Source organism: Notolepis coatsorum (assembly GCF_963971535.1).
Source record: "Notolepis coatsorum genome assembly, chromosome: 20".
Taxonomy (NCBI): domain Eukaryota; kingdom Metazoa; phylum Chordata; class Actinopteri; order Aulopiformes; family Paralepididae; genus Notolepis; species Notolepis coatsorum.
The window spans coordinates 9,941,763-10,002,710 of NC_140184.1; the positions used below are offsets into that span (position 1 = coordinate 9,941,763).

At 43.1% G+C, this 60,948-nt stretch overlaps 2 protein-coding genes across 3 annotated transcripts in view; both read right to left on the minus strand.

The window, feature by feature from the left end:
- LOC311247085 (CD82 antigen-like) overlaps window positions 1–6,955 on the minus strand; it is an 86,261-nt gene extending 79,306 nt beyond the window's left edge. Inside the window, exon 1 of the mRNA XM_084337396.1 lies at window positions 6,869–6,955. The gene's annotated coding sequence lies outside the window, so the exon portion shown is untranslated. The remainder of the gene's footprint in view (window positions 1–6,868) is intronic.
- Window positions 6,956–31,114: 24,159 nt separating this feature from the next.
- LOC311246994 (tumor protein p53-inducible protein 11-like) lies at window positions 31,115–55,396 on the minus strand. 2 transcript variants are annotated; one of them, XM_084337270.1, is made up of 7 exons: window positions 55,117–55,396; window positions 50,693–50,849; window positions 47,458–47,516; window positions 45,815–45,863; window positions 45,404–45,494; window positions 38,575–38,676; window positions 31,115–33,276 (listed from the first exon to the last, which is right to left on the minus strand). In XM_084337270.1, the coding sequence occupies exons 2-7, from the start codon at window positions 50,819–50,821 to the stop codon at window positions 33,128–33,130; spliced, it is 579 nt and encodes a 192-aa protein (XP_084193396.1). In that variant the 5' UTR covers window positions 50,822–50,849; window positions 55,117–55,396; the 3' UTR covers window positions 31,115–33,127. The 2 variants fall into 2 exon arrangements, with proteins under 2 accessions (XP_084193396.1, XP_084193395.1); XM_084337269.1 differs by lacking the exon at window positions 55,117–55,396 and adding an exon at window positions 51,695–51,863.
- Between the last annotated feature and the right edge of the window lie 5,552 nt (window positions 55,397–60,948).

The window sequence follows — 60,948 nt, forward strand, 5'->3', positions numbered from 1 at the left end:
GGAATGCAGACTGTTGTAGCTTGGACTGGGGTCCTTATAACAATAACTTGACAACACATGGTAGCTGAAGCTATTTGGGACACGGAGCTCTGTCCCAAACACACACACTGTTGTCACCGGAAGGGCACGCAGATGGTATCTACTGCGCATGGGCGTTTTCGCAACAACTGCTCCGTGCTGACTACACGCTGTTGTCAAAGCGTTTTTTTTGCGTATCTCCAAACGCAAACACAATTTTGCGTTTCAGCCGTATCCACAAAAAAACGCCAAAAAACGCATTTCTGTGTAGATAGGACATCAAACGTCGTCAAAAACGTATAAAAAAACGCCAGGAATACACTAGTCTAACCATAGCCTGAGAATAGGCGACTTCTCTTTGATGACCCTCCCGGAGCTTGGATAGGAGTAGGTCTGAGTAGGTCATGAAAAATAATACCATGGTATAATCCAACTTAAGAAGACCCTCACCCCAGCCACCCAAACCTCAAACTGTTTGAGCTCATGCCGCTCATGACGGTACCGCAGTCTCAGGTCCATATCCAAGAGAACACTGAACAGCTACTACAGTCTCAGGTCCACATCCAAGAGAACACTGAACAGCTACTACAGTCTCAGGTCCACATCCAAGAGAACACTGAGCAGCTACTACAGTCTCAGGTCCACATCCAAGAGAACACTGAACAGCTACAGTCTCAGGTCCACATCCAAGAGAACACTGAACAGCTACTAAAGTCTCAGGTCCACATCCAAGAGAACACTGAACAGCTACTACAGTCTCAGGTCCCCATCCAAGAGAACACTGAACAGCTACAGTCTCAGGTCCACATCCAAGAGAACACTGAACAGCTACAGTCTCAGGTCCACATCCAAGAGAACACTGAACAGCTACAGTCTCAGGTCCACATCCAAGAGAACACTGAACAGCTACAGTCTCAGGTCCACATCCAAGAGAACACTGAACAGCTACAGTCTCAGGTCCACATCCAAGAGAACACTGAACAGCTACAGTCTCAGCTCCACATCCAAGAGAACACTGAACAGCTACAGTCTCAGCTCCACATCCAAGAGAACACTGAACAGCTACTACAGTCTCAGGTCCACATCCAAGAGAACACTGAACAGCTACAGTCACAGCTCCACATCCAAGAGAACACTGAACAGCTACTACAGTCTCAGGTCCACATCCAAGAGAACACTGAACCGCTACTACAGTCTCAGGTCCACATCCAAGAGAACACTGAACAGCTACTACAGTCTCAGGTCCACATCCAAGAGAACACTGAACAGCTACAGTCTCAGGTCCACATCCATGAGAACACTGAACAGCTACTACAGTCTCAGGTCCACATCCAAAAGAACACTGAACAGCTACTACAGTCTCAGGTCCAAGAGAACACTGAACAGCTACTACAGTCTCAGGTCCACATCCATGAGAACACTGAACAGCTACTACAGTCTCAGGTCCACATCCAAGAGAACACTGAACAGCTACTAGTCTACACTCAGAAGACGCGCACCGTTTGCCAGTGCAGTGATTGCAGAATGTTTAATTTTTTTGTATACTCGCCAGCAGGGGAGGAAACTAACTTTTTGGCTTACCAGCCAATTGGCGGGTATCTGATTTTTTTTACCAGCCAAACGTAAAAAATACTAGCATTTGGCCAGTAAAGTGGCCTAATTTCCTCCCCTGGTGTAGTGGGTAGGGAGGGAGTGTGTAGTGGGGGGGGGGGGGGGGTGTAGTGGGTGGGGGTGTGTAGTGGGTGGGGGGCTTAAGCTTAACCAAAAGAAAAAGGGGTGCAGCCTGAGCGTGTCTCAGGGAGTGAACCCCTGCAGTTCCTCTCACCCGTAATTCATTCATCATGAAACCATTCTGTGGCAAAACCGGTTCTGGCCTCCCAGACAACTCCATTTCCACTCAGTTAAAAAGAGCATGCTGCGTGGGTTTCCATGACAACTGTCCAGCGGCGGTGAAGCCAGTTGGCAAGTGTGGGAGAGAGGGAGTCGGTCAGGAGGACCCTCAGGACTCTCTGGCAAGAGGAAATAAAATCTCATGCTCGTTTGGACTGTCACTTGCCCCTGACAGCTATTCACTCCATCGACTAGGGGCCATGTAAACACAGACACAGCTATTCACTCCATCGACTAGGGGCCACGTAAACACAGACACAGCTATTCACTCCATCGACTAGGGGCCACGTAAACACAGACACAGCTATGTGTTCACCCCATCGACTAGGGGCCACGTAAACACAGACACAGCTATTCACCCCATCGACTAGGGGCCACGTAAACACAGCTATTCACCCCATCGACTAGGGGCCACGTAAACACAGACACAGCTATTCACTCCATCGACTAGGGGCCACGTAAACACAGACACAGCTATTCACTCCATCGACTAGGGGCCACATTAACACAGACACAGCTATTCACTCCATCGACTAGGGGCCACATAATCACAGACACAGCTATTCACTCCATCGACTAGGGGCCACATAATCACAGACACAGCTATTCACTCCATCGACTAGGGGCCACGTAAACACAGACACAGCTATTCACTCCATCGACTAGGGGCCACGTAAACACAGACACAGCTATTCACTCCATCGACTAGGGGCCACATTAACACAGACACAGCTATTCACTCCATCGACTAGGGGCCACGTAAACACAGACACAGCTATTCACTCCATCGACTAGGGGCCACATTAACACAGACACAGCTATTCACTCCATCGACTAGGGGCCACGCAGGGAACAAACTTAACTTTTTGACTTACCAGCCATTTGGCTGGTAGATTTTAAAAACTACCAGCCAGGCAGAATTTTTACCAGCCAAAAAATATAAATAGCTTTTTAGTATATCGCTATGTGTTATTATTACTATAATACTCTCATATGCTATTTTCAATTAATATCATAAACAACATACGGAATATTAGCATAATTTTGAGTGGACTGAAGGAATGAGTCAGTGTTAATAGTTTTAAATGCAAATAATTTATTGAAACATAGAAGTGGGGTCGGGACACATAATATTATGTTATGATGAATTGAAAATGGGGGACCCTGATGTAAACAAGACTAGTCTTTCTCTGGTCTGCATCCCCTTAACAATTGTATGTATTGAGCTGTACTACTGTACCCATTCTGCAATCTGTTAATAAACTTTTCAATCAATCACACACACTGTTTCAACTCACCACCCCCGCATCATATTGTAGTCTAGTCTGTCTTCAAACATCCACTCCTCTCGAAACTTTTTTATATTTGAATATCAATATTATCTGTCCATCCTCAGTAATCCTCAGTTTACTATAATATACTCCTGACTGACTTCATCGTCTTTCCAAACGCATGCACCCCCCCCCCCCATTTCCCTTTCCTCAGTCCACACTGTTCTCTATGGCTCTGCTCTGCCTCTGATAACGTAACGTTCATTTCGGGCGTTGTGGGCATAAAGGAATGGCGACGGTGCAAAGCATGTTAGATGCACTTGACCCGTTGTGAGAAAAAAGTTGTTGAAGTCCGAACATTTAAATCTCTCCGGTCATAATGTCCGGTGAAAATAATTCCCTCTAAGCACAATTTGATTATTTGAATTGTATTAAAATAGGCTAAAATTAAATAGCCTATGCGATGAATGAAACAATCATTACATTTGTTTCATCGTTGCTTCACCAAGCAGGAATGACAACGATGTTGTCAGTGGGAGCTTGGTGCTGGATTTTGCGAGAAGCATCCAGCTGCAGAGCCACAGAACCCACCAGCGGTGCCCGCACGGTGCAGTACTCTAATTCAGCCATTGGCAATTCAGCTGTTGGGTGGGGGGCGCTGCTGAGCGGTCCCCAGACCGGAGCTGAAAACACTGCTGCTCTGTGGCTCTGCAGCTGCATGCTTCTCGCAAAATCCAGCACCAAGCTCCCGCTGATGCAGTGGATTTTGTTAGCCGCCAGGTGGCGGGCAGATCTTAATTTCTAGTCGCCAAACATTAAATCTACAAGCCATTGGCGAATGGCGTGTGCTTATTTTGATCCCTGGGGCCACGTAAACACAGACACAGCTATTCACTCCATCGACTAGGGGCCACGTAAACACAGACACAACTATTCACTCCATCGACTAGGGGCCACATTAACACAGACACAGCTATTCACTCCATCGACTAGGGGCCACGTAAACCCAGACACAACTATGTGTTCACTCCATCGACTAGGGGCCACATAAACACAGACACAACTATGTGTTCACTCCATCGACTAGGGGCCACATAAACACAGACACAACTATGTGTTCACTCCATCGACTAGGGGCCACATAAACACAGACACAGCTATGTGTTAATTTCATCGACTAGGGGCCACATAAACACAGACATGTGTTAATTTCATCGACTAGGGGCCACATAAACACAACTATGTGTTCACTCCATCGACTAGGAGCCATGTAAACACAGACACAGCTATTCACCCCATTGACTAGGGGCCACATAAACACAGCTATTCACCCCATCGACTAGGGGCCACGTAAACACAGCTATGTGTTCATTTCATTGACTAGGGGCCACATTAACACAGACACAGCTATTCACCCCATTGACTAGGAGCCACGTAAACACAAGAGAAAGCTGACACGATTTCAGTAGGGGTGGGGGAAATATAAAGAGAAAACCAATTCTACCTTCTCAGATTAAATACATTTCAATACAAAATCAATGTATTCACTTTCAGTCTTGTGATATGGTTTCAACTTTATTATGACCGTACAAGTTACAACTATAAAACGTTAGCTTGTTCTCCAAGATTAGGCAAGCAGAAAGACTCACACAATACACAAGCTTTGCAACGCGATGGTTATTAGCAATTTAGAATCGAATCTATCGAACTGCCTAGACCCTAGACAATCGTGATGAATTGAGAACTGGTCGAAACTTGACCCCACACACTTCGAAATGTGGGATTCCCACCCCTATCTTTCAGCCCACGGTATCATGCGGCTTTGCCTTCTCTCTTTATTTACAGTTTGTTTCAGACAGTCAAGTAAAAAAGAAAAAGAGGTAGCCTACACAAGACGAAAAAACAAAACCAAAAAGGACAAACACAACAAGTCCACTATAGCTCGGGTTGTGAGGTTTGGTGTGAATTAACTGTGAACAATTCAAGTTGTAACATTAGCCCATGACCAATACCTGCAGGGTACCTCTACTGAACTGGTTGAACAGGTTATGGACACCGTGACTAACACACCTTTTGAATTCACCAACACAGCTTGTACTCAGTTCATGGGAGACGAGAATCAATCTCAGAACTTCCAATCATTTTACAGTCCTCTAAAGGGTCCAAGATAATAGTTTTCCTTGGTGTATTAACCAGGGGATATATTGTGTATCAACTTCAAGTCAAACCTCATAAAAAGGGGAAAAAAGTCTTCGCCCTATTACACAAGTCTCATGAATAGCATCGAGAAGAATGCAGGCAAGCTGGTGTGTTGTTTACATTATACATAGTTGTTAAGATGACTAACTTGTTAAAAACATGTAACAGTCTGCGTCCTGTCCTGCAATCCAAAAAGGAAAAAAACAAACAACCGTCCACCAGCTGCTAATTCGAGTACAGCATAGTACATCCAGTAAGATGACCCACTGTTTTTCAGTGCATGGTAAGGTAATTAGGGTCATGCAAAGTCCTTCAGTTGGAAGGGGGAAGGGGACAACTGCACTATGGCGAATAGATTTACAATCTCAACAACTAAAGAGAGATCCACCACCTCAGCGTGTGTGTGTGCTGGAGGGGTCGGGTGGGAGGTTTTACGCAAATGGTCATTCAATGCCCAGCATGTACTACTACTACTCACCCCCTCCAACTCCAATAATAGCACCATGCCACTGGAGAGGGCAAAGTCCACGCAGAGGGCAGAGGGCAGAAGGGCAGCCAGTGGCGCAGAACCAGACTCAGCCACCGTGCCCACAGCGGTCCCGGGAGAACACTGACCCACATACACATCTGTAACACAAGCCCAGTGCTCCCTCACTCTGACACACACAACGATGGCTTGAATAATAGGGTATGGACCTTTTTCTGAAAGCCATCGGGTTCAATCATACCCAGCTAGAATAGTAGATGTATGGCAGTGAATTGTTATGTGATACTGATATATCATGTAGGTTGAAGCTTCAAGTGGGTTATTTTGTGTGTGTGTGTGTGTGTGTGTGTGTGTGTGTGTGTGTGTGTGTGTGTGTGTGTGTGTGTGTGTGTGTGTTTGTGTGCGTGTGTGTGTGTTGGGTTTCTTCAAAAAAGGGGGGTTTAGAAGTCACAAAAGGTTAATGTACACTGGCTTCTGTGATGTCCAACAGTTACACTGTTGACTGGCCAGACGATGACCTCTTAAAATATGATCACAAAATGTCATAAAGTCAATGTAATTCGTGTTGGTGGTTCATTGCCAATAAATAAGCAATGAAACTAATCAAATATGAAATAGTTTTCCATCTAAAGTAACGCTTTGATCATGAACTAACTTGGTGTTGCTTTGTTGTAGCAGCAGCCACAGACACACACGAGATGCACATAAGCTGCTACTAGTAAACTTCCAACTGATCCCAGCGCGGCATATGTTCATAAGTTCAACACATTGGCTAATAACGCAGCACGCCACATCATCACCAGTCCTTCTTACAACAACAACAACAACAGTCTCGGAACCGTAACATATCCAATGCATTCATGATCCCCTATCAATGGAGTTGTGCTTCCCAATTGCAAAACAAAAGAAGTAAACCATCGTGTACGCAAAACAAACCCAGGGAACTCGTTGTATTATAATAAACAAACCAGACGCGAGTTCGCAAGTGAGACGCGCTACTTACGTTTTTTGCGCGGAGTTTTAGGGAGAAAGGTTTGTTGTGCAGTGAACGGAACGGAACGGAGAGCTCTCCTGGTCCTCCTGTGCGCACTGGACTGGTCTCCTTTCCAACTGTGTGGCTGGCAGAGAGAGAGAGAGAGAGAGAGACAACAAAGACAGACAGACACGACTCAGCAGCACGCACACGGGAGTCTCCTGTGGTCCCACTGGTCCCACCATGTGGCAGATCTGGGAATTAGTATGGGCATGGTAATAGTAGAAGTAAAGATACAAATAAGCAGTGTAAACAATATAATTAACTCCGAATATGAGCAAACAAACAAGTGTATTTATTTATTATAGGCCTACCTACCGTTAGTATTCCAATACAGTTAGAATACAATTTTCACAAGTTAGCATAGGCTACTATTTGTTTCTTTTCTTTTTGATAATCAGTGTTTCCTCCTGGGTTTTCATTTTAATGTATGCTCTTAGAGAGAAAGTGCCTGGTGATTTCATTTACAAATGGACCTCAAGGAGCATAACCACTAGGACCGATAACTGTTTTGAGAAAAGTATACGGTATGACGTCCGCAAGAGCCTTGGACTAGAGTCTGTTACCCAAAACACCTTTGAGACAGAAGGAACTCATATTATACCCATGACTGTGGATAACAAGATTCTGAAAATGTGGCATCAGAAAGGGATTCAGTATCTGGAGGACTGTTGTGAAAAGGGATCCCTGGTGTCTTTTGGACAACTAAAGGGGTATAAACCTTCTTTTGGTATCTACAACTAATATCCTACAATTAAAAAAACACACTGGGACCTAAAATGACGTTACCTGTGTGCTCACTGATGTAGAAAAGCTGCTTCATGAGGGAAATGGGCTTGGGTTGATTAAAAAAATATATTTTCTTTTGATGGACGGAGCTTCAAAGCCAGGGAGGCACGTACGTCTAGAGAGATGTGGGAATCTGGCTCAGATTTGGTTTGGGTCAAAATTGTGGCCAAAAAGTTTGTCAGCCACTATCAATAGCTAGATACAAATCCAAATTTATATATGTATCAAATATGTTTTAAATGTAGAGGTGGGCTTGTTTTTGCATTGCACCTGGTTGTGCACAAAACATATTTGACATTATCTATGACAAAATGACCCATTGGATCTGCAAAGGCCTACCACTGGTTTAATGTAGTGAATAGAACACAGGCCTACCACTGGTTTAAAACCCTTGTGGCTCCCTGGTACCGATTCTGTCTTTCTTGACTTTGTGTGTGTGTGTGTGTGTGTGTGTGTGTGTGTGTGTGTGTGTGTGTGTGTGTGTGTGTGTGTGTGTGTGTGTGTGTGTGTGTGTGTGTGTGTGTGTGTGTGTGTGTGTGTGTGTGTGTGTGTGTGTGTGTGTGTGTGTGTGTGTGTGTGTGTGAGCACAGCGGTGTGTGTGTTTATTATTATTTCATGAAATTGGGACCATATCTTAATTTTACATATATTTTCATTATGTCAAAAGATTATGATTTGAAACGTTCTAAAAAAAAGGTTACAAAAAAAGTTACACGAGATACCCTGGCGCCCATTTTCATCCCATCCACTTCCATATTAATAAAACCGCAATAAAAACGCAATAGTCTAAAAAAAAATATATATATATCTCCTCCCTAATTTTCACATCATATATCGATAAATAAACAGAATAATTACACCAGGCATGCACTATAAAACAATACATACCTTATAGTAATAGATTAGTAATAACCGGTGCTTACTAACGTTAGCCTCTCGGCTATTTCTGACCGCTATTTCTGACCGAAATAGTCAACCTTTCTTTTTTATAATGGCAGATTCTTATTCACAGGGATTTTGTCCAGTTTTCACACGCTGTAATATGGTGTCTAAAATGTATAGATATATGATGAATATGGCCGTTTCTCCGTTTTTTTTTCAATAAAAATGGACTTAGTATCAAACAAACACGAATATAAGTGGTTAAAATTGGGAAATATTTGTAATTTGTTACAGATATCTTGAGATTAGGCTTTTAATGTTAATTGTGGGATTTAAAAAAAAAATAGTAAACAGTTAAAATTATAGGATTTTCAACTTGATCCATACTTTCATCTCTTAAGCCTCATGAGTGGAATCGGTACCAGGGAGGCACAAGGGTTGTAGCTATAACACAGACCTACCACTGGTTTAATGCAGCTATAACACAGACCTACCACTGGTTTAATGTAGCTAATAGAACAATTCAACACACCCCACTTTGGGTCGCGACCAGTAGTTTGAGAACCGCTGGCCTAGACTAACCGGTACTGTCTGCTCCATTCCATGTGCTAATGTAATTCTATTAGTTATTATATTATTCTATTTCTACATTTAGTGAAATTGTGAAAGTGATAATTGTCATTGATGTCAGATCATTTTCATAAAAGAAAGGAGATTTGTAAAAGAAAAGAAAAAGATTCATGAGTTATATTTATTTTGTGAGAATAAATATATATATATATATTTTTTTTTAATTGAATTAACATCTCATGTGTTTTGTGATTCAGGTTTACCTTGGAGTAGGGGCGTCTCACCTATCCTGCTAGCCCCTTTCGTGACTGCTGATGATACAGCAGTCACTTGCTCGACCTAACTAGCCATGGGAACATTCACTCTGAAGCACTGGTTATTTACGAACTGTTTGTTCTAAATTTATCACAGAGAAATGTCAACGGTACTCACAGTTGCACGAGGGTTTCACACACAAAACCGGGGTGGTTTGAAAGCTCGGCGTTGCTAATAAACATTTTAAATATTTTTTATAAACTGATCAACACTGCATTATTTCCGGCGTTGGGTGCATCATGATGCGCATGCGCTGTGATCACAGTGCAGGCGCGCCAGTCAGCAAACGCCGGAAATAATGCAGTTTTGAGCAGTGTTGACCAGTTTATAAAAAATATAAAAAATGTTTATTAGCAACGCCGAGCTTTCAATAAATAATAAATAAGGTTATACGCCGACCATTAAGAAAATACATGTTAGTTTAGGAATAAGGGGCAGGTAATTATAAGATTTATTCTTCTTCCTGCTCCTTTTGTCCATGGAATGGCTATTTATGATTTTTTAATGAAGAAACTATGATTGTATTATTCCATGTGGCAAATAAAAACTCTGAACTCTGAACTCTGAACTCTGAATATCATTTGTGTTCTACATAGATTGTCCAACATGGAACTGTACCGCTCTCTCTCTCTCCACCCTGCATCCAATCTGGTGTGTCCAGTGGTCCAGCAGCTACTGTAGCCCCATTCAGCATTGATTGACCCGTATAGCTGGCAGTGAGGTCAGACTCGCTCCATGGCTTGGCCGTGATACAATGGTTGCTCTACAGAGTGCAGAGCACACAGTAGGTCAGTTCAGCATGGTGTAGGGTTACATCGGCCTTATTCACAGCATAAATGGTCTTATTCAACGGGGGCTCCGATGAGCTATGATGGTAGAAGCCAGTAAAGGTCCTAACAATGGAACTGTGTAAGGGGTTACCTATGTAATGGTCAAGAGTTTATGACATGGAACAATGTGAGTGACAACACAGCTTTAGAGAGCACTGCTTACTGGGCCTTCTGAGCAGACGTTTGAGCCTAGAAGTAGCGACACTATTGGAGTCGGAGAGCCTGATGCACCACACACTCCGTATGACCTCACTGACCACCAGCCCTTGTTTCTCTTAAGAGTCTTAGGGTGGGTTGCACCAACAGGGATTATCTCTTAAACTGGATTAAATTGTGGTTTATCGTTTCATTCCGTTGCACTAAAGTTAGTTTAAAGCTAAGCAGTATTTCAATTTAAACCTCTCTTTAAATCTCAGTTTCGTTTTTTACTCCAAACCTAGATTAATCTTAATTATGTTGTGTAAATATGTTATGTTGAACTCCAATTTAACCTTTGATCAGGGATTAACTTTAAACTGACAGTTGAGGTGGTTTAGATTGTGTAATGCCTGCATTTTCTTTTAGGTGGATAGAGAAAAACTAGAGGGTTCCCCTGAGAGAGATGAGGGACAGACACGATGAAATATTTTACGATGGAATATGTTACTCAAGAGAGGGGAAATTTGAGCTTCTCTACCAAGCCATGGGTTGACAAAGTAGCATTAGCTGGCTATAACACCAGGTAGCAGAGAAGAACAGTGTTGCAGTGTAACTGTTGGCTAAATAAGTAGCCAGCTCATACCAACTGTAAGTAGCATCTTTTCTGCTTTACTCTCTTCAATTCGTTAAGTCTTAACAACACAGTTGGCCTTTTTTCTTCTTCTGATGGCTTTTTGTTTGTTTGGCCTAAACACCCAATATTGCATGCTTTTTGTCAAGAAAGATGAATGACTGATTTGGTTAAAATAGGTTTAATATTGGTTTAAATCATCAAACTAAGATGTACTAAACAAGGATTACATTTTAAATTGTGCAACATAGCTCTGGTTAATTCTAAATCTGGATTTACTCATTTTAAAACTAGTTTAACTAATCTCTAATTCCAACTAATCTTAGATAAAATTAGACCTAGTTGGTGCAAACCCACCCTTAGTGCTATAGGATTCGCTTTCTCACTATGGCAGAATTCATTCAATGTACACTGTGTTATCAGATTCCTTTGATTGAACAAAGAAGCTTTTCGTCGCTCCTATTGACATACCGCCAAAAAGCCTGACTGGGGAAGATCACACCTATCCGGTGTCATTGACATCTTCATTAGTTCTGTATCTCTATGTTGTTTCTGTATTTTCTATTTAGTTTCGTAGCCCTCTTTAAAAAAAAAGGTGACTGTTAAAAGTATATATAGGGTAGTTGCTGTTCTGTGAAGAGAGGTACATTTGCCTGTTTACGATCTGATGGCACGACTAATAAAAAAAAAAACTCTCATGTAAAAGCCTATAAGTGCTCAGACAATCGTCAGTCTCCCAGTTACTACAGCTTCAGGCTGCTGCATCTTTAGATGGCATTTCAGATGCACCATGATGAATGAATGAATGAATGAAAACTTTATTTAACAGATTGTAGAATGGGTACAATACAGTACGGCTCAATACATACAATTGTTAAGGGGATGCAGACCTGAGAAAGACGTTTGTCTTGTTTCCATCAGGGTCCCCCATTTTCAATTCATATAGACATATATGACATACATGACATACAGATAGTCAGTACTGCTACATCTATACATTTATGACATACCAGATTTGCAAATACAGTACTGTTTGTGATACAGAAGGAGTCAAGAAAAGGGAGTATATACATTTGACGTAGAAACTGTACATTGGAGGTTGGGTGGGGGGGGTTGGGTACATTGGGATATTGACAACCATACTGGGTAATTTACATTGGAGGTGGTTGGGGGGGGGGGGGGGGGGCGGGGGGCATACTGTATAAACAAGTAACACTGTACATTGAGGGGGGGGGGGAGGAGACACTGTACAAACAAACACAATTGTACATTGAACTATTGACAAAACCATACTAGGTAAATGACTGTACATTGGAGGGGGTTGGAATGATTGGGTTAGGATATTTACAGGGGCCAGTGTTGAATTGCAGTCTCCCGTAGGTGTCCCTTGAGAGAGGTTTTGAAAGTGGGTAGTGATCCACATTCCTTTACAGCTTTGGGTAGGGCGTTCCACATTGATGTGGCATAATTGCGAAACGTGTTTAGTCCCTTATTTGAGCCGAATCTGGGTTTGACATGATTTGTGGAGCTCCCTCTGGTGTTGTGATCGTGGTATTCACTGACCTTTGGGAAGTATTTTGACATGTACATGGGTACCTTGGTCGTGTAGTGTATCTTGTAGACCAGGCCCATTGCAAGTTGTTGTACTCTGTCGTCTACTCTAAGCCATCCTAGGTTGTCGAAGTGGGCAGGGGTGAGGTGGGTTCTAGGAGTAAGGTCAAGCAGTAGTCTGACCAGTTTGTTTTGAGATGTTTGTAATTTTGTTTTTAGCGCCTTTGAGGTGCTTTGGTACCATGAGGTGCAAGCATAGTCGTAGTACCCCTGAATGAGTGCTCCTGCCAGAGTCTTCAGGGTGTTCTTGTTTACCAGAGAGGAGATCCGGTACAAGAATCGAGTTCGTTGGTTGACTTTTTTTATTACATTGGATGCCATTTTGTCACAGGAGAGATTAGCCTCTAGGATGGACCCCAGGTAGGTAATTTCATCTTTCCTTGTGACAATATTGTCACCCACTGTAACTGAGAAGCCGTCGGTCTTGCTGAGTTTGTTATTTGAACCGAAGAGAATGGACTCTGTTTTGCCCATGTGTAATGATAGTTTGTTATCAGCGAGCCATATGCAGATTCTGCCTAGTTCCGAGCTGAGGGTTTTTTCAACCTGTAACTTGTTCTTGTCAGAGACCAGCAGGGCTGAGTCGTCCGCAAACAGGAACAAGTTGCAGTCACAAGCTGACGACATGTCATTTGCATAAATTAGGAACAGTAGCGGTCCTAGTATGCTTCCTTGTGGAACACCACAGCTCACTGTGAGGGGGGGGGATAGGGTACCGTTTACCTCCACCATCTGTTCCCTCCCCTCAAGGTAGGATTGCATCCAGCTCACTGATAGACTATCAAAACCAATTGCTTTTAGCTTGTCAATCAGAATGGAGTGATTGACCGTGTCAAAGGCCTTTTGTAGGTCCAGCATGACCATGCCGCAGTATTTGCCTGCGTCCACCTCTTGTTTGATGTGGTCATTCAAATAGAGAAGGCATGTGTCAGTGGAGTGGGATGTTCTGAAGCCAGATTGGAATTCGTAGATTAGATTTTTTTCCGCTAGGTACTTTTCGACCTGTTCGTAGACTATTTTTTCCATGACTTTCGAGATGGAGGTGAGAATAGAAACAGGGCGGTAGTTGCCTGGGTCTAATTTGCTGCCCTTTTTGTGCAGAGGGGTCACCCTCGCAATTTTGAAGTCCTTGGGGACGTGTCCCTGTTTTATGGAGAGGTTTATTATGTGTGTGATGATTGGTGTGATGGCGGCTGCTGAGTCTCTGAGGAATTTGGAGGGGTGTGCCTTTGTTCACTTGCCTTCTAGAGTTTCTACTAGCTGGGGAATTCTGGTTCCATCAGGCCTTTGAGGAGGGGGGGGGGGTTACCTTTCCTGAACTAGCTGAAAAACACACACTCTCTCTCCCTATTCTCTCTCTCTCTCCCTATTCTCTCTCTCTCTCTCTCTCTCTCTCTCTCTCTCTCTCTCTCTCTCTCTCTCTCTCTCTCTCTCTCTCTGGTAATGACGGGTAATGAAAGTAATGAGGGTCTGGATGGCTGCTTTTGGCCAGGGATGAGGGTCTGGACAGCTGCTATTGGTCAGGGATGAGGGTCACTCTGGACGGCTGCTATTGGCCAGGAATGAGGGTCTGGACAGCTGCTATTGGCCATTACTTCTATCCTGTAGGACTGGTTGCCATTATGACCAGCGAGGGAGGGAGGGAGAGTCCATCTGAGGCCATACTCTAGGGGTCCACACTATCTGACCACAGTGCTAATTGGTACAGCCATGTGTGAGACTTTAAAGCCCCAATAAGCAATCCAAATGTAAACAAACGGATAGACCCACCACCAAACATAAGAAACAGGAATAGAGACATGTTTTTATTAGTTGATTGACTGAGCTCTTGATAGAAGGACTGCGAGGCTAGACAACAGATGACAACAGACCCTATTTCCCGTCGACAAAATCAAATTCTTCAAAATTAGATTCAATAATATATTAAATGGGCTTCCAAAGCCACTCCTCCAAAAGACACACACAGCATCCTCTAGTCTAGAGCATGCAGGGGCTCAATTACCGAAGGGTCTGAAATGAAAAATACAGATGCTTTTCTGGGCTGGAGGTACCTAATAATACCCGCCAAAAAGAGAATTTTCCTGGGGTCCCAAGCTTATAATTGGTCATTTTGTGTATCTATTCCATTTGTGCACCAGCTCAATATGTTGTTGTAAATGCACTTCTGTTCATTCTCTGTCTCGGAGGGCCGTTTGAAAGGTGGGTAAGGATAGTCGGGACTATTGGAGAAGGAAGTAAAATACACACACACAAAACATCTCAAGTTCAAGTTTCTTTAATAGTTGTCATACAGAAGTACAGAATACTTTTATACAAAATGCTTCACCTCGCTCTCACTGGTCTAGCACAAAACAACAAATTAAAGTGAAATTTATTTCAATAATGATGAATTTGCACGCTAATAATACCTATTAGGTTTAAATGAGTTATTCATCCACAATAGTTTGTTAATGAGATAAAATGAGAATGGTAAATGAGAATGTCAGAAGAAGCATTGAAAGGCAGTCAGCGGATTTGGTTGAGGAGAAATAATGTCAGCTGGGGGCCAAAGTAAACATATTATACATATATATACAACATATAGATAACATAGTGAGGTTCGGCCTCATGTGGATATCATGGAAAATGAGAGCTAGCATGGAGGGGGGTGGTTCTGGGACGCTGGAACTAACCGTTGAGCCTTCCCGAGGTGTCGTGGGCCTAACTTGATGAAACACTAGTAAAGGGAGGTGCCCACTTAATAACCCTGGTGATATGCTGCTCTCGCTGCCTATCTATCAACACTTAATAACCCTGGTGATATGCTGGCTCTCGCTGCCTAGCTATCTACACGCTGGGGTGTGATGGCCTGTGGGTTTTTTCACTGAGCGTTTATCATTAGGGAACAAGTATCCTGTGTTTCATTATAAATAAATTAGATAAGCAATTCTAGATTAAACTGGTCTTGGACTTGGAGAACTAAGTGAAACACACACACACACTGTAATGGGAAATATTAACGATGAGCCGTTTATATGAATCATTCATGTATGGGGGTGAACAGGAAGGGAGACGAGACAGATCCCTGGGGGGATCCCCCATGTCGCTCACCACTATACATCCAACATGCAGCTCTGGAGTCGCTTCTGATAGCAGGTCCTCTGGAGCTTGTCTCCCAGTAGGAGGGGCTGGATGGTTAGAGGCACTGGAAAAGTCCATGATTCTCACCATGGTTCCTGGCTTGTCCAGGTGGGAATAAGCCCTGTGAAGCAGGTAAATGATCTGTGATGATGATGATCTATCCATCCAAAACCTAACTAAAAAGTACCCAGAAATTATACTTAAGTGAAAGTATTGGTACCGTCTCAAAATCGTACTCAAGTAAAAGTCAGAGTATCTGGCTAAAAACACTCTTGAGTAAAAGTAAAAAAACGTCTACTTTTAAATGTACTTAAGTAGGGCGGCCGGGTAGCGCAGCGGACTAAGCGTCTGTCTACCACCGCAGAGACACTGGTATCGAATCCGGCTGTCAGCGGTGCCTCCGGCTTGGTCGGTCGTCATACTGACACAATTGGCAGTGTCAGAGGGTGGGAAGCCGGTGGGTGGTAATCTGGTCGTTGTAAACAGCGACTCCTACAGGTCGGTCAGGGCGCCTGCACAGCGAGGAAGGGATCTGGGTGAGGTAGTGTGATCCTCCCACGCCTTACACTCACCTAATGAGAGTCCTCGCTGCCAGGTGAAAAGAGGCTGCTGGCGGCCTATGTATCGGAGGAAACATGTGATAGACTTCAGGGCTCCCTAGACCGGCAAGTAGTACTTGAGTAAAGTACAAATCCCCAAAAACAGTACTTAAGTATTGTAACAAAGTACAATTACTCAAGTACTTTACACCTAAACCAGAAAGGATAAACAACGGTCAGGGAGGAGAGAGAGAGAGAAGAAAGAGAGAGACACAGATCTGCAACTTTTCAGACAACACACCTAAACCCTTTGGCCCCCCTTACTTAGGTACACCCCACGTCAAATCAGGGCGCTCCCTTCCCTCTTACAGTACACCCCCCATCTTGGGCCGGTCCCGTCTTCTAGGGCAAGGGCCCCTTCAGAGACGGCTCCTTTCCTGAGCTGGTCCCCGTTCCAGGGCGCAGTCCCCTAGGCAAAACATTTCTCCTCTGGTCTGCTACGGCCTCAGTGCTCTGGCTGTCCTCTCCACATCTGCTCTCCCACCGCCGCCGTCTCCTCCCTCTTGTTGTAGATGATCTGTGTACCAGGCTGCGGTGCCTGGCCCCTGCTGCTCCCTCCTCCTCCCGTCTGTCTCCTGGTCGTCTCCACCGCTGTCGGGTCATCTCCAGACCCTGAAAGCAGAAACACAACACCAACAGTTTCCTGTACACTCGACCCTTGTGTTTTCTATTAGTCTATGACCTTCTCCACACCTATTATCTGTCTTACAGGGCGGTTCCCCGTTTGTCGTCTTCCGTCGTGACACCAGCAGCTAACCGATACCCACTCCGTGCAACGCTATCTTCGTCCCAGGTTGGCCCCTGGCGCGCACCAGATCTTCTGATGACTGTGTCTTCCGAAGACTCTGCCTATTTATCAGGTGTGAGAAGGTGCAACTGGGAATTAAACATATTTAATTAAACTGCACCTCATCTCTTGTACCGGATCTCCTCTCTGGTAAACAAGAATACCCTGAAGACAAGAGCACTCATTCAAGGGTACTACGACTATGCTTGCACCTCATGGTACCAAAGCACCTCAAAGGCACTAAAAAACAAATTACAAACATCTCAAAACAAGCTAGTCAGACTACTGCTTGACCTGATTCCTAGAACCCAGCTTGTTGTGTCCTAGATCGGAATGTAAACATTCTGCCCTGCTCAGTGTGGTACTCACACTAACACCCTATTCTTCCACCGCTCAAACCGCCACCACCGTCACCATGCACATTTCGACCTCTCTGACCTGGCACCTTTAGATGCTCTCATCTCCCCCCAATCTATACATCACATACATTGAAAAACACCCAAAAACACCAGTTTTCTCTCACCTGTCTGTGATGATGATGATGATGATCTATCCATCCAAACCCTAACTAACGAATCAATGAGGGGCAGACCTGTAACATGTTGCCCCAAAGCTCTATAATCCTCACAAATATCCAGTCCCTCAGAAACAAGACTGATGTGTTGCAGGCAAACACAAACAAGTACATCCTGTACATTTAACATTTTACTGTACATTTTACTGTCTATTTTTGGACTATATTTTAGAATGTATATCTTTGACCTAAATTTTTATTGTGAGCGATCTGTGGGGCTGAATTTACCCTCTGGATTAATAAAGCACTTCTATTCTATTCTATTCTATTCTATTCTATTCTATTCTATTCTATTCTATTCTATTCTATTCTATTCTATTCTATTCATAAATCATATCAGGTAGAACCCCTAGACACTCCTAGGCTACAGTAAGTGTTGAATTCCCTTTATCTGGTAATTGATGAGCAGAGTCTTACATTGCTAACACATTTAGTCATTTAGCTGATGCTTTTATCCAAAGAGACAACGTTTTGTCAGCAACAGGTCAGCAGGAACAACTCCGGCAGCAAGTGTAAGTGGTATTGTTCGTCGAACAGTGTCGAACTTGAGTGCTACATTCTGAGTGCATAGTAGTATAGACATATTAGCATAGTAGGTAGTAGGTAGTAGGTACAGTACTAGTATAGGCATAGTAGTATAGTACATAGTAGATAGTAGTATAGACATAGTAGTAAAATACACGATAGTAAATGTCAGTAGTAACATCAGTAAACATCCTATCAATAATGCCATAGACACACACAAGAGGCATACTGACTTGCCATGGGCTGTTACAGAATGACAGTCTCCAAAGAATACTCAATAAATCATCCCTTAGAGACTGGGATTCATTTATTTTTGTTTTCCTAACTAGGTCACAAAAAAGATATCAATGGATGACTATGAAGGGACATCGATACAATGTCACCCAAACCATTGATCCAACAACATCCAAGTCAGTCAAACTGCCACAGTAATGAATCAATGAGCCTTCCAATCGTTTCCATCCCTTAACCCTTTCACTACCACACTACTGAAGGTTAACCCTTTAATATCACACTACAGAAGGTTAACCCTTTAATATTTAATATGAAAGGGCTAAGCTAGGTTTCATTCAAATAAATGTATTTCCAATTCGAATTGATGATACAGTCATCCCCCCCAAGTCCCTTAGTTATGTATTGTGGACCTTGTATCACCTCATACTATCCTTTTGGAGTTTAATCAAATATACAAAAAGAAAAAGAAAGCGGGTATATGCAAGAGCGAGATGATAAACCACCTGAAGTCTTGCCGACATATAGCCCATTCTCTGCCTAGCATCATGTGATTGGCTAAATATATGCACACACATGAAACACTTTTCCAAACTAAGCAGAAATTAGAGACAGGTTTCTTTTTTTATAAACATACCGTGTTCGAGCTAATCAGCAATACCTGCTGAATTACGTGACTGAGTTTCCCCCTGCCTGCGTGAGCTACGGCACTCAAAAATAACAGGGATCTATGGAGAAACAACGGCCAAATCAGCATGGCTGTGAGTCTTTCATATCTAGCTTTGGCATGGATTGATTGTTTAGATCGCTAGCATGGCTAACAAATAATAATAATAATAATAATAATAATAATAATAATAATAATAATAATAATAATAATAATAATAATAATAATAATAATAATAATAATAATAATAATAATAATAATAATAATAATAATAATAATTTCTTAAATTTAAATAGCGCCTTTCAAGGAACCCAATGCGCTTAACAGAAGAGGGGGAGAAACTATGGGGAAGGAAATCGGAGGGACACGTTGGGTAAAGGTGGGAAGTCAGGCGGAGTCGTTAATACATTTGGTGAAGAAGTGAGATTTGAGTAGTGATTTGAAGGAGTCCAGGGATGTAGCATTGAGGATGTCTGGAGGGAGGGAGTTCCAGAGGGTGCAGATATATTGTAGTCTGCCCAGTTGTTCTGACCAGGATTACGTTCCTTTTTGCCTCCTTCATGCGCGCACACACAGAGTCTGACGTGGACCAGAAACCCGTCTATAAAGTCATGATTGCCATCTTGCTTCCTCAACACCGAAAGCCACTGTCACGAGAGGTCACGCCACTGTCACGAGAGGTCACGCCACTGTCACGAGAGGTCACGCCACTGTCACGAGAGGTCACGCCACTGTCACGAGAGGTCACGCCACTGTCACGAGAGGTCACGCCTCGTCGTCAGTGGGGCTTGTCACGGTGCCGCCCCATACCCTGTAGTTAGATCCACTCACCTGCAGTAACACAATTCTATTTATAATACCATCTTGCCTGTATAGAATTGTTGAATCTTGTGTAATTGGTTAATTGAACATCTTTATTGCACCTAGCCCTAAATGTGTCTGCTTGATGTAGCCCTGGTCCCCAGCTGAAGCTACCCAAACTTTAGCTTAGGCCTTTTCATTGTTATCATTCATAGTATGCATATTAAGGCCATGTACAGATACAGATACATAAATAACAGAAATGCACAAGACATCTCAGAAATAAATGCACTTGAGCTGTGAGAAAAGCCAAAACAAACTATTATCTAGACTTAATATACTACCCCATATTCAAATCTGGCAAGATCTGGCAAAAAAAAGTAGTTAACTCAAACAAAAACAAAACCACTAATTCCTTACCTACACATGTTAAAGTAGATAACTGTGTGATCTCTGATCAGAATTAAATTGGTCTTGCCTTTAATACAGAGGCCGGTCTTTTATTTGATAGAAACTGATACTGATTGTACACAACCCATGGTCTCTCATTTCTCCTTTCAGCTCTTTGCACGTATTGATGTACTTGGTGCCTTGCAGTGTTATTGATCCTAAGAGACAATTTTGATTTTTTTTCTTTTATCAAACTGGCTGGACCAATTACTACTAAACAGTTAACAAACATACATATTCTTTCTATGGGGAGTTTTCCTCTAGTTTCGAAATCTGGCAGATTCCCCTGCACAAAGGAGGTGCAATTTGGACAACTATTGTCCTATTTCCAGGCTACCTTGCTTGGTAAAGACCTTTCTTGAGACCTTGGTAAATAATCAACTCAAGTCTTTTCTCTCAAATCACTCAATACTAAGTCCACATCAATCTGGATTCAGAGCCAATCGCAGCACAATTTCAGCTACCACATTGATTACTAATGATGCAATGTCAGCTTTAGAGAAGAGGAAACACGGTGTTGCTCTCTTTATAGATCTGTCAAAAGCCATTGATACAGTTGATCACCTACTGTACTTTAAAAAAGGTGATCTATAGTATTGGCTTGAATAGTGGTGCTTGTGATCGGTTTCAGGATTATCTATCTAGACCAGTGGTTCTCAAACTACGGGTCGCGACCCAAAGTGGGGTCGCAGGTAGGTGACAGTGGGGTCGTGCATTGGCAAAAAAAAATTAATTCTGGAAACATATTTTGGCTAAATATGCCTCGTTTTATAAATGTGTATTGATAACATAGTGCTGTATCGCTAACACTGTTCAGTTGGCCATTAAGAACATGCAGCTTTATTTTAATGTTCTTGAGGACGTTTTTATCAATCTTAAATTAGTCCTCAATGCTAGTAAAACTACATTTACAGTATGCTGAAATGTTAATTATGATGAAGTACATATATCTACTGTAAATGGTTCTAACACTGAGAGAGTCACTGATATAAATATCCTGGCTTGTGGTCAAATGTCCATGTGTGAATATGTGGATATTCTTGCTTCCAAGCTGTGACAGAAAATTGGCTTCCTGTACAGAAATAGATCCAGCTTTCCTGTGATTAGTAGAAAGAGGATTGTTGAAGCTGTTTTCTTATTTTGGACTATATGGTGATGTGATTTATAGGCATGCTGAGGCTTGGACTCTTAAACCGCTGGACTCTGTCTATCATTCTGATACCCACCACGGTGTCCTTTATGAAAAAGTTGGATGGCCTTCTCTGGTTGAAAGGCGCGTAACTATCATTGGTATGTGTTTATTTTTAAAGCCCTTATTGGTAAACTTCCCCCTTACATCACATCACTGTTGGAATGGAATCTTGGAACCTATTCTACACGTTCAAATGGTTTTTAGGGTTCCTCGAGTTTGCTTTGAACTAGGAAAAGCTGCTTTTCCTTTGACGCTTCCAACACCTGGAGAATGCCCTACAACTAACTCAAAAGTTGGAGGTTCTTCCTCCTGCATTTAAAAGTATGATCTCCGACCACTCTGTATCGACTGACTCATAACTTATTTGTATTGTATTGTTTATTCTTATTTGTTGTGCCTATATGTATGAATCTACTGTTAACTGGGTCTTGTTTTGTATCCACATTGTCACTGTTGAAATAAAGGCTTGAAATTTAAATAAAATTAACTGACAAAAGGGAGCTGGGAGAATCCATGGGTCAACCCTTTCACAACCACACTACATATGGTTAACCCTTTCACTACCACACTACATAAGGTTAACACTTTCACTACCACACTACAGAAGGTTAACCCTGTCACTACCACACTACAGATGATTAACCCTTTCACTACCACACTACACTACACCCTGGATCCCCTCCCTACAGCCCTGGTGAAAGCCAACATCTGCACTATTGGTCCCCTAATGACCAGCACCATCAACCTCTGCCTGCAGGCTGGCCACGTTCCGCCTGCTCTCGAAACTGCCATCATCACCCCCCTCCTGAAGAAACCCACCCTGGACCCAGAGGCCCTCGTCAGCTACCGGCCCATCTCCAATATCCCGTTCTTCTACAAGGTGCTGGAGAAGGTAGTTGCGGTGCAGCTCCAAGCACATCTCAGAGACAACAACATCTTCGAGAAGTTCCAGTCTGGGTTCCGCTCTGCGCACAGCACAGAGACAGCCCTGGTCAGGGTCACCAATGACATTCTGATGGCGGCGGATGCTGGAACCCCATCCATTCTGGTCCTTCTCGACCTATTGGCTGCCTTTGACACTGTGGATCATGTTATTCTCCTGAACTGTCTCCATTCCGACGTTGGACTCCGTGACCTAGCCCTGGGCTTGTTCCAGTCCCTCTTGGCTGGTCGGACTGAGTGTGTCTCCCTGGGAGGCGCAACATCCTCTACCCACCCCGTCACCTGCGGTGTCCCCCAGGGATCCGTCCTCGGCCCCCTGCTGTTCACCCTGTACATGCTCCCCCTTGGCCGCATCATCAGCCGGCACGGTGTGTCGTTCCACTGCTATGCTGACGACGCCCAGCTGTACATCCGAATTTCACCATCTTCACCACCCCCCACACTGACTGCTTGCCTGGAGGAGACTAAGGCGTGGATGAACCACAGGTTTCTACAGGTCAACAGCTCCAAAACGGAAGCCATGCTGGTTGGTACCCCACTCCAGGTACGGTCATCTACCATCACCTTCTCCGGCCAGACCATTCCTCTCTCCACCCTTGTCACTAACTTTGGCATGAAAATGGACACCCACCTCTCATTCGAGACTCACATCAAATACATCTGCAAGAGCTGGCTTTAGATAGGACTTTTATTTGCTAACGTGGGCCCACTGTCAATGTCTTTTGAGTGTAATAATAACGTGTGGTTCTTTACAAAAATTCCCATTGAACTCCTTTACTCCTTACCCTGTTCTCCACCTACAGCGAAGCGGAGCAGTAGATAACCCTTAAAGGGAAGAGGTCATTACTGTGTCTGTAATATAGAGCGAGAGCACTAGGTGCCCAGTGTGGAAGTAGCCTTGATAGGTATGCGATAACGTGTATAAGCTGAAGTAAAGGAGACGTAAATGGGAGCACTGTCTTTAATGTGCATTTTGTCTAACCCTTTTCTCTCCGGGTAATGCTCATTATTGTTTAACCCTTTCCCCACCCCCTGCCTATAGTTCATTGTGAAAGGTCTCCACTCATCATTAAGGAAGAATACTGCTTTGGGGAGCGAATTTATCATCCATCTTACTGCCATCGGGTGTGGGAGGGCTCAGGAAGTATTGGGGGAAGTGTGGGTGTGTGGGGAGCTACTGCTGATCGCCCTGGAGGGCAAGAAGGACCAGAGTACCATCCCTAGGTCAGTGAATCCTAGGCCCCATCCACTCCTGCTGCTTGACCTCCACTTCAACATTCCTGGCCTACAGTCGGGGACCCAGCTGGACTCAGCTCTGCTGCGTTCTCGCTACCAGGTGGCCGTGTACAACCACTCCCATAAAGCAGGGGGGATAATCCACCCTGCTACATAAACATTCAGTGGAACATTTTAGCTGGGTGTCATCCTTTTCCTGAATATGTAGTTTATACACTACTGCTCAACTATCCATGCCAGTGCATCAGTCAAGACAGCCTGATTATTCCCGGGTCAGTGGATATTATGGGGATTTTTGCACTATGATGGAGCTATCTCTTTTCTGTGCCAGGTGGTTACATCCCAATCCTCCATTCATTGAGACAATATTGATTAAATGTTGACATTTCAATTCTGAAAACACAATGTCACGAAGGATAGTAGGTTTCCAACAGAGTACACAGACACAACGGATGAAAAAGCAAGAACATGTTTTTATTACAACACATGAATACACATTTTGGGGGAAATGTCCCTTTTGGCTGTGGAGAGACAGCCAATGGCTCTTCCACCAGAATAGGCGATGTCCGGGAGCCCTCTGGCGGATAGGCAGCAGTAGTACAAGAGAGGAACAACGCTGGCTGCATGATTTTTTTCAGTAGCCTATGTTTGCGAAGACGCTCTCTGATTGGCTAGCCGCGTACAGCGAAGACCCTCTCTGATTGGTTTAGCGCCGAAGGGTCTCTTCCGCCTGCGTGAACACTTTAGGCAACCAACATGCCCTTCCGCGTTTCTCTGATTGGCCGAGCGCCTTCCACGTTTCTGATTGGCCGAGCGCGGCTCCCCCTTAAGCTCCAGGAAAGAGGAAAGAGGCTGAAAACCCGCAGTTCTTGCCCGACTGATGGGAGCCGAATCCCGGATCCGATTTTTCTGATGAATACCCCCAAAACATGGAGGTCCCGAACGCATGGAAGTATTGATTGCGCTGCAACGAATCATTAAAAAAATATACCGTTAACTGGAATATGTTGTGCCTTTACACATATGTTGGATTATGTAATTGGTTTGTCATGACAAACTAATAAAAAAATCGCGATTTACCCGGTGGCTACAACAACACACAGTGACTACATGCATGATTGATTGATTGATTGAAAAGTTTATTAACAGATTGCAGAATGGGTACAGTACAGTACAGCTCAATACATACAATTGTTAAGGGGATGCAGACCAGAGAAAGACTTTCGACTTGTTTACATCAGGGTCCCCCATTTTCAATTCATCATAACATATATGACATACATGACATACAGATAGACAGTACTGCTACATCTATACATTTATGACATATCAGATTTGCAAATGCAGTACTGTTTGTGATACAAAAGTGTCCAGAAAAGGAGTGTATATACATTTGGCATAGAAACTGTACATTGGAGGAGGTTGGTTGGGTGGGGTGGGGTTGGGTGGGTTGGGTGAGGGCTGTACATTGGAGGTGGGGGGGGGGGGGGGGGGTTGGGAAGGGGACACACACACATTTTACACTGTACATTGGAATATTGACAAAGCCTTACTTGGTCATTTACTGTACAACTAGGTTAGGACATTTGTAGGGGCCAGTTTCGAATTGCAGTCTCACGTAGGTGTTTTTTGAGAGTGTTTTTGAAGGTGGGTAGTGATTCACATTCCTTTACAGCTTTAGGCAGGGCGTTCCACATTGATGTGGCATAATTGCGAAACGTGTTTAGTCCCTTGTTTGATCCGAATCTGGGTTTTACATGATTTGTGGAGCTCCCTCTGGTGTTGTGATCGTGGTATTCACTGACCTTTGGGAAGTATTTTGACATGTACATGGGTACCTTGGTCGCGTAGTGTATCTTGTAGACCAGGCCCATTGCAAGTTGCTGTACTCTGTCGTCTACTCTAAGCCATCCTAGGTTGTCAAAGTGGGCAGGGGTGAGGTGGGTTCTAGGAGTCAGGTCAAGTAGTAGTCTGACTAGCTTGTTTTGAGATGTTTGTAATTTGTTTTTTAGTGCCTTTGAGGTGCTTTGGTACCATGAGGTGCAAGCATAGTCGTAGTACCCTTGAATGAGTGCTCCTGCTAGAGTCTTCAGGGTATTCTTGTTTACCAGAGAGGAGATCCGGTACAAGAATCGCGTTCGTTGGTTGACTTTTTTTTATTACATTGGATGCCATTTTGTCACAGGAAAGATTAGCCTCTAGGATGGAACCCAGGTAGGTAATTTCATCTTTCCTTGTGATAATATTGTCACCCACTGTAACCGAGAAGCCGTCGGTCTTGCTGAGTTTGTTATTTGAACCGAAGAGAATGGACTCTGTTTTGCCCATGTGTAATGATAGTTTGTTGTCGGCGAGCCATATGCAGATTTTGCCTAGTTCCGAGCTGAGGGCTTTTTCAACCTGTAACTTGTTCTTGTCAGAGACCAGCAGGGCTGAGTCGTCCGCAAACAGGAACAAGTTGCAGTCACAAGCTGACGACATGTCATTTGCATAAATTAGGAATAGTAGCGGTCCTAGTATGCTTCCTTGTGGAACACCACAGCTCACTGTGAGGGGGGGGGATAGTGTACCGTTTACTTCCACCATCTGTTCCCTCCCCTCCAGGTAGGATTGTATCCAGCTCACTGATAAACTATCAAAACCAATTGCTTTTAGCTTGTCAATCAGAATGGTGTGATTGACAGTGTCGAAGGCCCTTTGTAGGTCCAGCATGACCATGCCGCAGTATTTGCCCGCGTCCACCTCTTGTTTGATGTGGTCGTTCAAGTAGAGAAGGCATGTGTCAGTGGAGTGGGATGTTCTGAAGCCAGATTGGAATTCGTAGATTAGATTTTTTTCCGCGAGGTACTTTTCGATCTGTTCGTATACTATTTTTTCCATGACTTTCGAGATGGATGTAAGGATAGAAACAGGGCGGTAGTTACCCGGGTCTAATTTGCTGCCCTTTTTGTGCAGGGGTGTTACTCTCGCAATTTTGAAGTCCTTGGGGACGTGTCCCTGTTTTATGGAGAGGTTTATTATGTGTGTGATGACTGGGGTGATGGCTGCTGCTGAGTCTCTGAGGAATTTGGAGGGGATGTTGTCATGGCCAGTGGCCTTGTTTGGTTGGAGGGCGCTCAGTTTTTTGAGTACCTCATCTGTAGTTACTATTTCCAGTTTGAAGTCGTCTTTGTGGACGCCTAGGTTCTTGTAGTATGCTACTATGTGTTCTACCCCATACTGCCCTGAGTGGGAGGGTAGTTTGTTTACCAGTGTTGTGGCTATGTTTGTGAAGAAAGTGTTTAAGTAATTGGCTACATCCAGCTTGTCTGTGATGAGCGTGTTGTCCGTCTTTATGTTTGTTTGAGAACCTGGTTTTGAGTTTTTTACTGCAGCCTAGTTGATTGTTGAGTAATTTCCAAAGTTCACGTGGTTTATTTTTGTTTTCCTCGGTTTTGTCATTGATGACATTTTTTTTAGCAGTTTTGATCATGGAGTTTACGTCATTTCTTAGTCTGTTTCTTTCTAGTTTGAGTTCAGTCACGTGGTCTTGGAGTTCACTGCTCGTGCTTTTGGTAAGCTTTGACTGACTTTTACGAAACTCAGAGCATTTTTTGTCTCTGGCTTTCATAGCGGTCAGTATTTCAGTGTGCATCCATGGCTCAGCGCGATTTTTTACCCTGGTGGTTCTTAGGGGGGCCATGTTGTTTAGTATTGATGAAAATTTGGTTTTGAAGCCAAGCCAAGTTTCTTCAACCAGTGTACCATTGAGTTCATCTGACCAGTCCAGACTCTCCAGTTCAAGGTTAAAGGCCTCGCTAGAGTAGGTTTTGAGGTCTCTAGATGTGACTGTTTTGTGACAGCCAGCCTTTAGTTTTAGCTTTTTGCGGGTACAGAATATCATATAATGATCACTTAACCCGCATGCTATAACCCCTTTATTGGATATCTTGGACTTGTCAGAGGTCAGTATGAGGTCAATGGTAGTCTGAGTTGATTCACATATCCTTGTGGGTTGGGTGATTAGTTGGCTGAGGCCGTGCAGATCACAAAACCTATTGAAGGATTTGAAGACGGGTGCATCTTTTTGTTGCATATCCGTGTTCCAATCCCCAATAAGAATTTTTTCCGCATCCTCAGCTCCAGCTAAGCACACATCCATAGTATCATAAAAGCCAGTTTGATCTGGCGGTCTGTATATTGTGCCGACTAGAACAGATTCTGCCCTTTCAAATAAAATTTCCACCCATACGGTTTCAATTGTCTCATGATGAAGGTCAGTACGGGTAATGAATTTGGTGTCCTTATGTATGTACATACAAACACCACCTCCATACTGGTTTCTGTCATTACGGACTATAGTATAGTTCTCTATTTCTATTTCAGGGTCTGTTACAGATGGATCAAGTTTAGTTTCAGTAAAGCATAATAAGTCTACCTTACCGCTCATAAACAGGTAAACATGCATCATTGTTTACAATGAACGGTGGGGCTAATCTAAAGGACTGGACACGGACGCGTTAAACTAACCTAAAGTTAGTTGTTCACCAACAATCTACAGACACAAACAAACACAGAACCGGACTGTTATATTAAATTAATTTATTGCTGTTTAATGCGTCCGTGTCCAGTCCTTTAGATTAGCCCCACCCAGCCCTAGCCATATCACTGAAGAAGGACATTGTCCGAAACATGTCTGCTATTTATTCAGGCTGCCATTAAAAAACATTGAACCTGTGAGTGCTGGTCCGGCTACCCTGCTTTTTGATATACTGAACTTTATGGGATTGCAGCACCCAGTGTGAGAACTTGTGAGCGCGGTCTAACTTGACTATAGTGGCTCATTTTGACAAACATTACTTGTAGTGCAACATGGGAATAATAGTTTGTTTCCACATGCCGTAGTTAGTAGTTTATTACATGCTAAACATAACGCATTTCCAAGAATCCAGTCTTTTTTTATAGATCGCGAGATAAACCGCGTTATGTGCAATAAGCCCAAACCGCTCTGGTTGATCCCCTGAAACCCCAAATCAAAGGTATATGACATGTATATGTACCTTCACAAAATCATCAGGGGGGGGATGGTCGTTTTAACTCAAAACTGTGATCGTGTTTGCCGAGCATGTTTTTCGTCCGGTGAAACATAGAACTGTGATCGTTAGAAAAACACGTTTCAGAGTGTTGACAGAATCAGGCTATAGGGCGACAATAATGTGGTCAAGAGGCATGGTTTCTATCTTTAGCCTTTAACTGGCGTGGTTTATTTATTCACATGGTATGAGCAGTAACACATGAGTCCTCCTCTCTGTGAGAGGTAGGTGGGGGAGAGAGGTCGAGTAGGAGGAGACATCCCTATTTATACTCGCCACCTGGTGGTGTCCCGAGTGGCTCCGCCTAGAGCGCCCTCTAGTGGAAACAGTTATATATGCAGTTACAGTTAATAACAATCCTACCTAGAACCTCTGACTTCAACACAGAGGTTCAATCAGACATTGATTGATTGAAAATGTTATTAACAGATTGCAGAATGGGTACAATACAATACAGCTCAATACACACAATTGTTGAATGAATGAATGAATGAATGAATGAATGAATGAATGAAAACTTTATTTAACAGATTGCAGAATGGGTACAATACAGTACGGCTCAATACACACAATTGTTAAGGGGATGCAGACCAGAGAAAGACTTTCATCTTGTTTACATCAGGGTCCCCCATTTTCATTTCATATATATTAAGGGGATGCAGACCAGAGACTTTAGTCTTGTTTACATCAGGGTCCCCCATTTTCAATTCATCATAACATATATGACATACATGACATACAGATAGACAATACTACATCTATACATTTATGACATACCAGATTTACAAATACAGTATTGTTTGTGATACAAAAATAGTCTAAAAAAGAGAGTATATAGATTTGACGAAGAAACTGTACATTGGAGGTTGGGTAGGTGAATGAATGAATGAATGCTTTATTTAACAGATTGGAGAATGGGTACAATACAGTACGGCTCAATACATACAATTGTTAAGGGGATGCAGACCAGAGAAAGACGTTTGTCTTGTTTACATCAGGGTCCCCCATTTTCAATTCATATTCATAGTAGGTGGGGTGGAAAACTGTACATTGGAGGTGGTTGGGGTGGGGGTTGGGTAGGCGGGGTGGGTAACTGTACATTGGATTATCGACGAAACCTTACTTGGTCCCAAGAAGAGGGTCTCGTGTATTATTGGGTTATAGGACATTTACATTGGAGGGGGTTGGCTTAACTTAGGACATTTACAGGGGCCAGTTTCAAATTGCAGTCTCCCGTAGGTGCTCTTTGAAGAGTGGTTTTGAAAGTGGGTAGTGATTTACATTCCTTTACAGCTGTGGGTAAGGCGTTCCACATTGATGTGGCATAATTGCGAAACGTGTTTAGTCCCTTGTTTGAGCCGAATCTGGGTTTAACATGATTTGTGGAGCTCCCTCTGGTGTTGTCCAAAGCTGTAAAGGAATGTGAATCACTACCCACTTTCAAAATCACTCTCAAAGAACACCTATGGGAGACTGCAATTCGAAACTGGCCACTGTAAATGTCCTAACACAACGCCCTCCAATGTACAGTAAATGACCTAACCCAAGAATACACAAGACCCTCCTCTTGGAACCAAGTATGGTTTCGTCGATATTCCAATGTACAGCTTTGCTTGTACAGTTGTACAGTCCCCCCCCCCCCAATGTACAGTTCCCCCCCCCCACCTACCCAACCTCCTCCAATGTACAGTTTCTACGTCAAATGTATATACTCTCTTTTTTAGACTATTTTTGTATCACAAACAGTACTGTATTTGCAAATCTGGTATGTTAAGATATAATTTGAGCTGCAGTCAGTCAATTGTATTTTCTGGCTCTTCTTTGTCACTTCCCCGGTGCAGTTAATCACCACAGCTATAAATGCCAAGAGCTGTCTTTTCTCCATCCAGATACATTCCTCGTTCTCCTCTCCTGCTACTTTTTCACCGCCTCAGCATATGACACATTGTCGAGTACCCCGATTTTATTTACCTCAATTTCTGTCTGCCATTCCATATCTCCTTCCAGGGCTTTGGCCAGTGATATCATCATCTTCCTATAGGAATGCCGGAGAGACGGCACAAAAACACGACAGCCAAACAATAAAGCCTGCTATATTTGTAGAACTTACTTTGTCATTTTGAAAAGGCAATTGAAGCGCCTTTCCATATATCCTCTAGTTACACATAACCACACACATCCATTTCTTCAGAGGATAGTCAATTATAATTTTTTTTTTAATATATAATCGTATCACGACGACATCAAGCACAAAGAAAAAAGAAAGCAATTTATTTTTGGTTGTAATATACACTGAACACTGTACATAGGTCTGCAGTGTTTCTTTCCAAAAAACTGACCACATTTTATATATTTACAGATGTTTATTAAAGACTGAATATAATCACAACTCTAAAGTAACAATGTGTTTCTGCTCATCATTGTGAAAAGTTACTGTGGTCCCAAATGCACCGACTATTCAATATCAAACCACAAGACACCTTGAATTTACATTTGTTGGGCGAATCAAAAGTGTGAATGAATGAATGAATGAAAACTTTATTAACAGATTGCAGAATGGGTACAATACAGTACGGCTCAATACATACAATTGTTAAGGGGATGGAGACCTGAGAAAGACGTTTGTCTAGTTTCCATCAGGGTCCCCCATTTTCAAAGTACACAAACTAGCTAGCATAGAATAAAAAACACGTGATTTAACAAATGGAATTCAATGTGTTCAGTGAGAAGTGAATTGCACACATGTATCCATCAAAAGCATACAAAAGAAAGAAAAGGGTAATTTTCCACAAGGTGGAAAATACATTTCTCTGTACAATTGATAAGGTACATTTATTTTGACAAAACGGTGTGACACTTTGACCTACATTCTAAGGTACGTTTACCTGGACAAAACGGTGTGACACTTTGACCTACATTCTAAGGTACGTTTACCTGGACAAAACGGTGTGACACTTTGACCTACATTCTAAGGTACGTTTACCTGGACAAAACGGTGTGACACTTTGACCTACATTCTAAGGTAAGTTTACTTTGACAACAGTGTAACACTTAGACCTACATTCTACCAGTTCGGGAACACCCCTAAAACATCAGCTCATACATTGCTCTACATACCAGCTACAGACCTAAGCGCCTCACAATGTAACGGTCTACAAACTCCCCTGCAGAATGTCTACATTTACAAGTTCAGAATCAAAATACATTCATAAAGCACGTACAGCAACAGACACCACCGTTTGACAGCATGACGATCATTTATGGTTGTGGTGGATGCATCAATCCGTGTTTGGAGTTGGCATCTCTCAACCCCCTAAAAGGTTGACACTAAAAATATCTTGATAACCATGAACATAATGATGAGGTCTCATCGACTATCGTGACATACGCAGACAAGTAAAATCTCTCCAATTAATTTAGGTTCCACATCCCCATTATCTAAAATATGTTAGATTTGACCACATCTGTCCATATCTGTGAATATGGACAGATTTAATTATTTACCTCAGGTCTTACAGTGGCACTACAACAGACACCTTCAATCTCTACTTCACGGTCTACATTTTGACCACAAACAGATGATGCCATTTAACCCTTTCACTACCACACTACAGAAGGTTAACCTTTCACTATCACACTACACTGTTAACCGCCTGTAGTTTGGTAGTGAAATGGTTAACCGACTGTAGTGTGGTAGTGAAAGGGTTAACATACAGTAAGTGACACAGATCATTATTTCCCATTGGAATGGAGCGTTTGCTGGTATTTTACACAACAAGCGCTCTATATCCGTTTTGCTTTGGGGGTTTTCCACCCTGTGGCAGGAGGCTGGGGGTGTTTCATAAATCAAATCAAATAAAATTGATTTGTAAGGCCCGACAACACACGTTAATTTCCCCATGGGCCGGACACGTCGTCTTTAAACAAGTCAAACACTCCCAGACATACCCCACGCAAAGGTAAGGAAAAACTCCCTAAAACCTAGCAATAGGATAAAATGCACCACATGCACTTAGAAGGGCCATTCAAGGGGGGATCTCCCTTCTTAGATGTCGTGATAGTAGTGTTGCAGACGGACAGTTGGTAAGCATGCACTCATGTGTGTAGTGAAACACAGATGAGTGCATGCAATAGCAACTGAACATTTTGAAAAATGTAAGATAGAGCTGACAGCAACTGAACATTTTGAAAGATTAAATATAGAGCTGATAGCGGATTTATTTGAGGCACAGGAGCGGCGCAGAGGGTCGCGTCCTCCCCGTCTTAATCACGGGACGTTCACCATCTTCTTGGTCTTGCGTCTCAGCTGGTGGTAGTAGAACACGGTGATGAGGATGGAGACCACTTGAGTGACCAGAAGCAGAGCAGCGGCGTGGGACAGCTGATCCTCCACCTCCAGCAGACTGATGCCTGTCACTGGAATGAGAGAAAGGCAGGCGCGCGCGTGTGAAGCGAGTGCGCAAGCCCGATTTTTGGGGGGCCTTTTTATGCTTTTTGGGTTTTTTTGTGATCAAATATTGAACTATAATAATCAGTGCAGGAGCTCACTTATCCTTGAAAGACTTAAACTTAAAAAAAATAAACTTATATAAAAAAAACTTTTATTGGCATAACAAGGGCACTTTTTTATGAGGCACAAAAGGGCAGGTGCTCGAGCACCCTTTGGGCTCTATGTGTGCACGTGCCTGTTTCTTTGTGTAAATGACTTGATAGATAGATTGGTGTTTAAAAAAGTACATGTGCCATATATTATTATGGGGGGTGTACTTCGGTAGAAAATAGTTCCTGAATGAAACTGTTCACAACAAGGTCCTGTGTATTATCTTGAGTAACTGTGTCACGATTTCTGAATGAGACATTGCTGTCGAGTTTTACACATTACACATATTCTGGCGCTTTTGAATGCCACACAAACCCAATGCCATTCAGCTCCATTGTACAGTTTCTTGCGCATTGGATCATAAAGAGCCTCGCTTTACCCACAAGCTCTGACAAATGCATGTTGTATCATGCACTCATACACCTACACACATCCAGGCATACACTCACCAGTACATTTTACTCACAGCAATCTGAAGGACCGCAATGGAAATAAGCTGTGAGCTTTATCGTGTTTTAAATTTGTATCCTTTTGATATTGGTGGGCCTTATATATGTATACTTGTTTATATGTTTCATTATCAATAAAGATCTCTATCTATCTATCTATATCTATCTAAGTCAAGACAACACACCAAATCTAGATGCCATTCAGTTTGGCAATTGTTCTACACAACACACTTATCTAATCCGTTGGATGGACTTTGCAAATACAGGGCCTGTAACATTCCGGGCTCAGCATGCAAACTAATAGACCTGTCTCAAACCCTGCCCCTTTTCTTGATCCTCCAATCACAACTGTCGCTTACCTCGGACAAACCAAGTTTGTCCGAGGTAAGCGACAGTTGTGATTGGAGGATCAAGAAAAGAGGGCAGGGTTTGAGACAGGTCCATTACAACCAAGGCCCTTGAGGCTGTAGATCACACAGCGGCAGTAGAGTGTGTGTGGAGAGACACCAGGCCTACTAGGACCTATAGTCTTCCCATCCAGGGTACCTCACCGTCAGAGACCTGGGGGTCACCATCCAGGGTAACTTACAGTCAGAGACCTGGGGGTCACCACCATCCAGGGTAACTCAGAGACCTGGGGGTCACCATCCAGGGTACCTCACCGTCAGAGACCTGGGGGTCACCATCCAGGGTACCTCACACGCAGAGACCTGGGGGTCACCATCCAGGGTAACTCAGAGAGACCTGGGGGTCACCATCCAGGGTAACTCAGAGACCTGGGGGTCACCATCCAGGGTAACTCAGAGACCTGGGGGTCACCATCCAGGGTAACTCAGAGAGACCTGGGGGTCACCATCCAGGGTAACTCAGAGACCTGGGGGTCACCATCCAGGGTAACTCAGTCAGGTGGACCACAAGGAAACCTTTTGCTCTGCGTCGCCTGAAGAAACTTGGTGTCCGAGAGCCTGAACTGGTCTCCATCTAGTCAGGCTACGTGCACCCGGGGCTGGAGGAACTGGTCTCCATCTAGTCAGGCTACGTGCACCCGGGGCTGGAGGAACTGGTCTCCATCTAGTCAGGCTACGTGCACCCGGGGCTGGAGGAACTGGTCTCCATCTAGTCAGGTTACGTGCACCCGGGGCTGGAGGAACTGGTCTCCCATCTAGTAAGGCTACGTGCACCCGGGGCTGGAGTAACTGGTCTCCCATCTAGTCAGGCTACGTGCACCCGGGGCTGGAGTAACTGGTCTCCCATCTAGTCAGGCTACGTGCACCCGGGGCTGGAGGAACTGGTCTCCATCTAGTCAGGCTACGTGCACCCGGGGCTGGAGGAACTGGTCTCCATCTAGTCAGGCTACGTGCACCCGGGGCTGGAGGAACTGGTCTCCATCTAGTCAGGCTACGTGCACCCGGGGCTGGAGGAACTGGTCTCCCATCTAGTAAGGCTACGTGCACCCGGGGCTGGAGGAACTGGTCTTCCATCTAGTCAGGCTACGTGCACCCGGGGCTGGAGGAACTGGTCTCCATCTAGTCAGGCTACGTGCACCCGGGGCTGGAGGAACTGGTCTCCATCTAGTCAGGCTACGTGCACCCGGGGCTGGAGGAACTGGTCTCCATCTAGTCAGGCTACGTGCACCTGGGGCTGGAGGAACTGGTCTCCATCTAGTCAGGCTACGTGCACCCGGGGCTGGAGGAACTGGTCTTCCATCTAGTAAGGCTACGTGCACCCGGGGCTGGAGGAACTGGTCTCCATCTAGTCAGGCTACGTGCACCCGGGGCTGGAGGAACTGGTCTTCCATCTAGTAAGGCTACGTGCACCCGGGGCTGGAGGAACTGGTCTCCATCTAGTCAGGCTACGTGCACCCGGGGCTGGAGGAACTGGTCTCCATCTAGTCAGGCTACGTGCACCCGGGGCTGGAGGAACTGGTCTCCATCTAGTCAGGCTACGTGCACCCGGGGCTGGAGGAACTGGTCTCCATCTAGTCAGGCTACGTGCACCCGGGGCTGGAGGAACTGGTCTCCATCTAGTCAGGCTACGTGCACCCGGGGCTGGAGGAACTGGTCTCCCATCTATTCAGGCTACGTGCACCCAGGGCTGGAGGAACTGGTCTCCATCTAGTCAGGCTACGTGCACCTGGGGCTGGAGGAACTGGTCTCCATCTAGTCAGGCTACGTGCACCCGGGGCTGGAGGAACTGGTCTCCATCTAGTCAGGCTACGTGCACCCAGGGCTGGAGGAACTGGTCTTCCATCTAGTCAGGCTACGTGCACCCGGGGCTGGAGGAACTGGTCTCCATCTAGTCAGGCTACGTGCACCCGGGGCTGGAGGAACTGGTCTCCATCTAGTCAGGCTACGTGCACCCGGGGCTGGAGGAACTGGTCTCCCTCTAGTCAGGCTACGTGCACCCGGGGCTGGAGGAACTGGTCTCCCTCTAGTCAGGCTACGTGCACCCGGGGCTGGAGGAACTGGTCTCCCATCTAGTCAGGCTACGTGCACCCGGGGCTGGAGGAACTGGTCTCCATCTAGTCAGGCTACGTGCACCCGGGGCTGGAGGAACTGGTCTCCATCTAGTCAGGCTACGTGCACCTGGGGCTGGAGGAACTGGTCTCCATCTAGTCAGGCTATGTGCACCCGGGGCTGGAGGAACTGGTCTCCATCTAGTCAGGCTACGTGCACCCGGGGCTGGAGGAACTGGTCTCCCATCTAGTCAGGCTACGTGCACCTGGGGCTGGAGGAACTGGTCTCCATCTAGTCAGGCTACGTGCACCTGGGGCTGGAGGAATGCATGCAGGCTTGTGAAGTCGTACTTGGCCAGAGGCACTCAGGGAAAACCCAGAGGCTCTCTGCACTCTAGGATTGTGCACCAGAGACTAGGGGTGGACGGTATAAATGGTATGAATTTGTGCTACGGTATGGATTTTGACTATACCTTGTAACCGGTAGACTAGAGCAGCTAGTCACAGCAGTAGCAATGACGTTAACGTTACTCGACGATTCACTCGACGTTTGCAGTGCAGAGTTTTTCTCCACGTGCTCACGGACCTTGCCATATAGTTTTGGCATTTAAATTTGGCTAAGGAGGCTGAGAGGAGACTTGCTTTAGCGCAGCAACGGGCTAACGTTAGCCGCTAAGCTAACGTTCTAACGTGACTCCGCGGCACCAGTTCCATTATTGAGGAAGGGGGGGGGGTTATATTGACAAGGCTTGACAACAGAGGTTCAAAGATAACTTCACATTTATTGGCTATTCGTTTCTTTATATCGCTTTATCCATCGGGCTGCTCCCGTTTCCAACTCTGTGTTGACAATCCTGGTGTGACATCATCAACTACGGCAACTTAGGACGCTCAAACCTCAAACTCAAACCTATTACATCACGCTCTCTCTCTACGTTGTCAAACAAGTACACTAAAGTTAAGTTATGGAGTTTTATTGTGTTTGAGGGAAAGAAACCTCCTGTCCTGCTGTAGGTTTTATTTTCACTTTGTGCCGCTTGATTTTATTGTATTTCATGACAAGTATTTTTTTAAAGATGGAAGTAACTTGAGAAAAGGTTTTGCATTTTTCTATTGCAGTTTTGCACAATAAATGTTCTTAAAATACATACCATGTGAAATATGTCCTAGTAATACAAGAGTACAGCTGCCATACCAGTGTGTTGCCCCTTCAGAAGCATTTATATAGACATTTTAAGATAAATGAATATACTGTGATATATACCGTTACCAATACCATCTATGCTTCAAATTATACAGTGATATACATTTTATACCATACCGTCCAGCCCTACCAGAGACGCACACAACTGCAGTGATTGGCTACCCCCCCCCCCCCCCCCCCCCCCCCCCCACCAGGGAGGAGCTCATGGGTAATCATCCCAATATGTCAAACTGACAGATACCAATGCGCAGACTCCTAAATGACAGCGGATTTTAGATTTGGAATAACAAAAAAAAACATTTTAAATTGATGGTATACTTAGTATTGATGTTTCATTGTAACATTAATTTTTAATGACTTGTTCAACATTTTTATGAACCTGTAGTAATGCTGAAAGGTCAATAAACTAAATTAATAAAACTGGGAATGACAGCAGACATCTCTATAGCAGATCTCCAAAATCCATCAAATCACACAAAAATGATCTGGATGGATACATAGCACTCTGGGTAATAGAAAAAACGTATTTCTTTCTTTTGGGTGAACTGCCCCTTTAAAAACAAGTGTTTTATATCCGCCAAATGTGAATTCCAAGCGATTCCCTAGATTCCTCTATAAATTCTTTCCTTCAAAACCACGGGCAGCAGCAGTCACTACCAATAGAATCAATTCAGAAGCAAAGTATGTTTGACTTGAGCACTAGAGGGCGCTCCAAGCCTCCTCTAGTCAAACCTCCACGTAACAACAACACTGTCCTGTGGTTATGCACTTATGGCGCCCAGGAGAGCCATCATGAGCTGGGACATAAGCAGAGTAATATGAAAGCAGTTTGTATTACATTTTTTGTTATTCGATTGAATGCTGCAGGAGAAACTCTGGCCTGGTATGACCTCTCTCTCAGTCTCACTCTCTCAGTGAGTCACTTTCTCACTCTCAGGCTGACTCTCTCTCTCTCTCTCTCTTTCTCGCTCTCTCGCTCTCTCAGCCTCACTCACTCAGTTCTCACCTAGGAGCTGGACTGCAAGATAGCAAGCCTGTGTGAGCAGGGTCCACTGGATAATAACTTTCTCCACTGTGTACAAGCCATTCCACGTGATTAATGACACACCTGTAGACGAGAGAGAGAGAGAGAGAGAGAGAGAGAGAGAGAGAGAGAGAGAGAGAGAGAGAGAGAGAGAGAGGAGAGAGAGAGAGACAGACAGGGGGGTTCATTGTAATAAAAACAGAATGGCGAGTGGTGATATTAGTACTCCTTCAACTGACCATGTGCAGAAGCCAACAGACGGGACACTGAACTCAGTTGAAAATTCAGAGGCCACACAATAAGCCCATATCTGATTTAACACCTGGGAATCTTGTCAATCTATAGGCAAAGTCTTCTCAACCAAACATACACTTTTATGGCGCAGCAAATCACTCCATGCATACAGAGTCCTATCATGTTAAGTGTTGGCTTTGTTTGTCAGAATCATTTTTCACGGCCCATAAAAGACGCTTGCCAGTGGTTTGACGTAATCAGTCTGTGACGCCTGTTCGACAGAACATTACACTCAGGGTTATAAGTTGTCGCGTTGCCAAGCTAGACTGCTGATCCGCTTCATGAACTACCATCACAAAGCCAACTAGTGGAGTGGAAATCGGCCCCAAATAACAGCAGAGTTAAGCTCAGCTCAGACTGAACATAGTGCACAATATTATAAACCAAAGGTCCCCTAGATACCTCCAGAACTACTTCACCCCGGTCAACGAATCCCACAACCACAGAACTAGAGCAAGCATAGCAAACCTGAAGCCTGCTTCTTTCCGATCCAAACTGGGCCAGTGCTCCCTTACTTTCTCTGGAGCCCAGGATTGGAACAAGAAACTTGAAACTTGAGCTGCCTATCCCCATCAAGCAGAGCTTGAGCCTCCACAGCTTCAAGAGAAGCGTCAGGAAGTGGCTCATGGACAGAATAGAGGAATAGCCCCCTATAGTTCAATCAGTTTTTAGTTATTTTGGGGTATACAATTTTAGCGATAGGTTAGTCTTATAATGTTTTAAATGTATGCGTTTTGTGTTATTGCCGTGTTTTGTTGTGGCCTAACAGCCCTGGGACCATGACGGAAATAAGGGTTTTACTCTCTCATGTTATCCTTTGGATCCGTGTTGTGTGTTTTTAATCCATCAATAAAATCAATCAATCAAGCTATTATTATTACTACTCGCAATACACTGAGGAAGATGGACAGTGTGTTGTCAACCCAGGCAGTGAATGAATGAATGAATGATTATTACATTTATATAGCGCTTTTCTAGACACTCAAAGCGCTCCCCACAATGTAGGGTGGAAATGGCCTCCTTCACCACCACTGGTAGCACCCAACCTTGGGCTACGCACGCTCAATGGCTGCCATACACTGGCACCAGGCACACATCACACTACACAATGGCTGAACGGCTCAGGAGACAGGGATTGATAGCCAATTAAGGGGAAGGGATGATTAGGTGGCCTTGATGTCAGAGACCTGATTGGGAATTTGGCCAGGAATGTCGGGGAACCCCTACTCTTTGCGATAGGCGTCCTGGGTTCTTTAACGACCGAATTCAGTCAGGACCTCGGTTTAGCGTCTCATCGGAAGGACAGAAGATCAATATGCCTATATATATATATATATATATATATGGTACATTAGATCAACAGAAGGTGTAAAATCATCCAGTGGCGGAAACGACTACAGAACCCATAATATACATTTCTGAAATCTGCATTTCAACTCCACTCTAGATAAGCAGAGACGGAGGAACTCCAATGGGGCTGTTAAAGGAAAAGGCCAACATTTTGGGAAATTTTGGGAAAAAACTAACTTTAGGTTAGTTGTAACATTAGTTTAGGTTCGTGTTAACGTTAGATAATGTACAAAATAAACGTATTTCCGCTGCTATAGACGTCGCTCTTTTATTTTGGAACCCCCCCCCCCCCCCCCCCCCCGACCGGAAGTTATTACCCTCGTTATCTGCTTGAGTGTCCGGTTGTTGGTTTTCGTTAGCTACAGTAGCAGCATATCAACACCAGCCATGGGAATACTGTTTTCTAAATTGGGGAGGCTTTTAATCGTCAAGGTAAGAGGATTTTAAGTAATATCCATAAACTTCAATCGGTTCGGATCCTTTGAATGAAATGAGAATGTAAACAAACACGGCGTCACGTTAGTAAGTATCACTGCGTTGCGTGAAATCACTGACTGCGCCCCGAGAGGAGTGGTTTGGCAAAAAATTGTTCCGAGTATATTTGCTTAGAAAACGTAATTGTCGAATTAAATTATTTTTTATTTCTCCACGTGGTAAATACACAGGTCACAACATGTTTACAGGAACGTTTGAGTTGTATTTGGAGTGTATTCCGTGACTGTAGGGCACTGTAGGGAACGTCAGGGTACAGGTCTGACCCACTTCCAGTGATGAAGCTAAGCTACGCTAACGGAGCGGCTGTTCCCTAAGCCTAATGCACGCACAGAGAAGAAAAGGGTATGTATCTTCTTGTCTAACTCCAGGGAAGATGGCAAATAAGCTAATTTCCCAAAATGTTGGCGTTTGTTTAAATATTAATAGGTACAGTTTTTAAACTTTAATATCTGGTGCATTGGAAATTATGTGGGACCACCGTCAACTAGACCAGATGCAGCATGTGTACCAACGTGGAATAATGATGTTAGATTTAATGTGGCCACATGACCATTTGGAATATATACTGAGCATACACATTGTATAATGTGCCTCACTGAGCACAGAGTAACAGATTACGCATCAAGGCATCTACCAGCGATGCATAGAATCCCAGTAGATCATATTTTACCTAATGATTGAATATCCATAAAACTATATCAGAGGCTAAATTAAAATGCAAATAATTTAAATATATTTATCAATGCGATTTCTTTTTTTGCACTGCAGTTTTTGTACACCGGACTGTATAAATCCTTGTATACCTTCCTGTACATTTTACTGTATATTTTATAATGTATATACATATTTTAGAATGTATATCTTTGACTCGTGTATTCTTATTTTTGACTACCTAAACGTTTATTGTGAGCGATCTGTGGTGCTGAATTTCCCTCTGGATTAATAAAGTACTTCTATTCTATTCTATTCTATAATGACATTGGCTTACAACGTATGGCATACTGTGCCGGTCCAATGCACACAAACTGTAGCACCCAGAGGCTCCACCCATAATGCTGTGCAATTCAAATTGCTATAGAATGCTTGTTTTCCCACAAGTATATGATAAGTATCCCAATTTGTTTTGTGAAGCCAGAGGGGGCTTAGGACACCACGACCACACTGCTCAAGAACTATGGAGCACTTACCAGCATAAAAACTAAAGAGCAGCCAGAGGTCAAGATACACAATTGAGAACCAGGAAGAGCTGAAAGCGGGGTTTCACTGAGGTAGAATGGTTCTGAACGGGCACGTTTTGAACAGGCGCACACACACAGCACTAGTATAGCAATAGGAATCTAATGTTTACAACGGTAGCAGTATCAAGCTAACCGGCTATACTTGCTAGCGGACAATTTTATTGATATTTTTCATCTTCCCCCGTCATGTCTCTTTTTTATTTTTATTTTATTTATTTTGTATTAACCCCCGTCATGTCTCTTATCACGTCTCTAATGATGTCCCGTTCTCAAGGACAATGCAACGACGTCAAAAAGGTTCTCTTGAGTCATTATATCGGACTCAAGAGAACAAGACGGACTGCCATTCAAGGTCACCGACTCTCCTGTGACTGATAAGTACTTATGATTGCTTCCCTATTTCATCAAGCATTTCATTTCATCATGCATTTCTTCATTACCACAGCCCCTACAGATTAATTTCTGCTACAGTATGTATATTTGATTTGCGATAACGGTGATTATTCACAACCTCATCATGCGATTAACACGTTAAAACATTGAATCATTTGACAGCCCTATTATGTATGATATAATATGCTTAGATATGCAACAGACCAGTGTGGCCAGTTCGGCGAAGACTGCGCAGGTGATTGATTGGAAATTTTATTAACAGATTGCAGAATGGGTACAGTACAGTACAGCTCAATACACACAATTGTTAAGGGGATGCAGACCAGAGAAAGACTTTCATCTCGTTTACATCAGGGTCCCCCATTTTCATAATGAATTGTAAGTAAGGGTGCAATTAGCACCGTGCAATCCATTCTTTGTGGATCTAGCCCTGAGGTTCGGATGAATTAGGTTCTACTGTATTTCACTTTAGTAGAACATGTACGATTTCAGCAATCTTACCGCCATCTAAGTACTGTATATCTACGAGTAAGCTAGCGACCACTACTGTCCCCGTTGTCAACACCACCATTCCTCTCAGGTGTCAGGCTCCTCACTTCCATTCATTTTGGGGGACCTAGTTTAATTAAATATCATACTTCTTAAGTATTCAACTACAGCAATATGATTATATTTAACTGTGACTTAGCAGCTTGTATAAGTCACATTGTCTGTCCGTCAGTCCATCCCAGACAATGTGTTTGCCACGACATAGTACATGATAAGACATTTTGCCACACTGATAAGATAGTGGTGTTGCAATGCATCACAACAAATATCACCAATTGGCCTGATGGTGGCGCTATAATCAAAAGATAAAAATGTCCAACTTTGAAAAGCTGTAATTCATGCAAGTCATATTTGTACACACATGATGTCTAGAAACTATCCCGAGCACGAAGTAACTGCATACGCACTGGGCCTAGTTACGCACTGGAGCTAGTTACGCACTGGAGCTAGTTACGCACTGGAGCTAGTTACGCACTGGGCCTAGTTACACACTGGGCCTAGTTACGCACTGGGCCTAGTTACGCATTGAGCCTAGTTACGCACTGGAGCTAGTTACGCACTGGAGCTAGTTACGCACTGGAGCTAGTTACGCACTGGAGCTAGTTACGCACTGGAGCTAGTTACGCACTGGGCCTAGTTACGCATTGAGCCTAGTTACGCACTGGGCCTAGTTGCGCACTGGGCCTAGTTACGCACTGGGCCTAGTTACGCACTGGGCCTAGTTACGCACTGGGCCTAGTTACGCACTGGGCCTAGTTGCGCACTGGGCCTAGTTGCGCACTGGGCCTAGTTGCGCACTGGGCCTAGTTACGCACTGGGCCTAGTTACGCACTGGGCCTAGTTACGCACTGAGCCTAGTTACGCACTGGGCCTAGTTACGCACTGGGGCTAGTTACATACAGGGGGCTAGTTACGCACTGAGCCTAGTTACGCACTGGGCCTAGTTACGCACTGGGCCTAGTTACGCACTGGGCCTAGTTACGCACTGGGCCTAGTTACGCACTGGGCCTAGTTGCGCACTGGGCCTAGTTACGCACTGGGGCTAGTTACATACAGGGGGCTAGTTACGCACTGGGGCTAGTTACGCACTGGAGCTAGTTACACACAGCTAGTTAACAGGTTTTTTGGCACGTTTTAGTGGATTTTAAATCTTTGGTTTCGAGACCCTGTTTGCTGCCTGTCTGAAGCTTCCCGGTTCACTCGGAACCCGGTCAGAACTCCCAACCAAGAGACTCTGTAATAGGGCTGCAAATGTTCGCCGACAACATCAACCATGAAATGTCATAGATTTGCATATTCATGATCGATGCATCGTATTGTTATGCATGCGTCTTTTGCAGTGGAAAAGGCAGACGTTCAAAGTCATAACATACGCAACGTGTAATCTAACTAGTGCGCAATGAATCACGTTCAAAATATAAATAACTTCTCTTAAACCACTATTCGTGATTCTGCCTAGAGCCAGGACTCAACGGTGCGTGTTTCGCTCGCATTTGATAACTTCCGTGTTTCACGTCAACTCCAGCTGTAAGGGAGGGGGCTGAGCCCGATACCCCCACCTTACATTTTAGAAGCTATGACAGCTCTTCAGCCCTGCGTTCTACAGCCTGTGACAACTCCTCTTGAGAGTCGTGCCATTTCTATGTGCAATGAAAACTCTGCGAGCAACGGGTCCAACATGCTTTACATCCTCGCCATTCCTGTATGCCCACGTCATGGTAAAAACCATAACTAAGGTTAGCTGCTAACGCTAACTAAACTAAGTTAACCCTGGAAATAGTTCCAATAGTGAGGAAAGGGTGGGGGTGGGGGGGGGGGGGGGGGGGGCTGAGGGGGCTAATTCGCAATTCAATCGTAAAATAATTACGTATAATTTTATTTCAACCAAAAAGCTTAAACAATAATGTTAGTGATAGAAGGGAACTCATTTTGTGCAAAAATGGAAAGCTTGCCAATGTTCATGAGGCAGAATTATTACAATAGCCGATAATACATTTTCCCTAAAGTGACGTCAGACTACACCTCCCTATAGGCTACTCTTTTTTTTTACATGGATTAGGCTAATTAGGTTTAACAATCCTGATTCCTGAGTCTATTTTATTATTTATTATATTTAAAGATAGATTTAAATATGTTTATATAAAAAAAGAAATTAATCGTATCTCCTGTGCCGCCTGCCACAAGCACTACCATAGCGTGGAGTGGAGAGATAAGACACAATACATAATGTAATAATTCATGGAGATACACTAAAAAGCTATTTATAATTTTTGGCCGGTAAAAGAAAAAATATATATAATAAGACAGGTTAATCGATAACAAAATAATTGTTAGTTGCAGCCCTACTCTGTAAGTAAGCTAATAGTTATGCATCGAACACACTACTGCCAAGTATTTAATACCACTTAATATAAAAATAATCCGATCTACCCTTTTAAAGAATGGACCATGCAGTAAATTACAATACAACATGTGAATAGGGGTTTCCTCACTGAGTAGTGCTCCTCCATAGAGTCGAATGGAGGTCTGAGATGTGGTACTCTCAAACACAAGCAGATAGAGTTGGTCGGGTAACACCAATGCCTGTAACAAAGATACAAAACAATGCCCAATATTACAGTTCTATCTGGTGTCAGAAATCAATCAAAATGAAGAGAGTATGCAGTATATGCAGGTATTTATTTGTATTGTCCCCGTGGGGGAACTCTTTTTCTGTGAATTTCACAACATTACAAAAAACCTAGATAAAAAGACACTAGCCAGACCCGCTGGATAGTAATATAAAAAGAAAAAGAAAAAGAAAAAGGGTTAGGTACCGGAACAGATGCCCAGGTGTTTTTCTGTGCTTCCATTACATTACCAAAATAGTAAATGATGCAAAGTTAAAACTATGAATGACTTACTGTTAAAGCTATGGTTGTAAATAGAACTGCAGAGATGCGCATCCATAATCTGTTAAAATGACAGAAAACAAGACAATACAGATATTGATTAGGAATAATTAGAGAAGCAAAGGGTATAAATGACCTACAGTCCTACAGTATACGAGTGCTGTATGTGTAAATGATTGTGTGTTACTCTAACATTAGCCCATACAATAATAACCAATGGGCTACAATCAGTGACAACAAATAAACCCTGCAACGAATAACCATAGAATAATGGTTTTAGGTTTTTAGATGAACAATGTTTCAAACCTAAATTTAAAATCTAAAGTTTGTAAATTTTGCTTATATTTATAGTTAAAGACAGTACAGGCTCAGAGTCCTTTTGGGTGATATACTGCATCACATTCATACATTAAGATTAACTTTACAACTGCTAATAGACCAATACACCTACACATAACCATAGCTCTGTATGATAGCATGTACAATAATGCTGTATATACCATATATATATATATTTATTCTCACTGCATATATACCCACCCTCACCCGTCTGTACTTGACCTGCACATAGTCCTTTACTATATCTATATCTGTACTAGGGCTGACCCCTATTAGTCGATTAGTCGACTAATTGGTCGAAAGGAGCCGTAGTCGACTAGCCAACCTCTTAGTTGAATACAAAAAAAAGAAAAAGAAATATTTATAATAATTTTTATTTGTTATCATTCTTTCCAAAAGAAAAGAGGCCTAGAAGCGTGGCTAATGCTAATGGCACGCATACCAGAGGCTAACTGCCTACGAAAACAGGCACAGAGGCACTGAAAGAGGATTTCACCCATCTAATGAACACACTAGACTAGACAAATATCAAGATGTATCCATCAGTGGACCAATTGCATGCTTTTGCAGGGGACAAGAAGCCTTCAGTCGACTCCTTCAGACATTAAGCACCCCCCACAGCCCAAATGGAATGATACTAAATACAAAAAATTAAAATAAATTTAATTATACTTTTTTTTTTTGTCGACCAATAGTCGACTAACGGCAAATGTTGGCCAATCATAGTCGACCATCCAAATCCAAGTCGGGGACAGCCCTAATCTGTACATATACTACTTTTACTAGTTACGCTGCTGGCCAGTAAGATAGATAAGATAAGATATTCCTTTATTGATCCCCTTGGGGAAATTCAGGCACCATAGCAGCATGCAGGAGGGGGGGGGGTACAGGTAGTAAAAAGCAGTGTAAACAATATAACAAATCAATATAATTAACCTAATTAACTCTGGACATGTGCATATGTAGTAGTCACTGTCTTTATTGATTATACTACAACTCTGTACATACATCTGATTAGCACTACACCCAGTAGTACTAATTTGTATATTTGTACCAAGTTCAATCACATTGCTGTTGCACTTTACTGTTACATTTGCACTCTGGTTGGATGCCAAACTTCTTTTTGTTGTACTGTACTTGTGAATGACACATTTTGAATACAATACATTTGAATCTAATCTAAACAAATAGATGGGCTGTCGAAAGAAATTCAAAACGGTTCTACATTGCAAGGGTTCAAGTGGTGTTCATGTTTTCATAATGGCCACAAAAACAACTGAACATGAAGATCTTCTTTGCATTGCTTGGTGTCTAACCTCAGGCCTAGCGGCTCTCGCATAGCGAACTTCATTTCATTGCCCAGAACTTGACTAATCTGTGAAAAAAGGAGAGTTAATCTTTCAGTAAATATGAATCAACACGACAAACAATCACACAGCACTTTGTTTTCACAATATGGACATACCCGTCAACCATCCCGTTTTTCCCGGGATTGTACTGTATTTCAACCTTCCTTCCCGCCGTCATCCCTTTAAAATATGTTCCCGTATTTTTCCCGTTTTTACATTTTCTTTACAAAATGGCTGAAATTCCCCTCCGTGACGACGTTAGCACAGGAAGTCAGACTGGAAGACGGTTACGACCCGAAGAAGAAGAACAGCCAATGGATAAAGGAGTGGTTTAGCGCGAAATGTATTACATTCTACAACTACCTACCTACAAAAGGCAGAGAAGCTTCTTCTTCTTCTTGTGAATTTCCGGCAGTCTAGACACCTTTCGGCGTATTGCTGCCTAACTACAATCTAGTTTATACTCTTCTTCTCATCTTCAAAACACATTACTATCGTCTCTGTCTCCTTCTTCTCTGCTCCTCTTGTCTGTCTCCTTCTTCTCTGCTCCTCTTGTCATACAATCACAATCCTCGGTCGAAGATGCCACTGACACAGAGAGAATCGTGGCTATATATAGAGACCCAAATGTTCTAGAAGGTGGGGTGGGGTGAATCAAACACCACTCCTGTTGTCTTCTCTTTCTTTTATGATACCCCACCAACTACTAAAAACCAAGGAGCCCAACCAAACTCGGTGCCAGAGGTCCCTAGTACATGGCCCACCGTAGGAGGGCGGTCTTTACCACCGCCTCATGCAGCTTCTTCTTCACGAAGATCTCGAGCTCTGCTTCTTTTATATTCCCCACAGGGAGGTTGGTCTTCCCCAGGCTAGCCTTGAAGATCTCCATCTGTGTCGGTACCCCAGACTGTAAGCGAAGCATTCATCTTCTGTCTCTTGCGGTACAGCATCCGCCGAGTGCTTCTAAGCTCCAGAATCCAACCGACTGCCTTCTGGAGACGGTTCCAATTGGAGTAATATTCCAGGAACTGCTGAACTGTGTCGAACTGCTCTTCAGCCGCAGTAGCGCTGGCCACAGCGTTCTTTACCTCTGGGTCCTCCGTGGTTAGGTCCCCATGGGGTTCTTCAGGCTTGGTGGGGAATTCCGGCCCCTGTATCCAAGTCTCATTGCGCAGGAATGGTTCCACATTGAGTCCTCTCAACGTGTGGTCAGCGTCAGGCTTTGTTGCAGTATCTACGTACCGCCACTGTCCCACTTCTGACAGCTTCAAGGTGGTCTCCCCTCGATTCGCCCTGAAGGCGCGAAACCTACTGGTTCTGCTTGTCATGTATTTGAGCACAGTGGTGCTGTCGTACCAGAACACAGATTTGTTTAGTTGGAGCTCCAGCTCGGATCTCAATGGCCTGTCCATGCGCGCTGCCATGGTAGCGGCTGCTAGCTCCATGCGCGGGATAGGGAGGGGCTTAATCATCTCATCTCTCGAAGTGCCCCCTCAAGGGGGGGGAACCCTCTTCTCTCTGCACAATGAGATCTTGAGAGAATTGTTGAATATATATCCCAATGTTGACAGCTATGGATATGGAAACATCCATATCACAACAACCGTAGCTGTAACATGGGGCTGGGACTATACCAGTAACTCACAATACGATACAGATACTTTTGCATTTTGTAAATTTTTATTTTGTATAGTGTTTGGTCTTTATTCTTTAACTTGTTTACTGTATGAAGCACAAACTCAGGGGATCATACAGAACCAGGCATTTCATTATAATGTACATGTACCTTATATCAGTTATATGTGACAAATAAAACTTGAACTTGATATTTGGTCTTTGAAACGATAATAGCATATCGTCTAGGGATGCCCCGATCACGTTTTTTGCCACCGATACCGATCACCGATCGTCTATGAGCCATATTGGCCGATACCGATCGTTTTTCGTTTTATAAAAAAATAGGAAAAGAGGAAACAAAATACTGTCTACCGCTAAAAACAGCACATCCAATTGCATTGAAAGCATCTGGAATCACAACACTAGCCGACGCTTCGACTAGGTACAGGAGGACTCAGAGGTCCACCAGCCAAACAGCAAAAGAGAGAGATTGTTTCTTTCCCTTTTGATTAATGTATATTTGATGGTGGCAGAGCAAAAGCTCTTATTTGCCAGATTTACAGTTAATTTACATGTTAAAGAGAGACTGATTGTATGTTTATAGAGAGACATTTATAAAAACAATTTAATAGTTACAGTTGATATAATTGAATAGTTCAGCCTGCATTTGTTAGATGTGATACACTGGTTTTGTAAAACCACTGGCTGGCTGCTCTAATGCTGTGAGCATCATAGACTGTTGCTTTACCATACTTGATGGTACAGAAGCTGAAGCACTAGTTTAACAATTTACGTTATGTGCAGAGAAACAAGTTAAAAACAATTTATGCACTTTCAATAAAGCGTTTTAAAAAAAACTGTTGGGGGAACGACGACGACTTCGTAACCTAGTTACTTTCAAAGTAACTAAGTTACTCTGATAATCAAGTAATCAGTAAAGTAACTTAGATTACTTTTTAAAGGAGTAATCAGTAATCAGTAATCAGATTACTTTTACAAGTAATCTGTGGCATCATTGGTCATCACACGCCTTGGATAATTTAGGAGTGAAATGCGAATGCAAGCTTGAAAGCACTACTCGCAAGCCCGCCCCCAGATAATATTTACCAATCGCAACGGCCAATTAAAGGGGCAATTCGCGACCATCTCGTCGCACTGTACAGCCCTGTTATGCATTCGCAAATATGAGAGCGCTATCATTGAAGTGGGTGGTGGCACGGAAGCACTAAATCATGCGCCCCCTGCCGGCATTGAAAGTGTTAATGTTGATGACCAAATGACCAAGACAAATCCCTTGTATGTGCAAGCTTACTTGGCAATAAAGACATTTCTAGAATCTGCCCACAGCAGTCAGTGGCAAACAAAACATAGACCTAACAGAGGTGTGTGTGTGCGTGCGTCACGTGCACACGTACATGTGTTTCTTGCTACCACTAGAATGCATCATTTACAATGTATTTCACACCAATATCAATTAAAGAAATCCTACACATAATTTCCACAGTGCTTGCAACTGTGCAGTTGCACTGGAAGGTTAATAAGACAAGAAAAAGAAGAGAGATGCGATGAACTCTTCAGATCTCACCTTTGACCTATGGGCCTCCCCGTCGTCATCTTCCCCCCCGACGCCCAGGACCTTGCGTGTCTTCAGACGACTCACTAGGTCCGTCTGGCTGTGTTTCTTCACGAGGGGGGGCTGGAGTTTGGTGCTCATGGCGGGGGAAGGGGGGGGGTTACCGGCCCTATTAGGAGTCCAATAATAAAGTAAAGAGGGACGGCAGGCGTTTAAAAGGTTAATTTCCGCAACCGTGTTTGTTTTCAAATGTTAGGCGACGTGAGTTTTCAAGGGTGAGAGAGAAATTCAACACCATCCCTGTTTAACATGCAAACACTGGTTACAAGAGTCCAGCATAAAAAACGGCAGAGAAACAACTGCAGTTTATGCCACTAATTCTGCTCTACCATGTACAACTAAATAATTAGGTCGCCTATGTACAGTCCAACTTAAAGGGCAAGTTCAGAATTTTGGACCCCCTAGCCACATTTCGATGCATTTTCTATAATGTTTGTTCTTTTTTACAGAACATAATTCAGAGAGAAATGCTTGTGGTGATTTAGAAATAAATGGTGGCATCACAGTTTGTCCAGAAGAGCACTCTCTGACTCCACCGTTTACATATAACTCAGTCATAATATTCAGTCATTGTTTACAATACTCTTAACAGACTCGGCGGCACGGTCTCTGCTATAGCTTGACAGAGTAGAAGAGTATACGTGGTTTAAAGTTAGCAGAGAGGACATCAAGACGTTTTGCCAGTGACTTCGCTCATTATGCATTTTTTTTTTTATATATATCTACCCATTACCTAAATATAAAGATAAAGTCATCATTAGTGAAGATTAAGCTATTTAGAATAAAATATAGAATAGAACATGCAATGTAAACTAGTTTTGTTCCAGCTCAAACATAGGATTTTACAGACGGCTGAGGGTGGAAGAATTAAATTTTTATATATATATATGAAGAATATCAGCCATATCGGTATTGGCTCCAAAAATCCAGTATCGGTCGGGTTCTAGCACTTACTAGTGTTGTTGATCAGTAGAGTCCTTTCTCATAATCCATGCTATTCTTCATTCTGGATGCCTGCAGCTCTGGCTAGCTCAGTCTGGACAAGCCCTGGAATAAACACGGAAACCTACTCCACAGCCAGCGCACCCAAAGTAGCTTTCAGCATGTATTCCAGGGCTTGTACAGACTGGAGAGAGTGGCCCCGTTGAATTTGCATTTGTTTTGTGGCTAACTAGCCGGATCTGCTGGTATCCCAGTATGTAGGACAGCATTAACCATTTCACTACCACACTACAGAAGGTTAACCTTTCACTAACAGTACCACACTACAGACGGTTAACCTTATGTAGTGTGGCTGTGAAAGGGTTAACCATTTTCGTGTGGTAGTGAAAGGGTTAACCTTCTGTATTGTTGCAGTGAAAGGGTTAACCCTTTGGTAATGTGGTAGTGAAAGGGTTAATTGTGCTGAGAAAGGACTACCAATCAACGACATCATTGGTCAGCACTGGAGCCTGACCGATACTGGACTTTTGGAGCAGATACCGATATTAGGGAGTAAAATATTCTGATATTGATATATCGGTTGATATTCTTCACCGATCAACAACATCACTGGTAAGCAGAAAATCACAACAGCTGATAATATATATATATATTTTTTAAGGGGCCAATATCGTCCCGATATATCGGCAAACTGATAACGGCCTCTACGTTGACCAGCTGCCGAGGCCCGTCTGCATCACACAAAAGCACAACGCACCATTATGCAGAGGCCTAAAAATCCTTTCCACTAGGTCGTCCAATTGTCAAAATCATTTACCACACCCCATTAGTGTCCCAATAGGAGATCCAATTAGGCTTAATAAGAGAACAACGCAATCATTCAACCTTCCGATGGAAATTAATTACACCCCGTCACCCACTGCATACAGACTCTAGGCCGTGCAAAGCCCTTTTTGGCCCTGGTCCAAAGGTTGCCAGGTAGGTGCATGCATGACCCCTACACAGTCTGGAAAACAGACAACAGAGCTGGGCCATTACAGGCCGGCTTTGTCCCCAAAAAGCCTTCTAAGGCTGTTTTTTTTATCTGTTAAAATGTAGCTGCATCTTCATGTTTTACAGACATATGATCAATGGAATCATGAGATTAAAAAGTTATATAGTATTGGCAGAATGCACTGTAAATAATAATAACTAATCAATACACTGATCTTTCTCTGTGAATCAATAGCATTACACGGCCAATAGGATATACAGTACATCATCGATCAGATGATAGTGAGAAATGGGTTATGGGATATAATATTGTGGGCAACAGTATAGTAAAAATCCATCCATGACGGTATACCTTCACGTTCGATATACCTTCCAATGAAAAGTACTAAAGTAGTTCAACAAAATCTTAACTACTTAACAAGTATTTGTAGTTTGTCAAACTAAAACTATTTTGAAAGATTAGTTCAATTACATCCAAACTACATTGCAGAAGATTTGAATGTAGTTAACTGTTAAGCTACCACCCAACTACGGCAAATTGTAGTTAAAGAAACAGGCCAACATTATGGGAAATGCGCTTACAGTCTTCTCCAGAGTCAGATGAGAAGATAGATACCGACTTCCTCTCTGTGCGTTCAGTAGAAAGCTATTCTGCTGCAAGCTAGCCTAGCTTAGCACAAATGAATGGAAGAGGATACGAACCAGCTAGCTATAGCCGTTGGGCAAAAACACCTCTCCTGGTGTCTTCAGCTATGCTTGCAGCTAGATAGCGTTCTACTGAACGCACAGAGGAAATTGGTATCCATCTCCTCCTGACTCTGGAGAAAACGGTAAGCGCATTTCCCATAATGTTGGAACGTTCCTTTAAAAGTGATTGCATGTAGTTAACTACACTACTCCCCAACACTAATGCAAGGGCAAACAATGTATTAAATGTAATAAAATGGAGGACCCTTATGTAAACAAGACGAAAGTCTTTTTCTGGTCTTCATCCTCTTAGCAGTTGTTTGTATTGTTTTGTACTGTATTGTACTGCAATCTGTTAATAAAGTTTTCAATCAATCAATCAATCAATTAGGGCTAACCACAATGCTTCAAAGCTTCAATCACTGTCATGGTAATCGATGTTGATTGATTGATTGATTGAAAACTTTATTAACAGATTGCAGAATGGGTACAATACAGTACAGCTCAATACACACAATTGTTAAGGGGATGCAGACCAGAGAAAGACTTCCGTCTTGTTTACATCAGGGTCCCCCATTTTCAATTCATCAGGACATATATGACATACAGATAGTCAGTACTGCTACATAGTCAGTACTGCTACATGTCCAAATCATTATTCGAATGCTTCGTTTACCAAAAGAATTTAAGCCGGGACAGCCCTACAATGTATTAATGATATTGTGTTATGGATGTTGACAAATTAATCAATATTCCAGATAATATGACCTAGGTCTATAGGCCTACACCTAATACAACTAGAGGCAACGTAATAGAGGCTCTGATAGCCATGACTCAGGAGCAACTTACTTTCAGATAACATAGCCTCTGTGTGCCATTAATGCATTGTTTGATTTGCGTGCATACATTTATAATAACGTGCAAAATGACAAAACAATGAGCCAATGGTCTTAAGTAAACACTAGGCTATATATCACAGTATGAATGATTCCACAATGTAAGGTTAATTAAAACCCCAATATGCAATTGTTTACATAATAGGGTATAATATACATTTAAGTTTTAGCTGTAGATAGAAAAGAATTGAAACTTTCTTAGCCCATTTTCTGCGTTTTACACATATTACCAGTCTAACATAAATATACCTTTTCCCCCTTTTTTTAAAGATTAACTTTTACAGACACAAAATACAGCAAATACAATTAAAACCTCGAATATGTTGTCCAGTGTTAGTCCTTGTATCAAGAGCTCAGTGAATACGCTAGTAGATAATGAAAACATATGTCTCAATTTCTATTTCTTATTTCGAGTGCAGGTGGGGCTACTCATTTGTTGATATTTATTTGGGTGGCCCTATATAACTGTATAAGCTTACCAACGTTACAAACTATTCAAACCTGAGCTCGCCGAGAAGGCTACAAGTTCCTACAACAAGAAAGTAACGTTTTTTATTTTGTAAGCTTTGCCTTTGTCAGGTAATTGCTTACACAACAAGTTTGATTGATTGATTGAACATTTTCAGAATGGGTACAATATATACAGTACGGCTCAATACACACAATTGTTAAGGGGCTGCAGATGCAGGCCAGATAAAGACTTTCGTCTTGTTTACATCAGCCCCCCCCCCCCCCCTTGTAACGTTATAGTTCTATAATATTTAGTTATTATTGTATTGCTTTTACATCATGCATTAACACAGTATGCGCAGACAGCTGCAGTCTCGGTGGTGTTTGTAAAGTGTAAACGGGTCTTACCTTTGAGAAACGCGTGGCGCAAACTTTAACCAAAAAACAAACAAAAGAGGAATCCAATCTCCGGCTGCTGCAGGTTCTCAAAACATTTAACATTTAACGTCAAAAGCAGTCTACCGGACGAAACATGCCATGCTGCTAATGCTACCGTAAATACACAAGTCAGGTTTCCGCGCGGAAGGAATATTATAAACCGAATGAAAGGGTACCGTAATGTGTGGAGTAGCTCTCGAGCCAGAGGTGTGTGGTTATGATGAGGCGCTGGTGAGAGATCTCAGGTTTTTGAGCCAAGATAAACCTTACATCCGGTTGTATTCCTAAAATAGTGTTTACCCATCTTTTTTAAGTGGATATGCTGTCTTCGTGATTGAAATGCATATAGATTCAGCCGTCATACTCCTGAAAAGAGCCACTAGCCATGATGTATGCACTCAACCCTGATGACCTGCCCTGCTTTTCTCTACCAGGCTCCTGAAAAGGAAAAACACACAACACAAAGCACGGACCAGCAGACACAGTGGGAGGGCTGTCACTCAAAATCCACATTTTACACAAGCAATATTTTAAGATATGCCAAGATACTTCAAGACAGACGGCAAAATTACAGAATTATTCACACACATTTTATTAACTGTATAGGGTTTCCATTTTGTATTCATTTAGGGACATTACGGAATTGTTCCTGCTCGAAAACAGACACATCCTGTATTATATGACTGCCGATAATAGAACCCTCTGACCTTAGGAGACAATGTAGGTCATTGTTTGTGAATACCATAATATGTCATATGTCATTGTTCACAATGTGTCTTTCATATGTTCAAAATGGCTAAGAATACAACTTTATTATATTATATAAAATATATAACTCCGGGTTGAGTGCAAAGATCAAATCCCATCTCTTATTGATTGTTCTTAGCCATTCTGTTGGAAATGTAAGCATGTAATGTGAAGTATCAAAAAATTATATTTAATTTTTTTTTTTCATTTATTATTATATCTTTTTTCTCATGTTCTTATTTGCCATCCCTTTCCATGTAGTACTGTTTGACAACTGCCCAACATCCCCCCCGTGGATAATAACAATCAAGTTATGGACCCTGACTGATTACAAAATCAGTTAGACAGTTAAAATTAGGGATGTTCGATATTGGCTTTTTTACCGATATCCGATATACCGATATTGTCCAACTCTTAATTTCCGATCTTAATTTCCGATACCGATATCAACCGATACCGATATAATTTCAGGTAACATTACATATCTCTTGTCGTGGAATTAACACAACATTATGCATACGTTTGACAATAAATAAAATAAGAATTAGTTCTTACTTGCTTGCCTGGGTAAGTAAAGGTGAAATAAATGTAAAAAGATTATTATTATTATTTTTTTTTTGAAAACCGATACAGATATTTTCCGATATTACATTTGAATGCCAATATCGGCCGATAATATCAGACATCCCTAGTTAAAATACATCGGTACTGGTGAGCAGGCTCAGGTGTTGTTCTGTAAACAGCTCATGCAGACAGTGGGGAGGTAAAGTAGTGACAGATCTAATAATGACCTGCCCTGCCTGGAGCCAGCAGGCCGGTAACACATGCACACCTCCTGGGAGAAGCGGGTGTAGTGAGATGGATATCCTCATGTACACTACACACACACTGCCTAATGTACACATACACACTGCCTAATGTACACACACTGCCTAATGTACACACACACACTGCCTAATGTACACACACACACACACTGCCTATAATGTACACACACACACACACACACACACACACACACACACTGCCTAATGTACACACACACACTGCCTATAATGTACACACACACACACACACACACACACACACACACACACACACACACACACACACACACACACAGCCTAATGTACTTAGAGAAAACAAACACATACAACGTTTACAGGGAACACATACTCTCTCTCTCTCTCTCTCTCTCTATGTCTCCCTCTGTCTCTCTCTCTGTCTCTCCCTCTATGTCTCTCTCTCGATGTCTCTCTCTCTCTATGTCTCTCTCTCTCTCTCTTACCTCACATTTGTTGTCACATTCTAATGCTAGCTAATACGAATAAAACACAAGTGTCAAAAGAAAGTCTAGCAAAATACTTATACTATGGGATTACACACTAAAAAATCTAAGTGCTATTGACCATATTTATTGTAACATATAATATAACTGATAGGACATACTGTACAGACCCTCATCTGCATCTTTGATTAAACTGCCTACTTGCTCATATGCTTATATTCAGAGTTAATGATATAGTTTACACTGCTTATTTTTATCTTCACTATAAATGTCTTGCCCCCCCCCCCCCCCCCCCCCCCAAACAGACATGACTATACTAGGTGGGGGAAATACTTAACATTACCATTACAAACAGTAATCTTTCTGTGCTTATGTTTGGTCCAGTTCTTACCCAAGAGATCCATTCTGGGAGCAGAGCTGAGAGGAAACCATGAACCCAACATAGACAGCAGCTCACTGGGCCTACAGATTGTAGCACCGATGGCTATCATTCTAATTTATATGACAATGAAATATTTCGAGAAGTAAGAGAACACTTTGAGGAAATATCAAACCCACCAAATCCAGTTAGAGAAGACAAAGGGAAGCGTTAGAGAAGCGTTCTGGTTCCACGGTGGTGTAGTGGTTAACACTGTCGCCTCACAGCAAGAAGGTCCTGGGTTCGATTCCCGCTTGGGGACCAGGTTGCCAGGTACCCAGGTGGGGGGTCTCTCCCGGGCCTTTCTGTGTGGAGTTAGCAGATATTCTCCCCGTGCTCGCAAGGGTTTCCCCTCCAGAAAAAGAGATAAACCCAATGGAAAAACATGCAGAACAGATCGCCAGCACTGTCGCATCCCTGACGAAGACGGACAGGAGCACTTGGATTGGTCCCCTGGGCACGGTCCCATGCTGCAACCCATGTCTGCTCCCGGCTGCCCTTGGGGGGGAAGGACGACGGGATGGGTCAAGTGCAGAGAGGCATTTCATCAGCGACCCAATGCATTTGTGTTCCTGTGTCCATCTTACATGCGTGTGTTGCCGTATGACGAATAAAGACTTCTTCTTCTAGAAGTTAGAAGGCCACGCTGGGGAATATCACAGAAAAAGGAAGGAGAACAATTGTGACTGCAACCTAAGAAGTGTGGATAAGCGATGGAATAAAGAACCAGATGAGTCCATGTGGGTTGGAGTGAAACTAATCGGCAACTCAGAGGAGGTTGTTTCACGAGATCCGGTTGAAGTAGGGGAATGGTTGGAAGCCGAAGCAATGAGGACTACAAGGAGTGGGCTGTTGATTGTTGAGTGTGTCTTCATGTCAACAGAGTAGGGGGGGGGGGGGGGGCATTGAAAGCTGTCATTTGTCCTGTGCCAAGCAACTGAGATGTTGAGAAGTTCATGGCCTCTGTTCATAGGTGGCTCAAGGATATTTGGTGTGTCCTAGAGAATCTACAAAGGCACAGTACAGTACATTTCATGACTTTCTCTTGGCAATGGGAGTGGGTTTCCTCACTGAGCGTGTATCCTTATCATTAGGGCACAAGATTCTCGTGTTTCATTATAAATAAACAGAGTATGGGCTGGTACTCTGTTTTATGGCTGTTCATTCCTTCTGGAGCGAGCTGGTACAGTGAGCCTGTTCAGACAGGCACGCTCTGTTCTTCTCATAACGACCCACTAGGGTGAAGCCTATGACACAGCCAGGGAACTGCCAGAGCCAGACAGTACAGTTTCTACGTCAAATGTATATACTCTCTTTTTTAGACTCTTTTTTGTATCACAAACAGTACTGTATTTGTAAATCTGGTATGTCATAAATGTAACAGTACTGTCTATCTGTATGTCATATATGTTATGATTAATTGAAAATGGGGGACCCTGATGTAAACAAGACGAAAGCCTTTCTCTGGTCTGCATCCCCTTAACAATTGTGTGTATTGAGCCGTACTGTATTGTACCCATTCTGCAATCTGTTAATAAAGTTTTCAATCAATCAAACCACTGTTCCCCTCTGAGCTCCACGCCGGCCCTGGTCCACGCTCAGGCACTGCCCACCCTGTTATTATTATTATTGTTATTATTATTATTATTGTTATTATTATTATTGTTGTTATTTAATTTTTTTTTTATTATTGTTATTTGTATTCTAATTCGTGTATATACTGGACCACATCGTGCACAATTGTACAGCCCTGGCCTATTTTTATTTTATAATTATATTGTATTCTATTGTACTTCTATTCAATTTAATTTTATTCAACCTTTTATTTGATTCTACCGTAATTGTCTGTCCGTTAATGTCGCACCAAACGGCCAAATCAAATTCCTTGTATGTATAAAACGACAAAGACCTTTCTGGTTCTGATTATGATTATGAATCTGTCCTGTCCGCGTGTATACTTTCGACAACAAATGTTTGTTTCCGCGTTCGAGTTTTGCGCTCTGATTGGCCAGGTCATGTGACATGTGAGCCAATCGTGGGGCAGCAAGTTTGGCGCCTATTTCCGGGTCTAACAGCCTGCAAACTACCTAACGCCTAGTTTATCACTGGTTAAGCCAGTGTTTCTCAAAGTGGGGGGCGCAGAGGCATGACAGGGGGGGCCTTGAGATTTATATATAAAAAAAAAAAAAAAATCTTTTTTTGGATTACAGAAAATTATCACTAAAGTGCTATCTGTTGCAGCTGCACTGTTCTCCATGAAAATACCATTTCTCAAAATCTGAAAATCATTATTTAATAAAACACAGAAAAGGATCACCAAGTTACTCTGGATAAAAAAAAACCTTTACAGACAACATTGAGACAAAGCTTCCTGACACATCTCCATCCAAACTCTTGGAAGAACTCTTTGAAATCTCATCTGATACCACCTAGAGAGCTAGTTTCAGAGTGTGGTGCTGAGTACCAAGTATCTCATCTCATGGCCCACCAAGTATCTCATGATGCAGCAGTTAAGGTGTTGATACCATTTAGCACCACATACAGTATCTGTGTGAAGCTGGCGTTTCATCCATGACAGCTCTGAAAACAAGATATAGGGCCAATTTGAAAGGTCACGATATTGGTGTTATTTCAATAAATTTAAACATGGCCCATTTCATGACTATTTTGTTGGGGCGAGGGGGGGGGGGGGCCCAAAATATTTTGGTCCGCCAATGGGGGGCCTGACAGAAGAATTTTGAGAAGCACTGGGTTGAGCTTAGGCGACTCTTTCGAAGTTGGTTATGGTTAGAGTTTGGAATCAGGGCAGGCGTTCTATCGCCATGCTCTAAGACAAACTCTAACCTTAACCAACTTCAAACAAGCGCCTAAGCTTAACCAGTGTAGAAACTTGCGGTCCCACGATTGGCGCACATGTCACATGACCTGGCCAATCAGCGACGCGGAAACAAACATTTGTTGTCTAAAGTATTCAGGCGTCCCGTCCGCTACCTGCCAGAAATGCCTCCCTTCTGCACTACCTCTTCATCTTCCTCTTCACCTTCCTCTCCAAGGTCTCCCAGAGATGTGCAGAAGACTCAACGACCAGCGGTAATCTGGCTATAGGCTTTGCCCCCACCGTCCCCACGCCTCTTACCCAGTTCTAACGAAGAAAAGATGGCCAATAAATTATTTCAACTCAAGAGTTGACGCGCTGCGTACCTTCACCGAGAACACTCACTTGTTTAGTGTGGTTCCCAAGGCTTTAACCCTGTCACTACCACTCTGCCAAAGGGTTAACCCTTTCACTGTGACACTACAGAAGGTTAACCCATTCACTACCACACTACAGACGGTTAACCGCCTGTAG

What these genes read in the sequence shown, in the direction of transcription:
- LOC311246994 (XM_084337270.1), bottom strand. Translation starts at nt 50,821, where the DNA reads ATGAGCACCAAACTCCAGCCCCCCCTCGTGAAGAAACACAGCCAGACG. An exon ending in GGGAGGCCCATAGGTCAAAG is followed by an intron (nt 47,517 to 50,692) that starts GTGAGATCTGAA and finishes CTTTTTTCACAG; the next exon opens with ATTAGTCAAGTTCTGGGCAA. An exon ending in CTATGGAGGAGCACTACTCA is followed by an intron (nt 38,677 to 45,403) that starts GTGAGGAAACCC and finishes TCTCGTCTACAG; the next exon opens with GTGTGTCATTAATCACGTGG.